The 69,774-nt window shown below is 48.3% G+C and overlaps 3 protein-coding genes across 5 annotated transcripts; all 3 read right to left on the bottom strand.

Annotated features, from left to right (window-relative positions):
• Positions 1-3,828: 3,828 nt before the first annotated feature.
• Positions 3,829-13,110, bottom strand: SLAMF8 (SLAM family member 8). Of its 2 annotated transcripts, XR_010840845.1 has the most exons (6): positions 12,837-13,109; positions 9,929-10,255; positions 6,477-6,782; positions 6,291-6,395; positions 5,798-6,105; positions 3,833-4,587 (listed from the first exon to the last, which is right to left on the bottom strand). XR_010840845.1 is itself a non-coding variant. In XM_067035078.1 (5 exons), the coding sequence occupies exons 1-5, from the start codon at positions 12,874-12,876 to the stop codon at positions 4,523-4,525; spliced, it is 843 nt and encodes a 280-aa protein (XP_066891179.1). In that variant the 5' UTR covers positions 12,877-13,110; the 3' UTR covers positions 3,829-4,522. The 2 variants fall into 2 exon arrangements, 1 of the variants encoding a protein (XP_066891179.1); XM_067035078.1 differs by lacking the exon at positions 5,798-6,105 and having other exon boundaries at positions 3,829-4,587; positions 12,837-13,110.
• Positions 13,111-20,619: 7,509 nt separating this feature from the next.
• On the bottom strand, positions 20,620-55,579 carry FCRL6 (Fc receptor like 6). Of its 2 annotated transcripts, XM_067039329.1 has the most exons (9): positions 54,910-55,579; positions 45,320-45,959; positions 42,645-42,810; positions 41,764-41,894; positions 29,351-29,617; positions 28,172-28,379; positions 24,039-24,104; positions 23,367-23,439; positions 20,620-21,166 (listed from the first exon to the last, which is right to left on the bottom strand). In XM_067039329.1, the coding sequence occupies exons 5-9, from the start codon at positions 29,393-29,395 to the stop codon at positions 21,139-21,141; spliced, it is 420 nt and encodes a 139-aa protein (XP_066895430.1). In that variant the 5' UTR covers positions 29,396-29,617; positions 41,764-41,894; positions 42,645-42,810; positions 45,320-45,959; positions 54,910-55,579; the 3' UTR covers positions 20,620-21,138. The 2 variants fall into 2 exon arrangements, with proteins under 2 accessions (XP_066895430.1, XP_066895439.1); XM_067039338.1 differs by lacking the exons at positions 41,764-41,894; positions 42,645-42,810; positions 45,320-45,959; positions 54,910-55,579 and adding exons at positions 31,395-31,415; positions 34,811-34,831.
• Positions 55,580-55,683: 104 nt separating this feature from the next.
• Positions 55,684-58,752, bottom strand: DUSP23 (dual specificity phosphatase 23). The gene is made up of 4 exons (XM_059077099.2): positions 58,636-58,752; positions 57,136-57,380; positions 56,773-57,041; positions 55,684-56,125 (listed from the first exon to the last, which is right to left on the bottom strand). Exons 3-4 carry the CDS (start codon positions 57,037-57,039, stop codon positions 55,940-55,942), a joined length of 453 nt encoding a protein of 150 aa, XP_058933082.1. The 5' UTR covers positions 57,040-57,041; positions 57,136-57,380; positions 58,636-58,752; the 3' UTR covers positions 55,684-55,939.
• Positions 58,753-69,774: the final 11,022 nt, after the last annotated feature.

Genomic DNA, 69,774 nt, shown 5'->3' with positions numbered 1-69,774 from the left:
ACATGAGAGCCCTTCAAATATTGGAGGACCAATGGCCTTCTGAGCTTTTTGTTATCAGCTAAACATGCTGATGTTTCTTTAATCATTTCTCATATGATGAGGTTTCCAGACTTTTCACCATCTGGTCATTCTTTTCCTGACACTTGAGTTTTCCAGTGTCTCCCTGGAGGTGTGGCTCCCAGAACTGGACCTGGGCTAGTTGTGCAGTGGGGGTATTCCCACTCTTTTTTTAAAATATATATATTTTTGATGTGGACCACTTTTAAAATCTTTATTGAATTTGGTACAATATTGCTTCTGTTTTATGTTTTGGTTTTTTGTTGCAAAGCATGTGGGATCTTAGCTCCCCGACCAGGGATCAAACCCACACCCCCTGCACTGGAAGGCAAAATCTTAACCACTGGACCACCAGGGAAGTCCCCTATCCCTACTCTTTATCCACGTGATCAGCCTGCCCCTCCTGGCCGATGGGACCCATGCTGACCAGTGCACAGCCCACTAAAACTTTCCTCAGTCTAGGCATATATTGTATATTTTAGAGGCCCTCCTTCAACTTGCATGCAGAACGGATGCAGGGAGTCATGGAGTCAAATCTGGAAGGAGATGGTGCTTCCTCTGAAGATCAGTAAGTAACCAAGTGCTGATGAACTGAATAGGTGCTACTTCTTGATAAACATGGAAGGAAGATTTGCCAGAGATATCATTCATGTTTGCAGCAGTTTTTTTATTTATCAATTTTTAAAATTGAAGTATAGTTGATTTACAATGTTATATTAGTTTCAAATGTACAAAATAGTAATTCAATATTTCATAGATTATACTCCATTTAAAGTTATTCTAAAATAATGGCTATAATTCCCTGTGCCATACAGTATATCCTTATAGCTTATTTATTTTATGCACTGTAGTTTGTACTTCTTAATCCCCTACCCCTATCTTGCCCCACCCTCCTTTCCTCTCCCCAATGTTTTTTGAAATCAGGCATTGGGTGCTCATAGCTCCACTGTTGAGAAAATGTGTCTCTAACCCTTCTCTCTTGTGATACCCTCCCCGCTCCATTCCCTCTGACATCGTGGCACATGACCCCTTTGCTTGAGCAGCTCTTGTATTTACACAGGACAGGTACAAAGGTTCTTGCTCAAAGGAGATATAATGAAAACAAGGAAAAGCAAACACAGATTTGGAGTGGACTCTGGTCTGACCATGAGCCCACTGGAGTTAATGGTGCCAAGGTCATTATGGGAGGAATCTGACACTCAAACAGAAGGGGTCTCTCCTGTCTTCCCTAACCCCAGGGACGGGGTGTTCTGAAGATCACAAGGTCCCAAGTGCTGAGGCCCCAGACCATCACTATGGTCCTCCCCTTTCCTTCCCCACCCCCTTTGTTTTGGCCCAGTTGCCCTGGTCTCCGTTATCCTCTTCATAAACCCCAACTATGCTCCCCCTCAGGGCCTTTGCATCCTCTGCTCTCTGGATCGCTCTTTGCCCAGCCACTGCATGGTTCACTGCACTGCACTAGGCTTCTGTTCACGAGTCACCTCATCAGGAGGAGGTGTTCTCTGATCCCCTTATCTAAGACGGACCCCTTCTCCCCAACACACCATTCTCTTGCCATTTACTCTGCCTTAGCTTTCTTTTTCTTTTTTTTTTTTTTTTTTTGTGATACGCGGGCCTCTCACCACCGTGGCCTCTCCCGCCGCGGAGCACAGGCTCCGGACGCGCAGGCCCAGCGGCCACGGCTCACGGGCCCAGCCGCTCCGCGGCACGTGGGATCCTCCCGGATCGGGGCACGAACCCGCGTCCCCTGCATCGGCAGGCGGACTCCCAACCACCGCGCCACCAGGGAAGTCCTGCCTTAGCTTTCTTAATAGAACTTACCCACATGTGACATGTGCCTACTTGCTTATTTATATTATCTAAAATATAAACTCCATGAATGAAGGACATTGCTTTATTCACTACTGAGTCGCCAGTGCCCTGAAGTGTACCCAGTGCATGCTGCACACTCAATCAATATTTGCTCCCGTGTGACTTTTAAAGCATCAATCCCAATGCTTTTCAACACAAACACTGTGGTGGGTTAATTAGTCCACTAGTGGACACATGAGTCATTGGGGATGGGAACCTCAGTTGATGTGAGCAACGTGAATATGTTCAAAAGGCCCTGGCGTGCCACACAACAAAACCACCGTCTACATGAAGTCACCAAGGGTTACCGCGTGAAGGAGAACTGTGGGTCCCACCCCATCCAGAACTGCTCTGATCTGAGGCGGGGCCCTGGAGATGAAGGGAAGAGAGAAGGGGATTGGTGTGTGTGTGTGTGTGTGTGTGTGTGTGTGTGTGTGTGTGTGTGAGTGTGTGTGTGTGTGTGTGTGTGTGTGTGTGTGTGTGTGTGTGTGTGTTTCCCTCATTCAACCACCATGGCTCATTTGCTAGACCTTGGGCTTTCTCTTTCACATCAGTTTTAAAGACTAAGGCCAGTTTTGCCTGGTTCATTGACCAGGCCCGGGGAATGCCTCTGATGACAGGTGGCGGCAGCACTGGCTTCTGTGGCCACGTGCACCGTTCAGGTGGACTTGGAAGAAGGTGATGGGAGAGAAGTGGATGCAGGAGAGGCATAAGGACTAGGCGAAGTCAGGTGGCCAGCAGGGGACCTCTGAGCAGAGCCTGCAGGCAAGGAAATTCCAGGACTAGTTGTGTGGAGGAGTGGCCGTATGAATCTGGAGGCCAGCTGAGCTGACCATTTGTCCAAGGTGAAGGGACTGCCCAGGAACTGGGGAGAAAAGGGAAGCCCCTTGCACAGGGCTGACATCCTGCGTGGAGGGGTTGAAGCCACCCTGGGAAAATACTTCAAAACCTACCCCTGTTTCTTCAATGCCTCCTTCCTCTATCATCAAGACTTAAGTGAGGTCCCAGAAAAAAAATCCAGTTACACTTGGGAGGGAGTAATACTGGACCATATCATCTACTAATTCTTAAGTGTAAGTTTAGCTCATCAATTTTTTCCAGTGGCAATATTCCAGAGCTTTTTAAGATAGAATCACTCAGTGGCAGATTGTGTTTTGCAGAGATGGCCACAATAATAATATCTTCCATCCCACATGCTCTCTTTTCAAAGTGACCTTGAACATCTTGCCATTGAGTGGTGGGTCCCTTGAACTTGGGTAGATCTTCTGCACTTGCACCTGAAAATGAGTGCGGCAGATATTAGGATGCCTCAGCTCCTTTCCCTCCATAATTTCCCTTCTGTTTAGCTTTTCCTGGCTCCTCCCTCTCTCAGTATCAGGCAGAGACCGTCATCCTGAACTGAGCTGATTTTCTTGAAGTTGTGCAAGAACTTCCTGTTGGCTGAGGAACTTAATCTCTCTTTATCTGGTCACTGTGCTAGACAGTGAGGAGAGAATCTCAAACCCAGCTCCAGCTCCTGTGGGAGGTATGATGGTCAGTGCTGAGGGTGAAGATGTCAATTAAAAAGATGTTACCAGCAAAATGGCACCCATCCCAACCGTGAGATATCAGCCATCCCTTGATTGTCTAGAACTGTAAATTACCTTTGAGGACCATGAACTTTCAAGTCCTTCAAGCTGGAAGGAGAAACCCTCGACCCCCATGTCTCTTCTTCATCAGGTTCTAGACCTTTTCTTATAATTCCTTGGTTGTGGGAAACATCAGGGTCTCAAATGACAGGGTCTGGGGTTGGGACTGAAAGTGGGTGATTGTCTAATGTCTTTTAGAGACCAGGACCCAGGCTGGAAGTAATCCTTTGATGCTGGTTGGTTAATTGTTGTGTTAGTCTGCTAGGGCTGTCATAACAAGATACCACAGAATGGGTGGCTTAAACGACAGAAAATTATTTTCTCTGTCTTGGAGACTGGAAATCCAAGACCAGGATGTTATCAGGTTTGGTTTCTCCCAAGGCCTCTCTCCTTGGCTTGCAGAGGGCTTCCTTCTCTCTGTGTCCTTCCATGGCTTTTTCTCTCTGTGTGTGCATTCCTGGTGTCTCTCCCTCTTCTTATAAGGACACCAGACATATCGGATTAGGGCCATCTCAGTGACCTCATTTAACCTTAATTATCTCTTTAAAGACCCTATCTCCAAACACAGTCATATCCTGAGATATTGGGGGTTAGGATTTCAACATGTGACTTTAAAGGGGACAAATTCAATCCATAACAATACTTCACAAACAGTGGTGGAGGAGTGAGTGCCCTGGACAATCAATCTATGGATCCTGGAGAACCTCCAGTGTCCTTGAGGGGATGTCCTGCTGGGCCCATGTTTCCCAGAGCAGAGCCAGGACATGCAACCAGGGGAGAGGGAAGGGCGAAGGTGTGGAAGCTTGTTGCCAGCGTTTCCTGTCCTCCCGGTGTGACGGCTGCCCAGGCTGCTCCTGAGAGGTGGTACAGGAGTCTCACAGGAGGTACGAGGTCCACGGTGGTTCCCAGGTACCAGCTACATCCCAGAGCATCATGTGGCTAGGCAGTGGGTTTCCTCATGACCCAGGCATCGCTCATGGCACACCCTACACAAGGGGGTTCTCTGTCTCTGGAGCCACTTCACCAGCACAGACATCCTCCTTCTTTTTCCCTGGCAAGGAGAGCAGAACGAAGGTTACCCCTCCAATGTTTGTACCTAAGGCCTCTGAATCCTGACTGCCCTAGTCCAAGATCATCTCAGGCAAGGAATAGCTCTCCTGGTTTTCTAAGACCCTGGAAAAGGAGATGGATGCTTCAAGGACAGGAAGTTCTTCCTAATGTCTAGACTTTCTCTGCAATTATGGCATGCATTTAGCTGTAGAAGGTATAGAAACTTAGAGCTGGGATGGACCCAGTTAAATAACTAGGCAGAAGCCATGTGGCAGAGCCAAGGGCCAGCCTCCAGATGCCCTGGCTAGAGCCTTTCCACTATCCCAGGTAGTTGGATTCTCTCTACCCTCTCAGTGTCCAAAGCTGCTCTTTTCTGAGCCTTGAAAACTTTAGGCGAAGTGAAAGAAGTCAGTCCCAGAGGATCACACAGTACATGACTCCATTTACAGGATAGACTGTCCAGAAGAGACAGTCTAGAGACAGAAAGGAGGTTAGTGGTTGCCTGGGGCTGGAAGGGAAAGGGGGACTGGGCTTGGGAATTTCTTTTTGGGGTAATGAGAATGTTCTCAATTTGAATGTGGTGATGGATGAACAGCTCTGTGACTGTAATAAAAGCCATTGAGTTTTACACTTGAAATGCATGAATTACATGGTATGTGAATTATAGTCCAATAAAGCTGTTAAAACAAAAAGCTGCTCGCTTCCTGGCTTCCACCTTCTTACCACAAATCCTGGGGGCTGTCTGAGGCAGAGGGCCAGGTCAGACCCTCTCAGGAGCAGACAGGCCCCTAGGTGGAGTGTGACCTCTGCTGCTCTCTCTTCCCTCCCTTGCCTGTGGAAAGAATATACAGGAGCCAGCCAGCCAGCCCAGCTGCATGCTCAGTGGCTGGGCCAAGACTCTTGCCTTTTAGGACACACATCCACTGAAGTCTTATGCCTCCTTCTCCTTGCTGACCCATTTTCTCCATCCTGGGACCAGCCAGACAGTCTTGGATGGACATGTCCACAAAGCCCAGGTCAGCTGGGGTAGTTCTTTCAGGAGCTGGATGGAGAGCTCAGAACCCAGCTTGACCTCTGAGTGTCCCCTTCCCTCTTCTCCTGGGGGAAGGAGGCCCTATCAGTCCCTGGCCAGAGAGGTGCTTCTCTCAGGGAGCCTTTCCTAGGATGGTTGGAAAGGAGTTGGGATTCATCTAGATTTTCACTCAACATACCTTTATTGATACCAGCTATGTTCCAGGAGCCCTTGCTAGGTGTCAGGGCGTGGTGACTCAGTCTTTGTCTTTCAAGACCTGAGAACTCCGTGGGAGAGTGAGGGCAGTAAGTGCGGTGACTGAGATGAGCACTGGAGAGTCAAGGCAGGACACAAACCCAGCCTGGGTGTGGGAGAGAAGGTCGGGAAGGCTTCCTGGAGGGGGCACACCTTGAAGATGGTGGAGGTGACAGCCAAATGAAGAAGGCGAGTTGGGTGGGAAGTTATGGAAAATGTGTTCCAGACAGAAAGAGTAGAATGTGCAAATGTCTGCAGAGGCACACAAGAGAGTAGCTCATTTGAAAACTGCTAAAGGAACTTCAAGTAGTTCAGATGGAGAGGGCCAAGAGATGACATGGGAGAGGTAAGCCTAAATAGGAGGAGGTCCAAACTTGGCCCTCCTTCCCAGAAGACCTACCTCCTCCACCCACCCCCAGCCCTTGCAAGACTCCTACCTGAGCAGGGGCCCCAGTGCCAGGCAGAGAGACCAGCCAAGATCAGGAGCAGCAAGACAGGCACCACCACCAGTAGCACGTCTTTGTAGGAGGCCATCCCTGGAGCTGGACATGGAGGGGGCAGGGTCACAGGCGGACTGGATGCTTCACGATCCCTCAACCGCTGATCCCCAGCCCTTGGCATACCTGCCTGGTGATGGCAGCTCTCCCAGGGGGTGACTGTGGCCAAGTCCCAGCTGACAGGGTTTGAGACAATGCAGGAATAGGCCACACCTTTGTCACCTGGTCCCAGTGACACACTCAGCACCTGTCCGTCCATGAAGAGGCCACCTGGCTTGATATCAAGGTCAACGGTTCTCTCCCGTCGCCAGCTATAGGTTATGTCGCTGATGTTGGGAGCCCAACAGGACAGGAACACTTGGCAGGTCTTGGGGGGCTGAGCATCCTCTGATACAGCAATGAACACTTGTACCACGGGCCTGGGCACTGCATCTGAGCAAGAACAGCAGAGCCAGTGTGGGTTATAGGGATGCTGAGCGGGGCCCGTAACTCCAGCTCTGGGATCCATGCAGGGCTCTGACTAGGCCACTCTGGCTCTAAATCCTCAACAGTCTCCCATTGCCCACAGGACAGAAGCTGAATTTCTAAGTCTCGTATTCAAAATCCTTCATTAAATGGTTGATGTCAACCTCTCCAGCTGTATCTCCTGCGGATCCTCCCCACCCATCTTAATTAATTTCTTGTTCTCCCAAACGTGTCATGGTCTTCTTTATATCTTTCATATGGCTCAGCTGTACACATATGCTTTTCTCGTCTCACCCTCCTAGAAAACTCCTACTCATCCTCCAAGGCCCAGTTTGGACACACTGCTTACTGCTCTGATTATGAAGCCTTCTCTGATATTCCAGGTATGGCTCTGAGCCCTCTGAGAACTCTCTGTATCCCTTGTCGTCAAATTTCCCTGATAACATGATACATCAGTCAGAGAGACAATAAACGTTTGTTAAGGTAGGCACAAAAACAAACACATTCCTGGACTTTGGGAGCTTTTGGAGTTTGGTGAGGAAGACATACTAACAAGTGATTATGAATCACTAAGAAAATTATTACAAGGATGCAAAATTCTGTGAAGGAGCAGAGCAGGGGGTAGGGGCTCTGCCTTTTAATCTCCATAACCCTTGCTCTCAAGGTGCTCAGCTACCTGGGCCATTGGACAAATAGGTGTCCTGGCATCCCAGGCCATGGCTGCCCTCTCCTACATCGGTTGATGAGTAGATCATGAGTCTCGTGGCAAAGGGGGCCAGCCGGAGAGCATTCTGGCAACAACGGAAGGGCTCAGTCTCTGAGAGCTTTCCAAAGTTAAGCTGAGTAAAACCTCATTAATGCCAGCTCAATCTGGTGGGATTTGTGATATGAAAAAAGAAAAGATTTGCTGGGTGCACTAATAGTATAAACAAAGATTACAGGGGAGGGAGATATTTACACGACTTAAGAGGACAAGCTGCTTCCAAACATGATCAGGCACAGTAGAAACACCCATTGACATTTCTAGTAACTGATCTGCTAATTCAAATCATTCTTATCTATTGTCAAAGCAGAGCTCCTAAGAACGGCTGCTTGGCAGCTTTGTGCAATTAGTTCTAATCACGCTATGTATTTGGAAGCAATAAAACAGCAATTTCCTTAAAATCTGTAATTCAGATGCTGAGAACAAGGCATTTTAGAGCTTAGTGGTGTGGGTACTGCATGTATTATCACATTCAACGTCCTCATTTCACATATGTGACAGCTGAGACTCAGAACGGGGGAGAGCCTCCCTAGCTGCCTGTATGGTTGTGAAGGCTGTTCACTGTGCAAGGGCGCTGAGCTCAGGGGGTAACAGGTGAGAGCGGGGTGCTGAATTCCAGCCAGCACTCTGCTTGCCAAGCCGTGCAACATGGATCAGGGTCGTGTGCATCCAAAAGGATACACACTTAATTGTACACTGGCAGCCCGTGTGGTTCACCTAAGTGATGAGACAGTTATCTCCCTCTAGGTGTGGGAGAGTCTCTCTCTTTCCAGTTTGCTACTGCCTTTCTCTCCCTCAGTGTTTCGCTCTGCCCAGCTATCACCACTACTCTCCATTCTTTTTTTTTTTTTTTTTTTTTTTTGCGGTACGCGGGCCTCTCACTGTTTTGGCCTCTCCCGTTGCGGAGCACAGGCTCCGGACGCGCAGGCTCAGCGGCCATGGCTCACGGGCCTAGCCGCTCTGAGGCATGTGGGATCTTCCCGGACCGGGGCACGAACCCGTGTCCCCTGCATCGGCAGGCAGATTCTCAACCACTGTGCCACCAGGGAAGCCCTCTCCATTCTTAAATTTGGACCTTTTCCTCCCCCTTATTCTATCTCAATTTCTGAGGTTTTACTGAAATAGGGGTCACTGACATATCTTTTCCAAGCCACTAGATAGATGAATGGGAGTTCAAAGGCCATTTTATCTTTACCAGCAGATATACAGTGGCAGTGGTAGAAGTGTAGGTGGTGATGGTGGTGCAGGTGATAGTGGAGGTGGTGGAGGTGCGGGTGGTGATGGTGGTGCAGGTGGTGGTGGTGGTGGTGGAGGTGGAGGTGGTGATGGTGGTGCAGGTGATGGTGGGGGTGGCGGAGGTGGAGGTCGTGATGGTGGTAGAGGTGGTGGTGGGGGTGGTGGAGGTGAAGGTGGTGATGGTGGTGCAGGTGGTGGTGGGGGTGGTGGAGGTGGTGATGGTGGTGCAGGTGATAGTGGAGGTGGTGGAGGTGCGGGTTGTGACAGAGGTGGAGGTGAAGTTGCTGGAAAGAAAGACCCATCCAGCCTCCAGTGAATTCAGTCACCCCAGCTGAGGTACTGAGAGCAGCTTTATGAATGACTCTAATAAACCTATGTAGAACAGAGGATCTTCTCAGCTGAGCCCTGCCAAGTCAGACTTGTGAGAAACAAAAATATTTGTTGTTTTTAACCAGTAAGTTTGGGGATGGTTTATTTTGCAATAACAAATAACAGAGAACACCCATGAATGATGGAAATTTAAAATCTCTCAATACATCTAAAAGAGCTCTTTTAAAAAATATGACATAAAAATTCTATACTTTAGTTACAATGAATTTTTAAATTAAAAACATTGTGTCATAGTTTAATTGCAATATTTATTTTTCTTTTTGGTGGTGCATAAAATAATGGCAGATCTTATAACCTGTTATCTTAGAATTGATGATGTCTGGGGCAGCCTCTATCCCAGATGCTTTCTCAAATGCCACTGATTTTACCTTTACTGGGATTTTCATGGTAATATTACTATACTGGTTTTACAAGTGAGAAAGGTCAATGTCAGGGAGTAAGTACTGTATCCAAGGCCACTGAGATGAGAAAAGACCAAGCTAGAATTCAGACCAGGACTGTAGGGCGGAAAAGCCTTGCTGCCCCAGCCAGAAGCTCACCTGCGAGAACCCGAGGAGTTTTCTTACCTGTGGCTGTGGGGAAGCAGCTGTTCCCTGAATCAGCCATGAGGTCAGAAGCCAGAGGTTTCTAGACCCCAGCTCTCCCCAGTTTCCAGGACCCAGGATGCCTTTCCGGAGCTTTGTGGGAGGAGGTGGGGCAGAGAGCCTGAGTCAGGCGCACTCACCATACACCTTGAGCTGCAGGGTCTGGGTCCAGGCTCGACCTTCCTTGTCCACCAGTAGCACGGAGAAGTTGCCGCTGTCTCCAGACTCCAGTGGCCGCAGCTCCAAGCTGAGGTTGCTGTGCAGCTGGGCTCGGCCCAGGAAGCGGGAGTGGTACAGAGTCTCCAGAGACCCCCGGAAAAACGTGGCCAGGAGCTCCTCTGAAGGCCAGACGGATCTCCAGATGGCCTCTCGGATTTGGAAGCTGGGAGGACGCTTAGCCACCAGCAGCACCGAGCCCCCCACCTGGCCCTGAACTTGGGCACCGGTGACAATGAAGGGAAGTAGTGCTGAAAGGACAGAACCCCATCACTCTGCCTGCCCCAAACCTCCTCGTCTCTCTCCTGCATGCAGCTGAGCTGCTGCGGAGCATGTGACGGCCCTTCTCTCCACACTCCCTCCACCCAAGCTGAGAGTGCACTGCGCCAGGGACTGGGGATAAAACAGTGAGGAAGGGGATCCAGTCTCTGTGCTCGTGGAGCTCAGACTCTTAAGACAGCAATTTACCATGATGGCAAAAATGGGTGCCCTGGGAGAACACAGGCTGATAGGGTGACCTTGCCAGGCCTTGAGGTACTCAGAGAAGAAAAGGTTAAACTGAGACCGGAAAGAGGAATGGGAATCAGCCAGGCCAAGCAGAGGGCGGCCTGGAGTGGAGATGGGGAAGTGTTAGAGACTGAGTGGGAGGCACACACAAAGGCCCGGACGGGTGAGAGAGCTCGGTGCGGTGCACCGTGGGGAACTGAAAGTAGTTCTCTGCAGAGGGAGTAAGAAATAGCACTGCAGAGTCTGTGGGAGCCAGATCCTGCAGGGCCCTAAAAACAACTTTGGAGTTTGGGCTTTATCCTTAGAGTGATGGGGGGCCTTGGATAGTCTTTAAGTAAGAGAGTGATGTGATTAGATCCATGGTTAGAAAGAGAACTCCAGCAGAGGTGTGCAGGCTGCACAGGAGGTGGGGCAAGACTGAGGCTGCGTCTATTAATCCCGAGGAGAGTGGGATTGTACTTGTACTGGAAGTACAATGGAAACTTGTACTGAGGAAGGGAGCAGCTGAGACAGGCAGAGTTGGGGGAATGGAGAGATTACTGTGTGTAATCTGTGGGATCTGGTAACAGATTAGATCTGGGGAGTGAGGGAGCCAGGAGTCAAGGATGGCTCCCAGGTCCTTGGGACCCACTGGATGCCATTCTCTGTGATCCAGAACAGGAGGAGAAACAGAATGGGGGTGAGATGTCAAGAGGCTGTTTTGCTGGGAACATATTCAGTGTGACTTGTGTGGGTGACACTTCTGCTTGAAGTGCCCCTCTGACTCCTTTGCTGACTAATTTCTGCTTCTCCTTGAAGCATCACTGCCTTCCCTGGCCTCTGCCATCTGTCACTGCAGGTTACAAACTCTCTCTGTGTTCCCACAGTGGGCTGGCATCACCACTACAAATGCTCCTATCCCTCTATTGTGACCACTTGTTTATGAGTCCCATGAGACCATGAGTTCCTCTTTTCGTGTTTGTACTTCCTGTGCCCAACACAGTTTAGGAGCAGGTTGTAGGAGAAGCTCGGCAGGTATACTTAATGCATGACGAAATTGGCTGAGGACTTCCCTTGTATCCAGCACAGTGGTGGGCACGAGGGTTCAGAGCAGAATAAAAGCAGATGGAGAACACACCCAAGTGCTGGGAGTTTGGTTAGGGAGCCGTGTTCTGGATGATCACTCAGCCAGCCGCTGGTAACTCTAGTCTTCTGTCCTTCTCACTGCCCTGCCAAGCCCCAGTCATCTCAGTCCTAACTGGGGATGGCTTCAGGGTTAAGGCACAGTGGAGACGTCATATAAAGATAGCATAGTACTGGATGTCAATCAAGACTCCTGTTTTATCCTGCCCTGGCTCTGCCATGAACAAGCTGTGCAATTGTCAGCATACCTCTTCCCTCTAAAGGCTTCCATTATCCCACTCGTAAAGCAAGGGGGTACATTCAACCAGTGGTACTCATCTCTTTTACCATTCAGAAAAATTATTTTTGCTTCCCACGTCCACAGATTTGAAAGATTTGTGAACCAAACAGATTCCCTCTTTTTGGCAGGATTTCCTTCACACATTTAGAAATGTTGAAATCTGCAGACTTTTGGAGCCAGGAACTCAGGTGGGGACACTGGACAAAATCATCTTGAAGTCCCTATGAGTTCCTGACACAAACAAATATGTCTGAGTACTTGCCACACCCCATGGCTCCCATCCCCTGGCCTAGCAGTGCTGGCCCTTGTCATACTGACCACTTGTTAACCAAGGGAGGGAAGTCAGGCATCGGACAGGATGCGGGGGGTGTCGCCCAGTGTTGAAGAGACCTGATTTGTCTTTTCTGACATCACACCGCTATCGACCACTCCAAGTCCACAGGCAATATATTAACTTGCTTTTGTCTCTCATCCCTCCTCAATGTCCACTTCCACAGACCTGCAGGGAGGAGTCTCAGCTCTCCCACAGGCTGTTGGAAAGACATCTTCAGATTGTAAGAGCCCTGCCCTCCCCTGCTCTCCCCAGACCACATTTAGAATTTGCATGTGTTAACACTGCCAGAGCCTCACATTCTCACGACCATCTCTTTCAAAACCAATGGTACCACCAGCCTCCGTTTTAACCTCCCTGAGCTTGTGTCTCAGGGACATGGAGGCTCCTTTGTGCTGCCATCCTTCTATCCAGGGTCCTGCATCTCTTTGCCCCTGCCTAGCTTTTAAGGTTGCCCAAGAACTTGCTTCAGTCTTCCCTACTCCTCCACAGCTCCTGGGTTCTCACTTGGGTCGGAGAGAGGATCTTGCCCGCATGTCTGAGGAAGGGACTTCAGCTCTCTGAGGCCAGGCCACCCTCCTGCCCCACTTACCTTCCCAGAGAAGCAGACTCCACAGGGACCACACGGCCATACTTCGGAGAGGCAGGCAAAGTCGCTCGACAGCCAAATCCAGAACATCCCAGGTCAAGTGGATGCATGGAAGGAGCTGTGATCCTTCTGGAAAGTCCCATGTTTAGAAGGAGGAATGTTGACTCAGAACAGGACTCCCTGAAAGTGAAAATATCCAGAGGAAAGTGGAAGTTGGCCTCGGGTCTAGCTGGGCTCTTTCAGGAGCTGATTCTTGTAAGTCAGCCTCTTTCAAATGCATATGGTTGGCCAATGCAGATAGCAAGCGCCCCCCCGCCCCATCCCCGCAAGCCCACATCCTCCTTTCTGACTCCCGCCAGGCGTGCCCACATCCCACTCTGCTCAGCTGCCCCCCGCCTTTCCTGTTGTCACCACAGAGAACCCTCTAAACTGCGATTCCCATCATCACTTCTCTGCTTAAAATTCTTCCGCAGCCTCACACTGTCTTCAGGATAAAGACTAACCCTTGGCTTAGCATACAAGGTTCTCCTAAGTCCAACTCCAGCCTGCTTCTCCAGCCCGCTGTCCTACGTCCATTCCCCTCTCCAGCCATGCCAAGCCAGGACTGCCTCTTCTCAGAACTGCCAATTCCACACTTCCGTTTGCTGTACTTGTTCCATTCATCCATCTGGATGTGGCATGGCTATGCAGGCTATGCAGCTGGCCGGACTCCCGTTCCAGGCTTCCTGGCCACAGGCAGCATGAGGAACCTTCCTTTCTGTGTGCCCTTTCCTCTGTCATAACTCTTAGCACACTGTTTTGCAACAATTTTCTCATCTCCACAGACTGTTTGTTGCCAAGGTCCCATATTCATTTCTGTGTACCCCTCGGTGCTGGGAATGTCATGGATGCTTAATGGACATTTGTTAAACCAGGGTGTGAATTCTAGAGATTGCTGCATATTTTGCTTCCTGGAAGCCCTACAACTCTCCTCTGAGAGGATCTGATGATCACCCTGTTAGAGATGGGGGAGCTTGAAAACCAGAGTGAGGTTAGCACCTTTCGGGGGTCACAGAGAAGCAGAGCTATGAGCTGAGCTCCAGCCTTCCGAGTGCAGTCCATTTTGCCAGTCTCTCCATCCTAACTCCGTTTCTCTTCTCACTTGCGGTAACTTGGTTTCTTAAGTCAGGGAAGGCTTTGCGAGAAGATAAAGAAAATCTCCGAGCTTCCTGAGTGTGGCTTGTGGTGTCTAGTCCTGCAGAGCTTCTGACCTGTCAGTCAAACTGAACGTTCTGCTCTGGACCCAGCTGGGAACAAGGCAGATGTGGCGGCAGGTGAGCAGGAGGTGTCCAGAACAGGGTTCCTGCCCTCCAGTTACTCAGCACCAAATTGTAGGAACAAGATGTGCCTGGGAAGGGAAGGCCCACGACAGACAGACACGGCTCTGTGCAAAAGAGCAGCACAGACAGTCCACGCTGCAGGAGGGCATGGGAAGAGGTCTCTGTGGATGTGGGCAGGGGACACTTCCTTAAAAGGTGGAATTCGAGCTGCATCTTGAAGATGGACATGATTTGGATAAGCTGAGAAAACAGGGAGGGCCAGAGGCTGGGGGTGGGCTCTGAGCATGAGGGGAAAGCAGTGTAAAGCTTGGCAGCGGGGAGGTCCCATGTGGGCTCCAGAGGCAATGAAGGAACAGAGGGAGGAATCCTTTAGGGCTGCCTTGGGTAAAATGGAAAGGGAGGCTGGGGGTCAGATTATGGGGTCCTTGAGTGCTGGGTTAACTTTAGGCTTTTACTCTGGAGGCCAGCAACTCTCACCCGTGCTGAAAACTTGGATTCTCAGGGGTTCTGGTTCAGTGGGGCTGGGCTGGGGCTCAGGAACCTGTAGTTTTAACAAGCACTGCACTCCAGGTGATTCTGAGCTAGTGAATGGAGGGAGGGCTCTGAGAAGCACTGCTTGGAGGGAGGGGGCTGCTGTCCATTTTGGGCTAACTTGCTAGTGGGAGGACAGCGTGCAGGGCTGATTGGGAGAGAAAAAAGAGGCAGGGAGGTCTGGGTAGCAGCTATTGTGATTGTCCTGACTGGAGTAGACAGGAATTCTCTAGAGAGAAAGGGGCAGAGCTGGAGTTGTGACAGAACTTGGACACCACCCGCCTATGGGACACAGAGGCCAAGGGAGAGGACTGATATATGACTCCACTGTCAATTCCATCATCCATGTGTCAGATATTTATTGAGCATCTACTTTCATGTCAGGTGCTGGGGACACAAAGATGAAAGGCACAGCCTTTGCCCTCAAGGAGTCTGCAGTTTAGATGAGAAGACAGATATGTAACCTAGTAATTACAATTAGTGTGGTCAGAGCAATGCCAGCTGCCTGCATGGGATGCTATGGGAGCCCGAGGGTGGATGGGTGGGAGCCAGCTGGGGGACTAGGAGGCCAGGTGGGCCTCATGGAGGGGGTAGGGTTTGAGGTGAGCCTTAGGATACAAACAGATGAGGGTGAGGGTAGGACTTAAGAACTCAAGCTCTGGGGTCAAGCTTCTTGGGTTCAGGTCTTGGCTGTGAAACCTTGAGCAAAGTGGCTGCTCTGTGTTCGGTGTCCTCATTCACGAAACGGGGATTAATAACAGTATCTACCTCTTCATGGTGCCGTAAGGGTGAAACCACTTAAGATAGCGTCTGGTGCACAGTCAGATAAAATAAAGAATGTGGCCCACCATCCAGTTCTACAAGTTATTGGCTACTGCAGTTGCTGACCTACAATACACCCTGAAAGGAATTCAGGGTGACGATCAGGATGAGGCATTCTGTGCTCTGGGAAAACAGGTAGAACAGACCCTCAGATATTTTATGAACCCAATTTCTTGCATCTTCCCATACTTATAAAAGCACTAAAATCATTAACTAAGATAGCTGTGCCTCGTGACAAGCAGTAACCTTCTACCAAAATGTGTGCTTAATTGCACTTACTCTTTCTCCAAAATCACGTATATGCTGACCTCCCCCTAACCTCTTCAGAGCAGTTCCTCAGAGCTGCCTGAGAGGCTGTCTCCCCGGCTCTAGTCCTCCGTAAGTCTCCAAATAAAAAGGAAACTCACGTTGTGCATTTTAATTTCAGTTGACAATCGGCACTAAAAAAAATTAACCATTGTTACTAAGTGGCCAGAGAGAGGGAAGAAGGGAGAGCTGTGCAAATGCAGGTAAAGGAGTGTTAAGGTGCCAGCAGCCCTGCTTCAACTCTCTTCTCCCAGTTCCTGAGGGCGGGGATCAGACCCCCTTCATTTCTCCACCCTGTATATCGCCAAGGACAGGATTTCCATGAGGTGGTACCCTTCAAGCATGTGTTAAAGTGGATTGAATGATTCTGAAATGTCAAGGCCAGGTCTGGGGTGGCCATGGAATGCAGGAGTCTGGCTGGTGTGTGAATGCTGGGAATACGGATGCTGAATTCCTTTGGAGGAGACAGTGGGCAGTCACACTCCCTCTCAGCAGAAAGGGTGGTCCATAGTGGTCCATCCAAGCAGGAAATGAGGTGCAATCTTCTATGCACCACCCCAACCCTTTTCCTTTAGGGGAATTTCAGGGGGCTGAGAAAGTGGGGAGCGGGAGGTTGGGTGAGGACCTGAAAATATCCCACCCACCTCCGGGCAAAGAAGAACTTCCAGCAGCCCTGTGACAGCTGGAGAAGAATGGACTGATGAAGGCACAGGAAGTGTTAAGTCTGCGGTGGTAGGTTTCCCCCCCTCCCCCCAGTGCTAATTACTGGTTCAGACCACATTAATTACCCAGCCACAGGGGGAGTGCATGGAGTAAATTAGCTAGTAAGTTCAAAGGGGCCACTCCCCACATTCCTTAATTAAGAGAGAAGCTGGCAGCGGGGGCTGAGCTCAGCCTCTCTGGGGCTTTTCTGGGAAGCCCGGAGCCTCTGTCGCAGCCCAGGCAGGTGCAGTAGTAGCCCCATCTGCCAGGCAGAGTGGCCTGCACCTGCCATTTGCCCACCTGCACTGCGGGCTGGGGTGGGGGTAGTGGGGAGCAGGTGTAAAATGTGGCCAAACCAGCGTCTGAGCTCAACCCTTAGCCCTGAGAGCAGCGTGGTGCAGAGATTCAGGGCTGGGTGGAATTTGATGGGGTGGGAAGGGTTGTCCAAGTGATGCCCTGTCCCTGTCCACTCACACTTGTCCTTGTTCCTTGGACTGGCCTGAGGGTAGAATGGGGCCTTGCTTCTCCTGGGGTGGGGGGAAGTGGAGAAGGGAAAAGAAAAGGTGAGATGTTTGGGGAGAGAAGGGAGCTGGCAGAGAAGGAGGCAGAGGAAGAGCACCAGGCAGGAAGGAGGGGCCTTCAGCGGGCTTTTGGAAGGCAGGGGTGAGGGAAGAGGGTGGAATGTTGCTGGAGGGTGGGTGGGCCTCTGGGTGCCACTTCCAGGGGGCTGTGCAGGATGGGCTTGAGGGAGCGGGTAGAACCCCACCTGAGCCCTGTCTTTGTGTCTACCTTCACCGGCCCGGTTCCCAGAGAGTGGACCAGCTGCCTGCACCATCTGCCAGCCGACACCATGCCAGCCCCAAAGGCTGCCCTGTGCGGGGGAGCCCATGTGCATCCTTCCCTTGGCAGCCAGCTTGGGCAGTGGTGCTGCCATGTGGATGAAGACTGGGTTTGAGGCAGTGCATGCATGTGTGAAATGGATGTACTTTATCTGCCCCAGAGGACACTCTCATGCAGGCACAGCCCTTACGAAGATAACTCCCTCTTCAATATTTGTGCCCCGGGGCACTTCTCTTGCCTCACCCTCATCTTGGCCCTGCTGGGAGTAGGTAGAGGGAATGGAACCTTCGATGGACCAGAGGCATGGTGCTCACAGTTTGAAGGGGGGAAACTGAGGAGAGGGGAAAAAGAAGGAGCCTATGAGATAGCTTGTGGGAGACTGGGTGGGAGGCATCTGAGGCTTTGGTAGGGTCTGTTTTTGAGGCAAAGACATACCTTCCCAGAGAGTCAAAGGAAGGCTGCACAAAAAAAGAAACAAAGCCACAAGTGTGTTGTGTTGAGGTAGAGAGCCGGAGGCTGGAAACTCATTTCTTCATTCACTCACTTACCCAGCATTTGTTGGATTCCCAATCTTCTGCACACGAAGGTACTGAGCAAACGTTTATTGAACATCTAGCATGTGCAAGCCCCATGAGATCAGGAACACATGCTGATGATGACAGTGATCACGCTCCTGACCATGAAAGGAACAGTCACTATTCATCTGTACGTCACATGGGGGAGGATTCCGGAAACAAGTACAACATAGGCTCTTCACTCACAGAGAGTGGTGCGTGCTGAGTGCGCAGCCTTAGGGATGTTCCAGGTCTGCTGGGTGCAGCTTCTTCCGGCCGTGTAGACGGAGGTATGATATGGGAAAGCCTGGGTCTTTCCTGGGCTGTGCACCTTGTCTGTACTTACCGTCATCACAGTTGATACAAAGATGAAGGACACAGAGCTGTTTGGTGGATGCTTATTTAAATAAAAAGGTAGGAGATCTATTTCCTAGCCAAATTTAAAATAACAAACCTGGAATTGAAAGAAATTCCAGTATGTGCAACCTGCCTGGTTCAGGAAAAGGCCGTGCTCCATTTTTATTGTTTGTATCTAAATGGTGTAGCCACATACAAGACAAAGATGGGGTGTCTAATGATATCTTACAAAGGACCCGTCCAATGAACGGATCAGACCACGGTGTAGGCTGATGCTCAAGTCCCTGACTACCCAAGAGGGCCACCAGAGGGCAGCCTTGAGGCTGCTGGCTGTCCTCTTACTCTCTACCGTAGGGGGGCAGCTCCAGGCTGCCTCTCCATCCTCATCCCAGCTAAGAAGTTCTTTCTTTTCTTCTTACTCTGTAAGTGATATGACCCCACAGAGCACAGGTCCCTAGATGAGGCACAGCCAACTCACCTCTGCTGGCTATGTGTCTGCATTTAGCTCTGACTTGGAGAGAATAATAAGGTTTCGTAGCTCAGAGCCTTGATAAAGTGTGGAGGCAGCTTGTGTGCATTCCTGTGGGGAATGGCACAGCGGCAGCCTGGGCACTGTGGCACCCTTTTTCTGTGTCTGCAGGGTCTGGCCCTGGAGGACTGTGAGGGTCCCATCCTCCCTTGGCAGTGGCCCTTCCTCCCCTGCCCACCAGCATCCTCTAGGAACAGAAGTAGCTGCTTGCTCTGAGGACTGGAGATGTGGGATTTGGGGCTGCGTGTGCTGATATCAGGCAAACCAGAGAGAGTCTGGGCTGAAGAGTATGGGTTTTCTCTGAAAACTCTGTTTTCTCTGTGTTCTTTTGGGGATTCTCTTTTCCTTTAATTTTCTTAGTAATTGTTCATTTTGGAAAATTCCAGCTCATTCTTTTATAAATTAAGGGTCTGAGGAGAGAGCCAAGTGTCTGAGAGACCAGGCCAGGGGTGTGTGAGTGAGAGTGTGTGTATGTGTGTGTGTGTGTGTGTGTGTGTTTGTGTAAGACAGGACTTCTCACCTACCTGTGCTGAAGGACCTGTTTTTCTTTTTTATTTCAAATCCATTGTGGAACTATACTTTGTAAAATATAATAAAAACACATTACCAGAAAAAAAATTAAAAATTAAAAGAGAGGTACCAAATACGAGCCCTAATTTTTATGATTATATTAAACAAACATAAAATTACTCTGTCAGATTGCTATAAAAGTTCCTAAATTTTTGCTTGCAATTGTTCTATTATCTTGCCTGGACTGGTAAATCCAATTCACAGAGAGCCCCCAGTCCATGGACCAGGCGTTGAGTGTCTCGGGTGTAGGGCAGGGAGGAGGGAGGTATGAAAGCTCAGGAAGCAGGTGGTCTGTGGGGACGACTGGAGGGCTGGCTCTTTCCCAGTCCCCAGCTTCACGAGCTGTCTTGTCTATGTTTTCACTTTTTAGAAGGGGACGACTCATTTACAGAGGGCGTGGTGGGGCCTTAGGGTCGGGGGTGCTTCCTGACTGACCAGTGAAGACCCTGTGCTTCTAGACGGTGTGTGCCTCTCAGTCATCCTGGCAGAACCAAGGAGGCAAAGGGGAGGGGACCCTGGTGTGTTCTGACTGTGGATTTTGACTGGTGATGACAGAGACAGGAGGATGAGGAGGAGGAAGGGTTGGGATAGGAGGAGGGAAGGGAGAAAAGGGAGTAGAAGACAAGTGAGAAGAAAGGCTAGCATGGGTTGCCTTCTCCACTGTCTTTACCCAGAGCAGAACCACAGGCGATTAAGCTCCCGAAGGCAAGTGGATTGATTTACTTCCATGACGTATGTATTTTGGAGGTAGACCAGGCTTTTAAAACTTTCACGTACATGCAAATCGCCTGGAGATCTTATTGAAATGCAGATTCTGATTCAGCAGATCTGGGTGTCTGCATTTCTAATAAGCTCAAGGGGAAATGCTAGATGTTTGCAGCTCTGAGGGGCCAAGAGTGCTCTGAAAGAGCAGACTTCTTGCCAGGGGAGGAGGGTACCAGAGTTGCTAACTCAGACCTCACTCTCCATGATTCCAGTGCAGGGGCCTGCAAGCTGGGGCCAGGGCCTCACAGGAGCAAACATATAATCCTTCACTGAGCACTCTGGCTGTGGACTGGACTGGGATTCCCCTCCATTCCCACCTCCTGCCCTGGCAACTCTCCCGCTTCCTCACCCTCTCATCTCTCTCATCACCAGTCAGGTCCACAGGGAGTCCATTCTCCTTGAATAAACCAGACCAAATTATCAGGTAGCCCAAATGATTGCTACTGATGAACAATGTGAAACAAATTGATACACCTTTATTAACCAATAGATTCTACAACCATGCATCTTTTTATTTATTTATTCATTCATTTATTTTTTGGCAGTACACGGGCCTCTCACTGCTGTGGCCTCTCCCGTTGCGGAGCACAGGCTCTGGACACGCAGGCTCAGCGGCCATGGCTCACAGGCCCAGCCGCTCCGCGGCACGTGGGACCCTCCTGGACTGGGGCATGAACCCGCGTCCCCTGCATCGGCAGGCAGACTCTCAATCACTGTGCCGCCAGGGAAGCCTGATGTATCTTTTTAAACATGTAAGGGGTAACAGAGTTTTCTGATGTGCTCCACAAACGGGGGTTCTGGCTGCTGGGCTGGGGAACTGGAGGACCACAGAAGAGGCTGGGGTCCCCTGGTCTCCTGGGGAGTGCTGGGGGCTGTGGATGGCTGTGTGTCCTGGGGGGAGGAGATGCCATCACCATCAGGGGACCTCCTTGCAGCCACCAGTGGGATCTTGCTGGGCCCTGCTTCTTCTATTCGCCCCTTGGCTGGAACCTCACTGAGCTGAAGGAGTCTCACCTCAGCATAGATGACAGAAATGTCCTGTGGGAGAGTCAGGTCAGGGTGAGGAAGCAGACGTGACACAGAGAATGAGAAAAGAGCAGGGGTCCCATCTCACCTTTTCCCGCCAGGCTGACTGGGCAGCCCTAGCTGTGGGGAAGAGCAGCGTTAAGGTTAGGGCGCTGGGTCTGTGGGGTGTCCCCTTCCCACCTCCTCGTGGCACCTTCCTCCAGAGAGCACGGGCCGGCCAGGGTAGGTGGCTGCTCCCCCTTTTATTTCTCAGGGCTTCTCACCCTCAATCTGAAAGCAGGTGGGCCTGGGAATCAGGAGACCCCAGCTGTGTGACCGGAGGCCAGTCACTTGGCCTCTGAGTCTCAGCTGCTTCAACCAGGAAAGGGTGGTGGCGTTGACAGTGACTGCCTTGCAGGATTACAGTGTGAAGCAAGAGACAAGAAGGTGCCCAAGATACTTCTAGAATAACTCCTCCATTAGACACCCACTCTGCACCAGGCAACCATTTAGGTGTGAAAATTTTATAGCTGATCTATCTAGTATACAGCTAACGGAAGTATAATTCTGTGTATCTAATCTCACACCAGTCTTGCCAAGTAGGGGGTATTGATGCCTTCCCACAGTGGGATGAGAAAACTGAGGCTCAGCGAGGTGAATAACTCTCCACAGTCACTTCCATAAGAAGCGGAACCGTAGGCAAATATTGAATCTTTGTGAATGGGAAGCATTCTCCCACTGATAAAAGATCCAGTATCCCCTCTTCTATGCATCTTGGAACAGAATGGCTCTCCTTACTTTGGGTTTCAGATACCTGCACCCACCCAACAGGGAAAGCCTGCTCAGAGCTTGAGCTGGAAGCAGACTGTCCCAGACCCCACCCCTGCCCCGAATCATGCCTTCACCCTTGTTGCCTGCTAGGATTAAAAGGATCATATTTTCCTATTTTCCTTATTTTGCTAATGAAATCCATAGAGTCTGAGGTTGGCTTCTTTTCTCCTTTCTTATGTTTAAGTCCTCATTGTGACTCTTCTCAGGAAGGAACTGGGCCCACGTGTGCTTTCCCACCTGCTTGGCAATGCTCTGGCCAGCAGCTGGTCAGGTCCTGGGAGAAATGCCCTGAGTCCAAGAGACTTCTTGGCTGTCCACTTTCCCTAGTGCCCTTTAGAGGTGGGAGCAGAGTCCCTAGACTGACTCAAATCCATTTTACAGACTAGGAATTGAAATCTCAGCACAGGTGAGACATAAAACAAGCTCCCTATTTTTGAACACCTATTGCATACCAGACAATCCTTATGGATTCTAGAACCCAGGTTCTATTCCTAGCCGATTATAATAATCTTACAAAGTAGGCATTATCTACACTTTATAGATTAGGCTCGGAGAGCTTAAATAACTTGCCCACAGGCACACAGTGAGTACCTAGAATCAAGTTTTGAACTCAATCCTGACTGACTCCACATTCCACAGAACTCAGTTCTCACTGACTCCCACACTCCTCCCATGATTCCACATGGCCTGTTTGTCTGTTAGAGAGAGGACTAGCCTTCCCCGTGCCTGACATCTTGACTCTGGTATCTGTGGCCGGGGTTCATGGTCTTTGTGGCTCCCTCTTAGAGCTGAGACTGCCCTGTTTAGACTTACACTCAGGGTCAAAGACAAACTGTATCATTCTTTTTCTTTCTTTTTTTTTTTTTTTTTTGCAGTACGCGGGCCTCTCACTGTTGTGGTCTCTCCCGCCACGGAGCACAGGCTCCGGACGCGCAGGCCCAGCAGCCACGGCCCACGGGCCCAGCCGCTCCGCAGCACGCGGGATCCTCCCGGACCGGGGTACGAACCCGCGCTCCCCGCACTGGCAGGCGGACTCCCAACCACTGCGCCACCAGGGAAGCCCCATTCTTTTTCTTTTTTTCCTTTGTTTCTCCACAATGCTCAGAAAAGGGCAAAAAAAAAAAAAAAATTCCTCCCTAGTTGGGATGGTAACAGTGGAGGTGTGGTGGAGATGATGTATATGATGGTGATTATGGTGGACATAGTGCTGTTTGTGGTGATGGTGGTAGTGAAGGAGGAGATGATGGTGGTGGTGGTGAAGGTGGCCATGGTCAGGGTGATGATGGTGGTCAGGGTGATGACAGTTGTCATGGTGATGATGGTGGTAGTGATACCTCACTCTAGGCCCCAAACTTCCCCTTTACATTAGCAAAGATGTCAAGTTTGACCCGACATCACTCACCTTTCACTCTCCTTTGGGATCGTACGTACCACAGAGTAGATAACCCCTTCATCGTTCTCATTCTGGCAATGAACTGAAAGAAGGAACGCAGCTGCAGCTTGAATAGGACCCACCTGCTCTCCCACCTCAAGACCCAGAAACACTTATGGAGGGAAGCTAAGCAGGGGCTGTTATGATGATACCTGGCAGTGGGAAGCAGTTATTAATGTGGGATATCCATCTTGGCAGGAGGTGCCTGACCCCTGCAGCAGATTCTAGCAGCGTCCCCAGCCCTGACATTGTTTAAACTAGAGGTTGGCAATCTTTTTCTGTAAAAAAGGTAGTGAATATTTTAGGTTTTGCAAATACCTGGCTCTGTAGTGTGATAGCAGCCACACATGACACATACACAATGCTCTTTACAAAAATACTTTGTGGCCCAGATTTGACCCATGGTCAAATTTGCTAACCCTTGGTCTAAACCTCCCTCTTGGGGGCTGGCATCCTTTCCTGCCTCCCTCTCCCACCACCAGCTCCATGCACTTAAGCTCTCCCCAGAAGCCATCTGTTTCCTTCCCCAGATGACTCTGATTCCTGAGACTCGGGCTCATGAGGCCTTCTTTCTCATGACTCCCCTTAAGAGGCCTTTCTCTGCCTTTATGGACAGACACTGGTGCTACTGCAAGACCTTACCATTGACATACAGTGGGTGTTCCTCTCCACCTGGGGCTGGGGGCAGATTCCAGGGTGGAAGGGGCCCTAGGAGATGCAAAGGAACAATTCACTGAGCGCCCTCAGAGAGCAGACTGGACAGTGGGGGCAGAGAGGCTGAGAGAAAGAATGTCAGTTACCTTTAAATATTGTATAAAAAATTAAACGAAAAAAAAAAAGAATGCCAGCAGAGGTTGCTGGAGGTCTGAGGCTGGTTTGTTAATGAGGGTTAATTCACAGGTCTGGACACGGTTAAGTTTTATGGGTTGTTTCCTTTGAAAAATACCCCAGAGGGGAGGATGGCTCCATGGGAATAACTGGGAGGAAGCAGGGTCAGAAAGGATGGGTCACGTCCTTGCATCGAAAGGGCCCAGACCCACCAGTCAGGCTGCTTTTCAGAAGGAGGAAAAGCTAATAACTTTGACAACATACCATGTGCCAGAAACAGGGCCAGGGAATTCAAATACAGCGTCTACTTAATAGCAAACCTCCTAACCCAGGGACAAGCACAGAGCTGGATGTCACAAAAGCCCCCCTACCTAAATCTTCGGTGTCTGATGTTCTTCACAACCACCTTGAAAAGGTTGATACTGTGATTTCCGCTTTTTAGATGAGGTGACTGAGGTTAGGAGAGGTGACTTCTTCGAGGTCACACAGAAAGTGGTGGAGACCGGATCTTAATCCAGTGTGTACACTTTTTCTCAACTACCATGCTGCCTCTGTGAAAGCAGGCATTTCCAGAACTTTAAAAATTAGCTCTTGGGGGCTTCCCTGGTGGCGCAGTGGTTGAGAGTCCGCCTGCCGATGCAGGGGACACGGGTTCGTGCCCCGGTCCGGGAAGATCCCACGTGCTGCCGAGCGGCTGGGCCCGTGAGCCATGGCTGCTGAGCCTGCGCGTCCGGAGCCTGTGCTCCGCAACGGGAGAGGCCACACGGTGAGAGGCCCGCGAACCGCAAAAAAAAAAAAAAATAAATAAATAAAAATTAGCTCTTGGGATAGGAATTGGGTCACAAGTGGATGTTAGAACACCTGGTTCATGCCTGGTGTCCAAGAAATATTCATTAGCTCTAACAGCAAGAAAGCATCAGGTAGCACCTTTGGACATGGTTCCTCCTGTAAAACCAAGAGGGCATTTGTGGAGACTCAGAGAGGCCTCTAATGCTCATTTGTCTGAGTCTCCATTCACGAAGAGCTCTGTGAATTTGATGGAACGGTGTTTTATGGGAGGTGTGACAGTGGGAAATGAAATGAACACTTTTAAGCAAACAACCAGAACTTGCACACTTAGGTAACTGCTACTTTGAAGTAGACCTCCTCCTGTATGACCACCTCCTTGTCCTAGTGATTCCATAATTGGTCACAATGCTTTGAACATTGCCTTCAGAGATACAGTCTGTGGAATATCTTCAGTGGTGGCACATTTGTGTTTGTTGAGGAATGGATATGCTGTCTGGAAATGGTTAAGGGTCTTCTAAAGCTGGGCATGAAGAGAAAAGCTGTTGGACTGTGTTTCTTGTGTGGCTATGGAATTGGGCCTGAAGGTGGTTTTCTGAGTGACGTTCTAAGGAAGGTTTTGTGCCCCTGAGCTTCTGAGATGATAGGACCACCACCAGGAGTCTTATTTTCATGAGAGATAGGTTCCTTAACAAAATGGAGCCCAGGTGCTCCCCAGGCCGGCAGTGGAGGTGGGGTAGGGGAGTGGAAATGGGTGGAGTAGCAAAATCGCCACATGAAGAGGGATGCTCCTTTGTTCCCTGTGAAACGCATCTTCCTCTTGAAGATCTTCCACCAGTGACTGTTCCTCCACCATCTTGTTTGGGCCCGGGAGGGAGATGGCTGTACTATGTTGCTTTGCGTTTAACTCTCTGACCCAGAGGTGAGTGGGCAGAAACACCCATGCTGTTGAGACCAGGCTGGCTTTATGACAGGTGCAGAGATGGTAGAATTCACAGATCTTCAGTTTATGGTCCCCTACTCCAGCTGCTTCCTCATCTAACTCTGGGCCTGGCTCCATCTTTCTCCCACTGCACAGGTATACCTTAAAGCAACCCTGGCCTGCCTTCATGAAATCTAGACTCAAGACTAAAGGAAAGGAGAGATGAGAAGTTAGATGGACAAAGTCTGCTAAATTAAAAAGGGGAGAGGAAGTCAGAGCCTGGCTCAAGCCCTAACTGGGGTGCCTGGTGAGGTAGTGGGTCTGGGGCTGGGGAGAGATACTTTCAGGTATCCTGGCTGATGGTCAGGGAAGACTACGTGGATTGCAGGACTGGGGGGCTTTCCTCAAAGAACAGTCTGGCTTAGCTCTCAGAACTCATCACAAATTCCTTAACTGAGGGAGCTGCAAACTTGAAAAAGCAAATCTAGCTGGAGGTCTATGAGAACAATTACTTTTGTCCTTGGCAAGTAGAAAATAAAAATGTTGCCCCCAGGGAGGAAGAAGTAGGTTGATTTGAACTTCTGTAGGTGGATTTGAAGCCCTAGGAATAAACCGGGACCAAATAGCTTTGGCACTGGGAACCATTCCCTTCAACATAGCCCCAGGCAAACAAGGGATAGAGTTGGAATAAACTTGTAGCCACCAAAGGTGATTGTTTTGAAAGCCAACCTTCATGCTTAATTATCATGACCATGACAGGAAGAAGAGGAGAGTCTGGAATTTCAAAACCAATAGATGACCTAGAAATGCCATGTATCTGATTATTTTCACTTATTTCTCCCTATAGAATTCTCTCCCTATAGAATTTCTCTCATCTGAATTTTAGCTAAACTTTTTATGACTCTGATCAGAGGAATTACAGAAGGGATAACAGGAGCAAAGGCAGTTTGGGAACCTGCCAGGATGATGTGCTCAGACCAGAACGAGAATGTACTGAGCACCCACTCAGTGCCGAGCTAATACATCAGGTATGAGACAGATGTCACCTCATTAACTCAGACCATACAACATCCCAAGAGGGAGACATTTAGTGAAACTTAAAAGGAACTGGCCCAAGGTTACTGAATTAGTAAATAGCAGTGCTGGGACCAGGCTATTCCCTGGTGCTCTCCACCACTCATCTTTCCTGATGAGTTAACAGCCATGGACTCTCACCCCGGGCACAGCACGGCACAGGTGTGTATGCATGAGCATACATGTGCACTGGAGTTCTCATGTCTTCTTTCTCCTCCACTAAGCAGACCAGAGCTCTGCTGACTTTAACAAGAGAATTGGAGGCCTCGGGTTTGTTCAGTCATATTCACATCCACAGACTGTCTTTCAAATGTGAAGGACACTGATCTACACCTCGTTTGGCTTGTAAGAACTCCTGTTTGTGCCTTTATTGATGCCCCAGTGTGCAGTAGTGTGTTTGTGCGCTCTCTGGGTGATTGGGTGTGTGAGACACTGTGTCTGTGTGTGTGAGTTCTGGAAGCTGTAAGTGTCCCTCCTGGGGCCCCTTTGTATGACGTGTGAAGAAAAGTCCCTCCTCCTCCCAATACCCAGAAGTAAGCGGTTGGTCCTGTCAGGCTCTGGCTTTCCGATGGCTGGGCTGTGCCTGGCATAGGGATTCGGCAATCAAGAAAGCCAAAAAGAGTTACTGACTGGTTTTTCTCCAGGGTCTGAAATACCCTAGAAGTGCAGCAGCAATGACCATCAGGCCAAGCAGGCTTGCAGGCAGCCAAGGAACCAGTCAGTTGATGCTAGTGGGGGCAGATAAGACCCGAGGACCTGGGGGGTGAGTAGGGGTGACCATGAGCATTGAGGATGAGATTAACAAATGCACCCCAGATGGCACAGGAGAGGCAGAGTGTTTGGCATTAGTGGGAACCACCTGGCCTGAAGGAGCCTTGCCAGTGGGAATGAGGGACGGATCAAAGGATGTCAACATGGATGGGCAATTCCATGGATGACCATGTGGCCCTCCCTCCACGGTGCCCCTCACTCTCTGTGGACTTCACTGTTTCCCTGCCAGGTTCAGTGGACAGATGCTCCAAGCGGGGTCCGTGCTCGGTCAGTCATGCGGTGCCTGCTCTGGGCCCAGCATTGTGGGAGGCATGGCGGGAGGAACACAGAGGAGTGAGATCTGACCCTGACCAGCTTGCTGGGGCTCACAGCCCAGTTGGGGGACAAGACCTACCATCCACGGAGAGTGTCTCAGGCTTGCTTGTCTCTTTGGAGACACTGTTCTCAGCCTCGCAGGCGTAGTTCCCAGCATCCTGCTCTGACATCACCGGGAAGAGGATGGAGACGGATCCACCATGGGGAGCCACGTGGTTCCACAGGGTGTCCCCATTGAGGTAGAATGAGGATCGGAGGGGAGGAGCTCCACAACTCGGCTGGTGGGTCTCAAGGTGAGCAGAGGACAGGACGCAGGAACCGGGGCAGCACACAGTTGGAAGGGTCAGCGGGATCCCCACACTCCTCCCTTAGGGAGCCCTCCCCACATTCCCAGGGGGCCCCACAGCCCACTGTCCAGGCCCCTGGGGAGTGTCTCCCCGTCCTCCCCTTACCCCACACCCTGACCTCCAGCTGGGGACTCTGTTTCTGGACCCAGCCACTCTCAAGGGCCGCCTCGCACCAGTCAAGCCCGGAGTCTCCCTCCTCAGCTGCTGGGATGCAGAGTTCTGGATGGAGGCCCCTGTCTTGCAGGGTGTGGCCCTCCTTGTGGAAGGAGAAGAGGAGCTGCCAGGCTGACCTCTGGCTCCCCTCACGGAGGAGTGGGCTCCGGGATCCCCCCACGGAGCTCACGAGAGGGGTGGGCTCTCAGCACAGGAGGCAGGAACAGCTCTGGAAAGAGGCAGCCTGGGGCTCAGGAGGGGAGTCCTGGACAGAGAGGCCCCTGGAATCTGAGGTGAGATCTGAGCTTTGGCACATCCCAGGCCCTGCCCTGCGCCCTGTGGGAAGTGCTGTCACTGTCTCCCCGCACCTGGCCTCTCATCCCACACATCAGCTCTGAATTGACTCCCACAGACTTGAGCTCCTCTGGGGTCCCAGAAGGACAGAGACAGAAGGCCCTTAAAGGTCACCTAGTGCCCCGAGGAGAAGGGTCTGGCTCAGGGTCTCAAGGGGGGAGTAGCAGGGCTGGTTCTTCCCTTCCCCCACAGGGCATCTTCCCCCCCTTCCCTGGCTCCAGACATGCCCCATGGGGGGGCAGGGCATGTGGACAGCATCCTGGACATCTCAGGGCCCTGCAGATTGGCCCAGCATCAGGGGAAGCCAGAGAGAGGGGCGCTGCCCAGAGCACTGCTGACCTGTAAGACCAGACCCCTGAGCAGCACCCTTCCCACCTCCCCCAGTCCCCCAACTTGTGACTCACCTTGGACTTGAACCATGACAGTCCTTGAGGTTCGTCTGCCCACATACTGCATGTATGTCACCTGTCCAGTGCAGCTGTACCGGCCACTGCTGTTCACTGCTGCTGTTCCCGTGGACAGAGGCTGGTTGTCCTTAGAGAGATGGAGGAATTTTCCATCCCTGTAGAATTTCACCTGGGACAGTGCTGCGTTCCTCCTTCCCCAGCATCACAGAGTCAGGATATCCCCTTCAAACAGGGGGTCTGGCTGGACGGGAAGTCTCAGCCAGGCTGTGAAACACAGGAACAGGATCACCCTGGAGCTTCAGGTCCCTCAGTCCATTTTCTCCCTCTGTCCACCAGCCTAATGCCTCCCCCGCAGCTCTCGCCACCCCCACCCCCCCCCACTCCCCAGATGGAGGCTCTTGGTCAGCTCCTTCACAGCTGTCACTGTCTCCCAGACCTTCACGCCAGACCAGGGCAGGGCCTCTGCTTTCCTGTACCCCTCCTTCCTCTTCTTCCTCTGCCCTTCTCCTCTATTCCCCCGCTCCCCCCTCCTCTCCCTGTGCCTTCTCTCTGGCCTCTTTCCCTCCTACCCTCCTTGTCTCCTTTTTTTTTTTTTTTTTTGGCTGTGATCAGGGATCTAACCCGTGCCTCCTGCAGTGGAAGCGCGGAGACTTCACCGCTGAACCTCCAGGGAAGTCCCCCTCCTTGTCTCCTTTTATACTGCATTTTCCTCTGCCACCTTGACAAGCCTGAGTCAAGTTGGATTCCTTCCATCTATTGTTCTGCTTCATTCCTCCTTATTAGCTTCTCAGTCCCCTAGATTGGTTTCTTTTCCTCTGGTGACTCCAGTGCAGCTCTTTCTTCAGCGTCCACCTCTGACGGTAGCTGTACCCCAGTCCACCAGAGAGGAGCTGGAGGGGTGGGTGTTGGATGTGCCATGGCCTGGGCTCGCTCCCTCCTGCTTCCCTCACCAGGCTTCCCCAGGCCCAGCCTCCATCGGCACTCCCAGCAGGGAGGTTCATTTCCACCACAGTCATGGTGCAGGATCTGTCATTTCTGTCCTCATTTCTAAAATGCATTTTATGTCCTGACATGGACAAGAAAGGAGCTCCTGGGGACCCAGCATCACCTGCAGGGCAATCCCAGGCTGGCCTGGCCCCAGGGCATACTTCTTTTTTTTTAACATCTTTATTGGAGTATAACTGTTTTACAATAGTGTGTTAGTTTCTCCTTTACAACAAAGTGAATCAGTTATACATATACATATGTTCCCATATCTCTTCCCTCTTGCGTCACCCTGGACATACTTCTTTGATCCCAGACAGCCTCAGGAGCATGGGAGTAATGATGAGTAATCAGATAGGGAGACCTGAGGAGAGCCCCAGAACATCCTGCCTTTGCCTGGATCCACCTGGATCCCTAGAACCCATTCCCCTCCCCCTAGACTAGGTAACGATGCTCACATCATAGCTGAATAATGGGGCTTGCTTTCTTGGCTGCTCTTTCTAGCATCACTAACTATTGGTTTAGATTTCCCTCCCTGGCATACACAGAACATGTCCTTGGAGGTCAAGATGTTCCTAGGCCAGAGTTTTCACCTACTTGACAGAAGCTCCATGGAGTTCAGTGGGACAGGATGGGAGGGAGGGCAAAGGTAGCCAAGGGAGAAAGAAGGCAGACCCAAAGAGAAAGATTCCTACTTCTTTGAACATTAGAGGGATGGAAGGGAGTCTAGAGCCTTGATGAATGGAGATTACAGGAGCTCCAGAGCCACACTGAGAGGAGGAGACTGAAGCCATTGCTACTTGTAAGGGAGCCGGATAGTGGCCTAGAGCCATTCTTCTGGGACTTGAGTCACCCTATAACTATCCTCAGCCTGAGAGAGTAGAGTGCTGGGTTTCTCCTCTTCCTGGGCATTAGTGAAGACTCCTGAGGAAGAAGCCGAGGCAGGTGTTACTCTGAAGATGTTTCTGGGGGACCCAATGGCCCTGACTTTTCCCTGTCCATTAAGTTTTGGCCCAGAGACACACTTGGAGATGAAAGAGACATAGACAAGGCTCACCAGTTTTCCCAACACGGGGAACTGCAAGAGAACAAAGTGATAGAATTCGATAAAGTAGCAGAAAAAACCTTCTGACAAGGAGGAGGACTGTCACCTTATAAGTGGGTGCTAACATCCATTCAACCAGTCAACCACCCAGCCCCCTAAGCACATAACTATCTAAGCCACCCAACTGCTCAGTCACCCAGCCACTCAACACCCAGCCACCCAACTATCTAACCACCTAACCACCCAGTCACCCAGACATCCAGCCAGCCAGCCACTCAGCCACTCAACTTTTATGGTGGACCTGCTGCCTAGAATCCTTTACCCTATCTCAGTTCAAATGCCACCTCCTTAAACAGGTCTTGCTGGGGGCCCCCAGTCAAAAGAATTCTCCTCCATCACTATCACAATACCCTATTGTATTATCATCAGAGCACTTATCACCGTTTGAAATTATCTTTTCTTTAAATTGCCTACTTGTTATCACCTGTCTCCCTCTGTCTAGAATGTAAGCCCCATGAGAGCAGGTACTCTGCCTGTCTTGTTCACTGCTGTGTTACCTATGCCTGGTGCCTGTACCTGGATCATGGTCTGTGCGTAATAAGCATATACTGAATAGATGCATGAATGCTTTCCTTTGTGCCCACTCATGCGGGGCAGGGAACAAACACAGAAAACATAGGACTAGATTCCTACACTAATGTGCTGAGGGTCCAATATACACCTACAGAAGAGCTCAGACAGCAAAGGCAGGACCTGATTCCTGTGGTCCATCTGTCCACAGAGCTCTGGGGAATAGAGTACGGGAGTGATGAGAGGAAGGGGGCGAGATTTCCCTGGAGGAGTAATCATTAACAGGTCGTGGGACATGGACGGGCAGCTCAGACAGATGAGAGAACTATCAGCAGGCCAGCGCATCACACACCGTGTTGCACTTTGTATGCATTGCACGAATGCTTCTAGAGGAACCAATGTTTGAGGAGAAGAGGTGGCCAGGAGAGAGAGGCCAAACCACAGAATGATGACAGATGAAGTGAGGCAGGTGTGATCAGTCCCAAGGGATGGAGGACCCTAAACTGAGGGGCACAGCTGGATATAAAGCAGTGGAGCGTATTCTGGGCTTTGGAGCAAGGGGTGAAATGAATGGTGTAGGGCTGAGTGCAGTCAGTCCAGCCTGTCCCCAGGCATTTTACCTGTGCCCTTCATTGTTGGGTGCTGTGCAGAACACTGAGAAATGCAAGAATGGACTTGGAGGAGGTAGGTGAAGACCCCCTCAGCAGATGTTTGGCATATGTTCATTCACAGGCTGTCATCCTTGCTGTCCACATGAGCTGGGATACATTCTCTACCTACTCAGGTCACCTGCAGGTTCTCAGTGTGTGCAGAATCTCTTTCTTATCATCCCTCCATCCCTCCATCTTCCTCAGGCCTCCATGTCTAAACACATCTTCTTCTATGAGCTTGGTGTAGTGGAGAGCATGCAGGCTTTGGAACCAGATGGCCTGGACTAGACTCATAAATCCATCTCTTTCTATGCGACCTTGGACAAGTTGTTTAAAGTTCAAGAGCCTCCAGTTCCTGGTTCTGTCTGTATAACAGAAACGATAATAGTCATTTTTCCCTTACAGAGTAGTTACATAGATTGTATCAACCCTCTGCCTGGGAAGGTGGTTACTACATTAACTCAAAGCAGAAAGAAGGCCTGACCTCAGAGTGACTAAGTAAGACCTTACTGGGTAGTGATGCCTCCCCTTCCTTTCTCTTCTCCCCTGGGAAACGATTTTGCAGCTACAAAGTGATGAACAGACAGGGTTGAGGGGACTGACGCCTATAACAAGAGAGAAGGTATCCAGGGAGCATAGGCACTTCAAATGAGCTCATGTCCCCAGATCCTGATGACTTGCTGTCCAGGGCACTGCAAGACCTTGGGGTTGTGACTGCAGGACCACCGTGTATAATCAAGACAGCCACCAACTGGGGACAGAGTGGGTGACACCTCCCTACTGCAGTTCCTATAAAGAAGACCCGAGGGCCTCAGTGAGCTGCAGGCTGAAGATGAGGTGACAGTGTGATGAGATAGCTGAGATCTATTGTCATCTTAAGTCGCACAACAGAGTCCCGACTGATGCAGGGAGCAGCCCCACTGAACTCGGCACTCAGGCCACTATGGGGGAGACGAGAAAGCCCAGCTCCTGGCCCACTGACAAAGCCCATCAAGATCAAGCAGACTAGGACAACGAAAAGAGTCTAGAAACCATTTCCTATTAGAGGGATTGGGAGACATTTCTCCGAGAAAGACCAGAGAGAGTACACAGGGATACCCAGTGGCCTTCAAATACTTGATGGCCTAAGCTTAAAAGGAGGGAGAGACTTGTTACTTCATAGGGCAGAAGTGGAACTAATTCATGGAAGTTAGATCAGAGAGTCAGGTTTCAGTTCAACATGAGGAACTATGTTGCGGTCGAGTTCTACCAAAGTGGAACATACTGCTTTGCCAAGCTGTGGCTGCCATGCAGCTGGGAGGGTCGTGTGTCACGGATGCTGTGTTTGCACATGGGGGGTGTGTTCCAGTATTGAGAGTGAAACTGGCTAATGCCCAGCTCAGAGGAAGATCAAGGTTCATCTCCTAAACTTTAAATACATCTTTAGTGTACAGCCATGTACCAGCATGTTCAATGTCAGGGCTTCTAGCCTCTTGAATCCCTGATAGCCAATACTAACAATAGGCACCATTTATTGTGTGACCATGTCCTGCCAGTCACTTTAAATGAATTTTATTTTCTAGTTTTACTTCATTAGAATCCAACTATACCCAGACTAGAGGTAGTGAGGTAGAATGGAGAAAGCACGGGGTTTGACATCATATGAACTTGGGTTTGCTTTGTTAGCATGGTAATTTTGCTCTTATTAGCAGTGTAATTCTAGGCAAGTTTCTTAAACATTTTTGAACCTCAGTTTCCTCAACTGTTTAATAGGGGTAAAAACCCCCTGCCCTATAACATCCTGAAGGTTAGATGAAATAATGTATGTACTACAAAGTACGTATTCAGTGTTTTGTTTTCTCTGTCTCTCTGGCCACATCTGAGAGGAAATAGCAGCTCTACCTTCATGGTAACTCCATTCCTACACGTTTAGCCGTGGGGTCTGAATCTTAGGCTGGCTTTCTGGGGTCCTGAGCATCCGGTGTGACTCAGTCGTGCCTGGGTTCCCCATACTCTGCCCACTAGTCACCAGTCACTGACTCTCCCTCCCTCTTCCTTTGCTCTCTCCCATCCAGACCCTGGGGTACACGCTGGGAAGCTCTTAGACTTTATCTAGTCAAGTACAAGGGCTGTTCCTTTCACAAGAAGTGAGTTGCCCTTGGCAACCTCTCCTCTGGAGTGTATCCAGGCACGAGGCCATCCTGTCCCTGCACTAACGTGAGCACTGACCTTCTCACTTGTCCAAACGGCCATTCATAGAACATACAGGGCAACACGGTGATGTCAGAGAAGGAAGAGCCTTGAGTGGAACAGGTATTTTCTTCCCAGGGGATAAACGCCCACAAACTCTGTCTAGGAAGCAAGTGTATTTAGGAATGGTTTTGCTTTTCTGGTTCAATGAAAACAAAAAACTTCTGGGACCAGGTTTAAAACGAAAAGTAAGTCAACTCAGAAACCATAAAGCACTATGTGCCCAGACTTGCTCCTTTTAAGTGTAGCAGGGGACAGTAGCTGAGCCTGAGCCGAGCCTGAGCTGAGCCTGGGCCGAGGTTACTGGCCCCGGGGTGCTCAGAGCAAGGAGAGAGGTATAGATTCAGAGGAATGGATTTGAACCTTCATATCGGTCCCCATGGACAAGTCAGACCCAAATAAGAATACCCCCGCCACCCTCCACACTAGAGAGAGGATGCAGGCAGAAGAGGAATGGCCAGTTTGAAGGGTGCTTTGGACACTTAGAGCATAAACCTCTTGACCAGGTGTGAAGCCCAGTCATTGTTGACTGGTTCTAAGAAAAAGCTGAGGCTTCATAAAAACATATCTCCTTGTAAAATCCCATGTTGTGCTCCTGTTGCTGACAGAAATGCACGGAACTGCTTTTTCCCCATTTCCTCCATCTCTTCTCTTACATTCTGGCAGCCTCCTTCCCTTCTATAATATCGTTTTCCTTTCAAGATAGCCCTGATGGATATTTTAACCTGATTTCACAGGGTAAAAGTGTCATTGGGTCTCAGCGTGTGATTTTTCTGCCTCCCTAAATTAGCTCTGATACATCGAAGGCTTGCCCTTCCAGGAGCCAAGAAAGTGGGATAGGAAACACCAGGACGCCCCTACGTCTCCACGCCCATCACTCTCAAGCATGCCCATATGCACGCGCTTGTCTCAAGCTCCAGCCATAAACCCACTTGAACTAGGAAAGGTGAAGTAAGGAACGTTGCATCTTAGGAACGACTTACAGTCTTCGGTGCCCAGAAGAGGACGCTGGCGCTTGCTGACTTACCGAAGAGCAGTGCAACTGTCCAGAGCAGCATGGGGCCTGGGCTGGCGTGGAGGAGGGAACCCGGGGCAGACTGAAGGCAGGGGTGAGACTGGGAGGGAAAGTATCTAGGCCACAGGCACAGGGGTGGGTGGGTGACCCCCTCTGACATAGGTGGTGTTAGTGCTTGATAATCTAAATATGGGAAGTGGGGAAGAAACTTTAAAAGTTCAAATTGGTATTTCTTCTTTGGTAGAAGGAGTGTTACACGAATGAATTTTCTTGACCGTAAAGCATAAAGGAGTCAGGTAAGCAACTAGCAAGCACTTTTGGATGCTCTCTCTGTGGTTTGAAAAAGCTCACGCTAGGAACTAGGGTGGGACAGGGCTATGGAAAGACCCAGAGACTGCCAGAATTTGCTTGGTCTCAGCATCACTTAGTCTGGAAGGTAGCACAGCTCTAGAAACACTAAGATCATCCACTCTCCACCCTGAGTTCTCCAAGATACCTTCTTCTTCAAGGAGAAGTGTGTCTGGACACTGCAATGAGGCAGAGAAATGGAATCCTGAAAAGAGTCCACAGGACTGTCAGCTCAGGAGAGAATCAGGGATTGATGAGGTTGGGGTAGAATGGGGCTGGAGGTTCTGAATATGAGGCTTTAAGACTGTCAGGTTATTATTTTGAGAAGAACCATTCATTAAAAGACACCATTAGGAGAGTGAACAGGCAAGCCACAGCTGGCAAGGTATTTTCAATACATATGGCTGACAAAGGACTCGTATCCAGAATATAAGAATTTCTACAAGTCAATTAGAAAAAGACAGACCACCCACTAGAAAAATGGGCAATGTTTTGGATAGGTACTTTACAAAAGCAGATATCCAAGCGCCCAATAAACACAGGATAAGGAACTTGACTTCATAAATCACCGTGGAAATGCAAACTTAAACTGCGATGAGATACCACCACAGCCCCCATAAGAATGGCCAAAACTATAGACAACCAAGTGCTGGTGAGGATGTGAAGCAACTAGAACTCGCGCATCCTTCCACAGGGAATATAATTTGGTACAACCACTTTGGAGAACTGTGTGGCAGAATCTACTAAAACTGAACATATAGATGCCTGATGACCGAGCATTTTCACTCCTATGTATATGCACATGTGTGGGCACAAAAGACAGGTGCAAGAATGTTCATAGCAGCATCACTTGTAACAGATTAAAAACTGGAAACTACTGGTCTCTCAACAGAGAAGGAGGCCATCTCCCCAACCCACACATCCTCTGAGGACTGAACATGTGAGTTTAAGGTGAAGCATGGAGAGGTGGGTAACATACCAGGAAGCACTTTCTGACAGTGAGGTTGTTCCTGAAAGTCTTTGGGTGAGAAGTTTCATATACGGTAGTCTGGAATTTGCTGTGCTTACTGCTGAAAGCAGGAAAGGACAGGGTGAATTTTCTAAGTTCTCTTGCCCTAGATTCTCTGATTCAGTGGAAATGGGAAACCAATCTGGCACTTCCAGGCAATTCTTTTGAGACTCAGTTGATTGGGAGAGAGGTAAAAGGAGTGAGGAAGTAAAGTAGGAATTGAATATCTTGTTGGCTCAGCTCAAGATGGTAACATTTATACATTTTCCTCTATTGTTCTCTTTCCAATAGATCTCCTGACTCTAGTTGTCTTTAACTTTGTTCAGCTGCAGGTCTAGAGGGTAACGTGGGCTACAGCTAAGGTAGGAGACGGGGCAACCACAAACGGTCTAGCTTGCAAGCACTCGAGGTGCTTTGCAGGCAGAACCCTTGAAGCCTCGGCCCCTGGATGCTTCCACTTTCACTGGGTTCCGGCAGCTTGAGTGCGTGAAGCCTCCCCCACTTCTCGCTCTACCCCTGCAGAGTAAGATTTGGTTGCACCTTCAGAGGTGTTAGTGAAGTTGGCTCTCTGAGCTGAACTGGGTGCACATCGTTTCTTGGGGATGAAGGTCACCCGAGGGAAGTAGGGCTGCTCTCAGGTTAGGATTCTTCCCAGACCCAGGCTCACCTTGAATCAAGACGCGGATGGGCTGGCGGGATTAAAACCCATAATACTAATACTTTAAGGGAAATAAGGGGCTAAAAGGAAGTGGGGAGGGTAACAGAGTGGGGGTTCTCAGCCAGAAGGGGCTTGAAGCCCAGGGGCCCCCATTCCTCAGGGTGAGCTGGCAGGAGAGCAGTGGTAAGGGACAATGGCTTCTGGGGAATGGGAAGATTCAGCCCCACTCCTAGGAGGTAAGAGGGAAGGGCGGGGTAGATAGCAGGGGTTAGGGGCAGCTCTGGGCGTGGAGACAGCATGGTGGGCCCCAGAGCCACCCACCTGAGCTTAAATCCTTGCTCTGGGTATTAATCTGCTAAGAGCTTGGTGAAGTTTTTAACCTCTCTGTACCGCAGACTCCTTAGTTCTAAAGTGGACAAACGATTACTCCTGCATTATAGGGGTGTTAGGAAGTTTAAAGGAGATAAAACCTTGCGAAACACTTAGACAATGCTGTCTAGAACTTTCTGCTATGGTGGTGATGTTCTCTGGGCTGTCCAGTTCAGTGGTTACTAGCCACATGTAGCTACTTGTGGTTGGCTAGTGAGACTGAGGAACTGAAATTTTTTTTTTTTTTTTTTTTTTTTTTTTTTTTTTTTTTGCGGTACGCGGGCCTCTCACTGTTGTGGCCTCTCCCTTTGCAGAGCACAGGCTCCGGACATGCAGGCTCAGCGGCCATGGCTCACGGGCCCAGCCGCTCCGCGGCATGTGGGATCTTCCCGGACCGGGGCAAGAACCTGTGTCCCCTGCATCGGCAGGCGGATTCTCAACCACTGCGCCACCAGGGAAGCCCTGAAATTTTGTTTTTAATTTTACTTAATTTAAATTTAAATAGTTAGTAAGTCAACTATATTCCAATATAAAATAAAAATTAAATTAAAAAATAAAAATAAATTTAAATAGCTACATGTGGCTAGTGGATGCCTTGTTGAATATTGCAAGCTTAGCATAATGACTGGCAAGTGGGAAGTGCTTGATGATTAGCTACCGTTGTAAGGAAAAGAGTGTGGAAGGCTTGAGCTATCAGAACCTTCCTCTCAACCTTAGTTTGTACTGGAAAGGCCCAAAGAGGTGAAGTAAATTGTGTAACGGTACTCAGCCATGAAGCCTGCTGGGATTGGAGCCACATCCCTAGCTGGGACTGGAGGCCCAGGGAAAGATTTGACATCATTTCTCTGAGTTAGGTTCGAAAGAGAACTGAGGAAATTTACCAAAAGCCTAGAATTTAGGACAGGAGCTGTAAAGACCAGGATTCCAGTGAAGATGGAGCCAGACTGGGAATGAAGCTCTGGGCCTGGCCGCACTATGAGGCATCTGATCAACCTCTTTCCCTCTCCCTCCTAGAGACCTGGAGAGAATTTGGAAGGGCCAATGGGAAAGTTTGTGTCAGGTCTGCAGTGATCCCCTGTGGCTACATGGACAATTGCCCTAACGAGAGCATCTTTATTAATACCGAAAGGTCATTCTCTGTCCACCTACCCACTTATCCATCAAGCTTTATTTTTTATTTTTTAGCTCTTGCTCAATGCCCAGTCCATCTGTGCCCCCGGGAGCTTAGGAGGAGACAGGCATACACTCAATATGGTCTTTGTACTTTTTAAACCATTTATTTTCATGCCTCCATTATCCTATTTCATCACACTTGTATTTGTTTTATTGTCTTTCTCTAATTCCAGTTTGTGATCTCCCCAAAGCCAAGAGCCAAGTCTAATTTATCTTTGTGTCTCCAGGCCTAGCACAGTAAGAGCTTCAAGGTATGGCAAAGTATAATTGTTAGGAGTTCTGGAGTCAAAGAGTTGGGTTCTAATTCTGGCTCTGCTGCCTACTAAGTGGAGGATGGGGGGTGGGAGGGGTCGCTTAATCTCAGATTTTAAATCTCTAACAAGGTAATAATGACCTTGATTTCTAGTACTGTGGAGAGGATTACACTTTTGTGCACACAGTATCTTGTACACTAATCCTTCCACCTGAAATTGGGGTCTACACTTATATTTTCTTAGGAGCCTTGTACCACCAATGCTATGTGAACTTTTCTCTCCCATGAGTACGGTCACACCATCTCAACTGGATCTTTCTGAAAGATGCTCTGAAAGATGCTCAAGTCTCTTTTGTCTTCAAACCAAACCAAACCAAACCATTCCTGCAACCCTTCTCTTGACTCCACACTCACCATAAGCCCCATTTACAGTCACTCTACTTCAAAGAGCCGAATATGGCGGCGCTTCCCAGTTGGTATTCTAAGACTCACTGGTGTATCTCAAATGGTTACAAGTGTTACAAGATATTGATTTTCTCAGCCCTCAGGGCAGCTGGGTGGTGCCACACTTCCAGCCGGGAGCAGCCTTGCTCAATTACCCAAAGTTCCATTTAAATATAATTTTCTAGGGCTTTCCTGGTGGTGCAGTGGTTAAGAATCGGCGTGCCAATGCAGAGGACACAGGTTCAAGCCCTGGTCTGGGAAGGTCCCACAGGCTGTGGAGCAACTAAGCCCGTGCGCCCCAACTACTGAGCCTATGCTCTAGAGCCTGTGAGCCACAACTACTGAGCCCACGTGTCACAACTACTGAAGCCCGTGTGCCACAACCCCATGCCTAGAGCCCGTGCTCTGCAACAAGAGAAGCCACTGCAATGAGAAGCCCATGCACCACAATGAAAAGTAGGTCCCACTTGCTGCAACTAGAAGAAGCCCACGTGCAGCAACAAAGACCCAACGCAGCCAAAAATAAATAAATAAAATAAATTTTAAAAAATTAAAAAATTAAAAAATATATATATATAATTTTCTATATGTGCCACAAAGTGAAAGAGTTTGGGAAGTGCTGACATGCATTCTGCCATCCCCTGGTCTCCATTTGCTCCCTTCTCAATCACCCCTCAACCCGCTCCAATTTGGCTTCTGCCTCCTTCATGTCTCCAGCATATCCAGTGGGTGGGGTTTTGTTCACACTCTGTTTGATTTCATGCTCACATTGTTACTGCTGATTACTCCCTCCTTCCCGAAACACTGGGACACCAGGAAACCTTGTTTCCTCTCCACTCTCAGCAGGCTCTGCTCCCTCCTCCAGGGTCTTTGAAGAAGTTCTTCTGACTCCAGTCCCGGGCCCTGTTCTCTGTTCACTTTACAGTCTCACACTCAATAGTCTTATCTGTGCCCATGGTTTAAATGATCACTTCTAACGCAGATTCCCGTATTTGTCATTCTAATGCAGGTCATAACCTTGCATTTAAGATATGAAACTGCTGGGGGGGGGATACATTGGGAGATTGGGATGGACATATACACACTACTATATATTAAATAGATAACCAATAAGGACCTACTGTATAGCACAGGGAACTCTACTCAAAACTCTGTAATGGCCTAGGTGGGAAAAGAAGCTAAAAATAGGGGATATATGTATAAGTATAATTGATTTCACTTTGCTGTACGCCTGAAACTAACACAACATTGTAAATCAACTATACTCCAATAAAATTTTTTTGTTTTGCGGTACGCGGGCCTCTCACTGTTGTGGCCTCTCCCGTTGCGGAGCACAGGCTCCGGACGCGCAGGCTCAGCGGCCATGGCTCACGGGCCCAGCCGCTCCGCGGCATGTGGGATCTTCCCGGACCGGGGCACGAACCTGTGTCCCTTGCATCGGCAGGCGGACTCTCAACCACTGTGCCACCAGGGAAGCCCCCAGTAAAATTTTTTTTTAAAAGATATGTAGGGACTTCCCTGGAGGTCCAGTGGTTAGGACTCTGCGCTTCCACTGCAGGGGGGCATGGGTTCAATCCCTGGTTGGGGAACTAAGATCCCACCTGCCGCGTGGTGCGGCCAAAAATAAATAAATAAATTAATTAAAAGATATGTAACTGCTTACCAGAGAGCTCTACATGGAGGTCTCAGAGGCTTCATAAGCTCAACTGTCGAGACTGAACCCAGCCCCTGCCTTTGAAGCTGGTCCTCTTCTGGTATTTCCTGTGTTAGCTGGCAGCACCACTCACCACCCTGCTGTGCAAGTCAAAAACCTGGGTGTCACGACTCTGATTTGCCCCAAACTTTCCCATACTATGACCCTTTTGGATAACTGGTATCGTGCATGTGTGCATGCTTTGTATTTCTGTTGTTGATCATTTCCCCACTGCCGTTCTGCCTGAATCCCAGTCGTGTCTTAGATTTCAGTTTACATAACCATTCCTATGGAAGCTCTTTCCTGACCACCCCCCATCCCCCAGCCCAGGCTGGCTGAGGGGCACATACATCTGTCTCAGCATTTAGCACACCCATCCGGCATTGTAATCGCCTCTTATGTGCATTCCCTCCACAGGACTGCAAGCTCTCAGAGGGCAAGTTTGTCTTGTTCTTTGCTGTGCATTCAGTGCCTGGTTCAACAGACATGTGTGGGATGGAGACCGAGATACAGCAGAGGCTCCCCTCTTACTGGTCCTGCTTATGCCCAGTAACAGCCAGCTGGAGGGGGCTGCTGAATTGTCACCTGATCTGCCCTTCTTCAGGTCCTCTCACCCCTGCTTCCATTCTCTTATTCATAAATAAGTGGGTCTTAGGGTGGGATTGCCCTACCTAAGGTGCTTGGCTGTCTCTGAGTTAGCCTAATATCCAAATAATTCAGTACCTCTATTCCTTCCTTCCTGGCAATGGGAGATCATCAATTTCTTTGGCGGGGGCTTCCATTTAATCTATGTTTCTTTGAATCACAGCTGCACCCCATCTGTATTTCCTTACTTTGGATTGTATACATACCCATTACATTCCTCCTTGCATATATTTTCCTAAGTAGCATGTTAAAGATTTTTTCAGTTGTGTTTCAGACAGGGCAGCCTAGAAGCCTGTGATCACCAAAAGCAGTCTTAGAATTAGGGAATGGCTCCATAGAAGCAGCTGAAAATGGAAGGAGGCACATTCTTCCCTGGAGATTGAGGAAGAAAAGCATATATAATTAAAGCAATAAATTGGGTTTTTGAGGTTGTCTGTTTACTATTGTCAAATATAATCTATTTCATGCATTTATCCAGAATGCATAAAATAGGTCAGATTTCATTTTCTTCGGTTTGCTTATTTTCTCCTCCAGTTCCCTGCATAGACACAGAACCCAGATGGAAATGGGAAGACTGTTGACTTGTGTACTTAGAGAAGGTGGTGGTAGAGGATTCAGTGCACTGGACCCTGGGAATTGGATGCCCGTGAGCAAATAAAAACTAAAAAGAGGCAATGAGGTATCTGGGAAAGAGCATGGTGTTTGGAGTCAGACAGATCTGAGTTAGAATCCTGGCTCAGCTGCATTCACTGTGCAGTTTGGATTTCACTCTCGTTCCTGTCTTCCCTGCATTCACTCCGTGCGGTCCTCCCACCACCAATTTCTCTCTCCACTGGGTTCTTTTCATCTGCATATGCACATGCGAAAATATCAACTCAAAACAAACAAACCTTGCCCTCTGCCTTCTTCATCTCCTTCAGCTTCCACCCAGGCGTCTCCTCCCTTTACTGCCAAGCGTCTCAAGAGTCGCCCACACTCCCCGTCTCCTCTTCTGCAATCCCCACCCACTCCTCAGTCTCCGATGATCTGGCTTCGGCCCCCACTGCACCACTGACCTGCTTCTGTCACAATCACAATGACTCCTGTGTGGCCAGCCCCAAAGACCGTTCCTTGCCCTCTGGTCATCTGGCTACTCAGCAGCATTTCCAACCGTCGAGCTGCTTCCCTCTTTTTTTTTTTTTTTTTTTTTTTTGTGTGTGTGTGTGTGTGTGTGTGGTATGCGGGCCTCTCACTGCTGTGGCCTCTCCCTCCGTGGAGCACAGGCTCCGGACGCGCAGGCCCAGCGGCCATGGCTCACGGGCCCAGCCGCTCCGCCGCATGTGGGATCTTCCCGGACCAGGGCACGAACCCGTGTCCCCTGCATCCGCAGGCAGACTCTCAACCACTGCGCCACCAGGGAAGCCCGAGCTGCTTCCCTCTTGAAGCAACTTTTCTTTCTTGGCATCCATCTCATTCCCCTTTCCTGGATCATCCTCCTAACTTTCTGGCCTCTCCTTCTTAGTCTGTTTGCTGGATCCTCCTCTTCAACCTGACACTGAACGTAGGGGTCCTCAGAGCTCAGCCCTGGGGTCCCCTCCCTTCCCCTTCCCATCACTTCTCTTCACTGGTTACACTGTCTCCCTAGTCCCACGGCTTTAAATAGTGGACAGAAACACCAAATCCTGACCTGACCCGACCTCTCTGGTAGACTTCGACCCAGAATGTACAACCGTTGGCTGTCCTCCTCCACTGGGGTAATTCACAAATATCTCAGACTTAACTTATCCGAAATAAAATCCTTCATCCTTCTCCTTGCGGGAACAAACTACCCTTCCATTGTCCCTGCCCTCCTCCCCATGTTTTCTCATCTCAGTAAGCACCACCACTAGCTACTCAGATAGAAACTTCAGAGTCATTCCTCACAGCTAACCTATTACCCAGTTCTATTGGTTCCTCTCCAAAATATATCTCGAATCCACCTGATTCTCCCCATCTTTACTGCCACCATTATAGTGGATCTTCTGATATCTTTTGCCTCCATTACTGTGAAAGCCTCTTAATTCTTTTCCGCACCTCTGCTCTTGCCCTCCCATGCATTTCACACAGAGATATGACCTACACATAAGATAAACAGACCCAGCGTAAACACTCCTTGGCTTAAAACTTCCAATGTCTCTCTCCATTGCAGAGAATAAAACATAGCCCTTTTTATAATGCCCAGCAGGGGGAGCCCTACCTCTCTTTCCGGCTTCCTTTGAAACCATCCACTTCTCTCACCTTGCTGTGGATGATCCTTCAGTTCTGCTAACGACCACAGCTCCTCCCTCCATGCAGCCTTCCTCTGCTGTTCCCTTTGCCTCAGAGCCTCTGACCCCACCCCACTTCTGCCTTCACTCTCTGTGGTGTGTGTGTGTGTGTGTGTGTGTGTATAATATTAAACATTCAGAAAAGTAAAATTTTATTGTATGTAAATTATACCTCAGTATACCTGATTATCAAAAGAGAAAGAAAGAAAGAAGAAAGAAAGAAAGAGAGAGAGAAAGAAAGAAAGAGAGAGAGAAAGAAAGAAAGAAAGAAAGGAATGCATAACAGATAACAAGAAACATCTGGGTACCCACCACTCAGCTCTAGTTAATACTAAAATGTCATAGTTGCTTCAGATATTGTCTTTCTTAAAGGAATAAAGTAGTACACAATGAAGACACCCCACCTCTGTATTCCTTCCCAATTCTATTTTCCTCCCTTCTTTCCCAGAAGTAACTCCTGAATTTGGTATTTGTCATTCCCATGCTGTTTTTATACTTTCCTTACATGTGTGTGTATCCATCAACAATATATAGCATTGTTTGCATAGTTACATTTTATGCGAGTAGTTTTACTGTGGGAGGATTCTGTAACTCACCCAGTTCCTCAGCATGCTTTGTGAGGTGGATCCACACTCACACAGGTGGCTCTGGCTGTCATTTCCACGGTGGCATAGTATTTCATTGGATACATACATCTAACTTGATTTATTCTCCTCAAGATCGATAACGGTGCCATTTTCAGTTTTTAACCATCATAAACACTGCTGCAAAGAACATCCGTACACGTCTCCTTGGGCACATATTTGAGAGTTTCTCTAAGGTAAAACCTTAAAATCGGAATTTCTGAATAATAGCATACTTGCCTCTCCAACTTTACTAAATAGTGCCAGATTGCTCTTCAAAGCGGTTGAAGAGTTTCCACTCCCACCGCAGCGGGGGCATTTCCGGAGCTCCTTATTCTCACCTACAGAGGTGCCGAGCTCGGTCAGGCCTCCAGGGGGCGCCGCGCAGCTCGCTGTGATTCTGGGCGGCCGCGCCAAGAGCTGCTGGACGCAGTTCTTTTCGCTAGTTCGCGGTCCTTTGGCCCCGCAGGTAGTCATTGTTGAGGATGAGATCCCAGAGGTGCATTTAGGGCAGGCTCCAGCCCCTGGGCGGCTGGGAGATGTGGCCTTAATCCTCCTCTCCTCCAAATCTTTTCCAAAATTTGAAAGCAGTACAAAACAAAAACTTCTCCATCTTGAATTAAAACCAAAAAAGGACCTAGGTTACTAAAAGAAACATCTGTATGCTTAACATGCAAAATATAGAATGCTAACATTTTAACCTATATGTTTGCTTCAGATGTTTTCTTTTTAAGAAACAAAACATTCCAGTTACACTTGAAATTCTCCTATTCTTTTTTTTTTTTTTTTTTTTTTTTGCGGTACGCGGGCCTCTCACTGCTGTGGCCTCTCCCGTTGCGGAGCACAGGCTCCGGACGCGCAGGCCCAGCGGCCATGGCTCACGGGCCCAGTCGCTCCGCGGCATGTGGGATCCTCCCGGACCAGGGAACGAACCCGCGTCTCCTGCATCGGCAGGCGGACTCTCAACCACTGCGCCACCAGGGAAGCCCAAATTCTCCTATTCTTTCACCTCCCTGCCTTCCAGGTGGCAGTTAAGATCCTGAGTTTGGTTGATATCCAAATCATTTATTTGTACAACGTATGTATCCATAAACAATGTATAGTATTGTTTGTTTTTATTTACACAAATGCTATTCTGTACCTAATACTCCTGCAGGTTTCTTTCCTATGCACACAACATTGTTTCCAAGATAAATCTACCTTGATGCCTGTATATCTGGTTCAGTGTTTATCTGTTCTCCTAACAATATACTTTTAGGTTGTTTTCAGCTTTTGGCTATTTAAGCAATGCTGCATACACACTTCACAAGAGATTTTTGTTTTGCTGATGCTTACTTTTGAGTCCCTAGAAGTGTGCCTGGCACAAAGAAGTTACTCAGTAAACTTGTGTTGAGTTAATGAATAAACGAACAGCCTCATACATGTTTCTAGGTTGCTCACATGCAGACTTTGCCCAGAATATACATATAAAAGTGAAGTGACTGAATTTTCAGGTGAGCCCGGCATATTACTCTCCAAGGCTATTGTTCCATTTTATACATCCCCCAGCAAATTTGAGAGTTTTCATTTCCCCGTAGCTTCGCCAACCTTGGTATCTTGAGATTTGGTGTATATGTACGTCCAACCTGATGTATATCAAATCATATCTTCTTGTGCTAATTTGCATTTCTCTAATTCCTTTCTGACCATCTCCCCACCTCCAGCCACCAACTGACTTCCTTTGTGGCTTCCAGGCTATCAGATTAGCAGAAGTAGGTTGGGGTGGGTTGAGAGTCACTCTTAAGCTCTCAAGGGGGCAGCCTGACTCCTGAATGGGTCTGGACCTCTCCATGTATTTCCAGCCTCCTGCCTGTCCTGGAAGGTTTTGAATACATGTGCCAGATCCAGGACCTCGGGACTGAAGAGCAAAGTTGGAGACCCAGGGCAACCTCCCCACCCAGTGCCACCTTGAGCTCTGAAGCCTGCTGTGAGGGGTGGGAGAGGGCTCTCTGGGTGCCCATGCGGGTCTGTTATTCTCCAGGTCTCCAGCTGGAGAGTGCCAGCCAGGAGAGCCTGGGACCCAGGGTGCTCTGGCATTTGTAGCAGCCTTGACGCCTCTGAGGACCCTGCATGTTCCCGTGGTGGGAGCTGTCTTTGGCGTCCCTGGCACTACCCCTCCTGTGCACACACCATGCCCTCCCCTTACAGGAGAATATGCCGTTTGGTCTGTTTGGGTCCTCTGTATTTGACAAATTGACCACTATTTGGAGAAAAGAAGACAAGTTCAAAGGTAAGGGGATAGATGTAATGGGAGAGAGGGCTGGGGAGCAGGGGTGCAACTGAGGAGGAAAGTTTGAACTCACAGGGTACCCCCTTGGCCTTGGGACAATAGGAAAAAATACTGGGCCGCTGGGCTGAATGTAGCACCGGGGGGTCACCACCCCTGTAGGCCTTTGAATCGGATCAACAGCCCAAGATGTAAAATGGGACACCAGTGGACCAGCCAGAACAGTGGGTGTGCAGGAGCCACTGCCAGCTGCCATTGGAAAGGCCCATATTTCTAGCATGTAGGGATGACACGCACTTGAGATCCTTTCCCATCTGAAAAGCATTAAAAAGTCATAAAGTGCAAGCCCAGAGAATGAGCACTCTGACTTAACAACCCTTTTACTTTCTTTGCAAAGCATTAAAGTCATTAACTTCCAGCAAGCAGGGACAGGTTCTAACTGAACTCTTCTCTTCTGAAAAGTCTTAAAAATCAGCCGCGGTGAGACCTTGTCTCTCACTGGCAATGTTAAACCATAAAGCACTGTACTGCTGCTAAGTAATGGGACCATTGTGTCACTGTGTGACTTAAGAAAAATGGAATCTAGTGACATGTCTTCTGCTCAGAAGCCAGTGGTGACTCCACACTTTGGACCAGATACGATCCCATTGGTGTGTGGTTCTGCTGCCCTTTCACTGCCTTAATCTAACCATGTGTTTTCTGCTACCCACTGGATGAGGTTTTGCCCTCATCCATGCCAGCTGACTCCCCACATCTTGCCCTCTCCCTCACTGCCACCCACTCATCTTGCCCATCTCTCTCTCTAAGCCTCCCTGTGTGGACCTGACATATAACATTTGTATTTTTAATAACATCCAAATTTGTATATCCCTTTAGGCTATCTGACCACACCCTCCACATCTCATTGAAGGTTCAACTTTGTGAATTCTACCAGATGCACTCCTCTTATCTCTTTAATCACTCCATCCTGAAGTATTTATACATTGCATCTTTTCTAATTGTATGTGTCCATCTTTGCATGCACACTTAGGGGTGTACACGTGTAATGTATTCTCCACTAGATTATACAACTCCAAAGTGTATTCTTTTCTTCCCATTTCTGCATCTATGTGCAGATACCCAGGCAGGTGATGGCATGTCAATTAGTCAGTTGCCACATGCTTATTGAGCACCCAGGTGCCAAGTATTGTGCTGGATGCTATGGATATGGGCACAGCCCTTAGACTCTAGAAGGAAAGAGAAAAATTAAACAACAGCGTGAATCATTATAAGTGAGCAGAGGGTTGCAAAGTAGAAAGACAGATGCTTTGGTAATATGTACGAGTATATGTGGAGGTGGTTGGATGCCATTCCCCAGGAAATGATGTTAAACTGAGACCAATAGTAGGGGTAGAAGTTGGGAGCTGGGCAGAGCTGGGGAATACATCATTTAAGGCAAAGGGAAGAGTATGGGTACAGACTGTCATGCAGAGAGAGCATAAAGCATCTGGTAACATGCAGGGAAGGGTTAATTCAGCTGGCGTGGGTTGCCCCAAACTTATACATTCCAAAGGTCTTCAGGACTGCCCCTGGACCAACTCCTGCAAGATGACCTCTGAGCTCTTGGAATATCCTGCCTGATAAGAATGCCTTTGTATATCTGAGACCTTGGGCCAAGTTAGATAGTCTATGCTAACAAAGGGACATGGTGAATCCTTGTTTTTATATGCTGAGGCTGTTTGGGGCCTTCCATATCAATTTGACCTCTGTTGGGGCTGGAGACTGAGGAGATAAGGTCAGTTATACAGGTGTTGACTACATGATACATGATGACCCTCAACAAAAACCCTGGACACCACAGCCCGGGTGACCTACCCTGGTTGGCAATATTTCTTATGTGTTGTCACACATTGCTGCTGGGAGAATTAAGCACTGTCCATGCAACTCCGCTCAGAGAGCATAACTGGAAGCTCCCACCTGGTTTCTCCTCGACTCGGCCCCACGTACCTTTCTCTTTTGCTGACTGTAATTTGTATCCTTTCACTGCATTAAACCATAATGGAGAGGGTACCAGCTTTTCTGTGAGTCCCTCTAGCAAATCATCACAACCAAGGGTGGCCCTGGGGACTCCCAACACAGGTAGAGCAGAGAGAACAAGGGCTGTGGGGGGAGGGGAACGACTGAGGTGAGGAAAGAGATGGAGAAAGAGACTGGATTCCTCAGAGCCTCATAGGTCATGATCGAGAACGACACGGGCCTGCCTGTGGGCTTGATTCCAATGTGGTGACTTTACTTCATTCTACTCCATGGCTCTAGGCTGCATCCAGTCCTGACTAGATCTCACAAAAGGTACCTACAGAAAACATGCCAATCAGTGAATTTGCTTGGTGTGGGGTTGGGTTGAGCCCAAGAGCACATAAAACCTACTGGAGGAGATGAGCAGTGTCACCTGTCCGGATTGCTGCACCCATTATTTCCTGTATGGCCCACCTTGGGTTTGGAGCAGTTACTACTCAATATATATTGGTAAAGAAGAAACAGTGTTGTGTTTATTGTAACAGCTTGGGGAGAAAAAAAACCCCAGAACTGTTTTCCATACTGAATCCCACATAATGAAAACTCAGAGGTGACATCACCAATCTGTTTCATGATCACATATCCATGGTGACAGAATAAGTCAAAGGAAAAATAGGATGAGAGAGTGGTTGAAGCGATTTAAGCAATTTGTTGGCACAAAAGACTCAGTTATCAAGGTTGCAAATAAGTCATCAACTTCAGGCATGGATGGACACCAAAGTGTTTCTCAAATTTCTGCTTGCTTGGACAAGCATGCTGCCTTCTCAAGAGCATGCCTTGAATCCTTAATAGCCGGAGAAAAATTTTAAAGTAATGGAAGAAGTACTTAGGTAACTCATTTCTAAATCAACAGGGTCTATATTTTTGATGGTGCAGGAGGCTTGAGGCAGAAGTCTGTTAGGCGTGATGGCTGTGCCCAAGTCAGAGCGGTGCTCCCGAGGCCTGGGGCAACAGCAGGGGGTGGGGTAGCCGTGTGATCTCAGAGCCACACTGATGGCCCCGTAAGCCAAGTGCCTCGATTCTGGAGAACACGAGATGCTGTTATGCAATTTCTAATTACAACGAACTCTCTTCTTTCTGTTCCCAAGAGGGAAGGCAGTTTATACTTAAACACAAACCTAAGTTTGAACCCTGTTCTAGCTAGGTAACTTTGGGTGTTATTTAAACTCTCTGGGCCTCAGTTTACTCATCTGTGCACTGGTCATTATAAGAAGATCTGGTTCATAGGGTTGAAGACTCGATGAGGAAATGCCTATAAAGCACTTGGCACAGTGCCTGGCATGCATTAAGGGCTCAAACAACAACAACACAACCAGAAAGGACGTTAAGGTGTTTAGTAAGTCATCAGACATAAAAAGACATTTTCGAGGGCTCGATGCCAGTCACTTGTGCCTTAAGATTGTCATGCTGGGTGAGGACATCCACATGCTCTGAATTAGATACTAGTGGATGTGACAGACGTGCCCTAAGGAATCAGCTTTACTATTTTGGCCTTCAGTGTTTGGGAGGCATTTTAAACAGCAGCCCGTAACTCAGGTGCTGCTGGCTTCAGGGTCAGATGCAGGGTTGTTCTTTGGCTTCCTAAGACGAAGAAGAGAATGGATGTCGAAGGCTGTGCTGATAAAATGGCCCTCGAGGGGCTTCCCTGGTGGCACAGTGGTTGAGAGTCCGCCTGCTGATGCAAGGGACACGGGTTCATGCCCCGGTCCGGGAAGATCCCACATGCCGTGGAGCGGCTGGGCCCGTGAGCCATGGCCGCTGAGCCTGTGCGTCCGGAGCCTGTGCTCCGCAACGGGAGAGGCCACAGCAGTGAGAGGCCCGCGTACTGCAAAAAAAAAAAAAAAAAAAAAGGCCCTCGAGGTAAAGTTCTGATCATGAAGACAGACCCCCGTGGAACTGGAAGTAGGGGGAGGTCTTGGCAGGTGCGGTGTCTGGTGGAAGGAGCAGGGGTCTGGAGTTACCACTTGGGTTCGACCCCAGCTCCTTTACTACAAGTGTATGAAGCTCCTACACTGCAAGTATGAGGTGTTGGGCGTTACTGGTCTCTAAACCTCAGTCCCTTCATCTGCACAAAGGGGAAAATACTTGACTTGCAGAGTGACTACAAGGATAAACTGATACAGTGCAATATATGTAAAACACCTGCTATACAGTAGGCACTTCATAAATGATGATATAAGTAAGCAAAGTACAGTCACAGCAAAGCATGAAATGCATTCGTGGTAACTGATATTTTGTGACAAAGCAATCCTGTGAGACCATATTTGTTTCTTAGAAAGAACAGCAAGATACAGACAGCAGATTTCATGTGAAGCTTGGCAGACAAGGGCAGTTCATTCTGGGAAATGGCTTATGGTTTGGATCAAATCCCTGCCCGGGGTGACATGTTCATCACTACCCTGGGAAGACCTGATCTGGGGGATCATGGGGGACAGGTGGAGAGGGTCTGCATGAGGACCAGACCTCTTGGCCAGTGACGAGCCGCCCTGTAAAGGTGATGACAAAGCACAGCTCCAAGAGAGGTGCGGGGAGCCGCAGTGAGCGCGCAGGATGTAGCCCTATGTCTGCAGCGGGAAGCTGTGTGCTGGGACACGTGGCCTGGGAGGCAGTCACGGAGCTTGCAGCCCAGAGAGCACGCGGACCCCAGTCCAGGCATGCTGCCGGTGAAGTGGAGGTGGGGAACCAGGCCAGGGAGGGATGGTCTCAAAGAAGGGCTCCCCCAGTCCTGGCTCCAGTTGCTTCTGCATCAGAACAGTTTTCTGGGAGAGGGACCCAAGAGGTGATGAGGGCAGAACCCAATTGATGAGGGGGATGTTTTCCACACAGAAAAGCCTCCATTCAGCAGGGAACTCAGATCACATGTCAGAGAATAAACATGAATGAAACTTTAAAAACATGGGGGTGGAAGCTGACATTACAGCTATGCCCACCAGCAACTCACTGAGAATAAAGCCCTCCTGCGTGTAGAAAGTTAACGGTGTCTATCACCCTCTTGGAAACCAGCCTGGGGAGAGGAGAGGGACTGGGGACAGGTACCAGACACTGCTTGAAAAGGTAATGGTGTGTGATGGGGTTCGATTGGCTCTTTCTCCCCTATGAGGATGTGTGCGTCCACAGGAGAAATCCCCACGTATGCTCCTACATCTACTCCCATAAGAAATGAAAGCCTATGGTCGCATGTGGCGCTTGTTGGTCTGATGAAGTGGTTTTCAACTGGGGCCGATTTTGTCCTCCCAGGGGACGTTTGGCAATGTCCGGGGACACTTTTGGTTGTCACATTTTTTGGGGAGTGCATGCCACTGGCATCTAATGGATAAAGGTCAGGGTTCCTGCAACTACCTTACAGAGCACAGAATGGCCCACACAGCAAAGAGGTACCCAGACCCTAGTGTCAGTAGTGCTGGTGTTGAGCAAGCCTGGTCTGATGCGACACTGAGGTTCTTTGTCAATGGAAGCGGCTTGTTCCTCTCACCTGTCATCTCAGTGCAGGGTAGAATGGGGAAGGGTCACAGCTAGTCTGCAATCCCTCTTTGGTGGCCATATACAGAAGAGGGTGTGGTGCGAAGGCAAAAAATTGGGGGTGGGGTGGGAACGAGCCCAAAGAGAGACTCAGGCTAACCTCTCAAGGTAGATGGAAGGCCAAGCGCAGAGTTTTTCATTTCAAGTCAACTCTTATTTATTTAAAAACCAATTTCCTTAAGCACATAATTGTATGCTTATTTCCCTGAGGAACTCCTGAGGCAGAGGAGACCTGCTGAACTTATAGGGATGGAGGCTGCACACAGGGTTTTAATGGGGTTAGAAAAATTTTTCCTCTCCTTTGAAAGAGGCTTGGGAGAAAGAGAAGGGCATGTTCTTCTCCTGCAGGGCAGAGGATGTGGGGGGATGGAGTTAAGATAGGAACGGAGGGGCAGACAACGTGAGGAACGGTTGTGTGACCCCAGCGGGCTGGGATCAGAGACAGAACTCCGGGGTGCAGCTTCAAGCCTGCTTCTTCTCTCCCCCCATCCTGGTAATTGGAGGGAAGGGATCCAGGAAGTGGGCTGTTCATACCCTTCCTGCCCCACCACCTCCGCGTGTACACACAAACACACACACACAATCAAAATACTCCTTTGGAAGATGCTCTGGTTTGCATCAGGAAACAGAATGGGTCACGCTGTTGTGGGAGGAGGGGGTGGGTGGGCAGGGCAGAGGGCACTTTGACGAGCAGAGGGTAAGGGCTTCAGTGTGTCCCCTCTTCAGCTACTTCTCACCCCTCGGTTTTATTTATCTATTTATTTTTTTGCGGTATGCGGGCCTCTCACTGCTGTGGCCTCTCCAGTTGCGGAGCACAGGCTCCGGACATGCAGGCTCAGTGGCCATGGCTCACGGGCCCAGCCGCTCCGCGGCATGTGGGATCTTCCCGGACTGGGGCACGAATCCGTGTCCCCTGCATCGGCAGGCGGACTCTCAACCACTGCGCCACTAGGGAAGCCCGGGCCTTTTATTTTTATTTTTATTTTTATTTTTTTTGCGGTACGCGGGCCTCTCATTGCTGTGGCCTCTCCTGTTGCAGAGCACAGGCTCCGGACGTGCAGGCTCAGCGGCCATGGCTCACGGGCCTAGCCGCTCCGCGGCATGTGGGATCTTCCCGGACCGGGGCACGAACCCGTGTCCCCTTTATCAGCAGGCAGACTCTCAACCACTGGGTCACCAGGGAAGCCCTCACTCCTCTGTTTTAGCCTGAACGCTTGGAACTGTAGGTTCTTCTCTTTGAGAGATGTCCTCACCTGGGTAAGCTGGGTGGGGACCAAGGGAACAGAATGAAGGAACTGATTATCCAGATTCCACACACAGAGGAAAGGAGGGGGGGGCGGTGAGGGCACTTTACAGTCTTTCTCTCACTGCTAGATGGGCAAGACGCTGGCTCATACTCTTTTTGTCTTAAGAGGGTTGGAGGGGGGTTGAGTTGGGTGGGCGGCAGAGGAAGGAAGATGCAGTGAGGAGTGGGTGGCCTGGAGCTGGTGGTGGCCTGGGCTACAAAGCCTGGGGTCTGCAGGGGACCCTTGTCTCCTCCCTCCATGTCTCCATTGGATGTGGAATGCATGTCTGCCATGGTACCTATTCTATGTGGTTGGACTCTGTTGGGCTCCCCTCCTCCAGCAGGCTGTGAATCATGTCCCCTTCAGCTGAAGGGCCTCTGCATCTAACAAAGCCTGGTATATAAGCACTCAGTACATATTTCATGATGAATTCTTACCTTATCCATCCTGGCCTGCCATTACAGAAGAGAGGACAGGAATTCAGGCAAGAGTTATAGCAAAGAGTCCACCTGGCTAGTCTATCCCATTCATCCTGTCTCTCAAAGCTGCAGGTGTGGTGGTGGTGCTGGTAGGATGGCATCCAATGGGGAAGTGAAGGTAACATCTGAGAAACATGGCCAAGGTTTGCAGCCCTGAATGTCTTCATTTAATCATCAAATATCCTCTGCATACCTGCCCAGAGAGGCTAGGTTCTGGCATTTCTCAGCCTCAGGCTGTGGGGCAGCATAATGGGCTGGAGGTCACAGGTGAGCGGAGCAGCCTGAAGCTGGGGAGAGGAACCCAGCCCCTGGGAGATGGAGACAGTGATTATCTGTGAGCACAGCATCCAGGCCTTCTCTGTCTTAAGAGGGCTAAAGGGATGACACACATGGGGCATAAGGGCCTGGATTGAGGGGCTGTGTCCACAGAGGCCCTCCTGGCCTGAGAGCATCAGAGACCTTGGGCTGCCAGGGATTTGTTTCCTTTTCATTGACCAGCTCCCCAGAAGACACATCAAGTATTATTAGAGAGCAGATACATAAGAGTTTCAGCATCTTTAAAAGACTGAAAATGTGTGCTGTAGTCCTAGCCCAGACTTCCATGTTCGAGAAGTGTAACTTTGCACCTTTCTGAAACTTGGCCGCCTCATCCAAAGAAGGGATGGCCCTTCTGCCTTCCCTTTATTATGGGGCTATTGTGAGGCGCAAAAAAAGTCAAAAGTGTGGGAGCACTTTGTAAACTTAAAGTGCTATGCAATGTGAGCTGGTTCTTTATTTATTCAAGGCAGTGGCAGAGGGACACTCCACACTGGTGCTGCTCCAGCCATCCTCCTACCAGGACCTGCCTGCAGGGAAGGGCTACTGTCTTTTGAGCCAGCTGAGCGAGCGCTGGAGGGCTTAGCACTTTTAGTTCACTTCTGTGTCTCTGGCCCCATCTAACACACAGGTCAGGACCGCGGGGGGCCTGGCAGAAGAGTGCTGAGGTCCCTTATTTCCTTCGCTGGTAGAACTGGAAGACCGCCTTCTCTTGCTCATAGGTCTCGATGGAGCCGGGTCGAAGGCGCCGGATCTCAGCTATGGCGTCCCCTGCAGCGAGGCCCCGCTCCTTCACCAGGTAACAAGCCAGCATGGTACCCGTGCGGCCAAAGCCCAGGGCACAGTGCACTCCCACCGCCTGCGAAGGGGGAGCTGGGTGGGGAGGAGCTCAAAGCCCTCCCAACACTCTCCTGACCCTCACTTGTAAAATACAGCCAGGTTTTAGAGATGTAGGACACTGAAGAATATAAATATCTGGTTAAGAATTTATTTTATACTGCTTATATGTTGAAATGATATTTTGGAGTTACTGGGTTAAATTATATTATCAAGATGAATTTCTCCTGCTTCGTTTACCTTTTTAAAATGTGGCTCCATTACATTTGGACAGAACCTTGCTCTGGAGACTGCTCAATAACCCCTGACTTCAACCCCCATCTCTCCCAAGTCTGTTCACCCTTTCTCCTTCTCAACTCACAACATCAGCTGGTTCTTCGTTGCCTTTCCTCGAGCTCAATTCACACTACTGGGCCCTTTCATACTCCTCTCCCTTGCCGCCCCGCCCCCCCCCCGCCGCCCCGCCCCCCCCCGCCGCCCCTCCTCCCGCCTCCGCCCCGCTTAGGCTTTCTGTTCTGGTTGCGATGGTCTCCAGGCCCCACTGCCTTCCTCCAGTCTCTCTCCCGGAACCCAGCTAAGTTTATTCCTGGCCCCGACGTCCCCAGCTCCGCGCTTCCCCGCTGACCCCTCCCAAGTCCCTCCCTCCAGGCGCTAACCCCGCCCACTGACCTCTCCCCGGGCGTTGGCCTCGTCGACAATCTTCACGAAAAGGTCGATCTGCTCTGGGCCCGGCGAGCAGAAGTCTGGGATGCGCAGTCGGTGCAGGGTGAGGCTGGGGCAACTGTCGCTGTGGGGGGGCCGGCGCTCCGTCAGTGACACCAGGTGCCGCACACCCTGGTCCAGCAGGAACTGGTAGTGGGCGGGGAGCCGGGGCAGGGCCAGCCCCGCCAGCCGGCCGGGGAGCACCCACGAGAAGTTAGGGGGCTGCACGCCCATGACTGACGGAGGGCACAGAACAGCGGGTCACCGGGGGCGAGGCCGGCCCGTCCCGCTCCGCCCACCCGCCCCCGGGCCGGGTAACCGTCCACCTACCTAGCACTGGCGCCTCCTGGGACTACGTGGTCTTCGGGACACATCCTGGGTGTCGTCCAGCTCCGCCTCAGGGGATTGGCCGAGCCGCCTGGAGGCGGGGCTAGAACACCCAACTCCGCCGGAGCATTCTGGCCCGGCCCCAAGCAGAACACTCGTTGATTGGTTAGATAGTCAATAATGGGCGGGATTACTGCAGCCGTGTGCACGGGGATTGGTGGACCACGCAAACAGCCAAGACAGAACACCTAGAAGGAATTAATTCTTTTCTGTGGATGAAGCAACTCCGGGTCGAGCTCTGCTGCCCCCTGGCGGTCGGTGGAAGTTATTGCATCACTGGCCAACTGCCCCTGCTGCCCAAGGGCCGGGCCTTGTCTTAACTTGCTTCACAATGGATGCCCAAGGGTTTAAGAGATGGCAAATCTACATACGCCTTGGGGGAGGAATCTTCTCTACAATATCTCTAAGTCATTATCAGTGACTTTTTGAACTCGTCCAGTAAGTGGGAATCGCCACTGTACAGGGGACTATTCTTGTTTTTCCACTGCTGGAATTATTTTTAAAAAAACAGTGTTTCTGCCATCTGGTGCCCTGAAATCGTACCCAGGATAGTAATTATGTAATAATAATAACAACAAAAACAGCAACAACAACAACAATATAAGAATTAACAAATTGAGCATTTACTATGTGCCAGGTATTTTTCAAACTGATTTAATTGCCACAGTAATCTTAGGAGGTGGGTAATCTATTTAACTATCTTACAGATGAGAAAACTGAAGTTTTGGAGAGGTTCAGGAACTTGACCAAGAGATGACTGATGGCGGGGGATTTGAAACCAAGCAGCCTGGCTCCAGAATCTTTAACAAAACAGTGTTGTATTCTAAAGTTAAATAGGTTACTGCCTCTTTACCTAACCATCCTCATGCCCCTCAGCTGGGTTAGACAGTTGCAGGATTTGTTAATTTTTCTTCCTATTTCCTGATTCTCAGGTTCTGTGAGTCACCCTTCCCTGGGGAGGCTAGAGTTTCTCTATGTCATTCGTAACAGGTAGGGAGCTAGATCTGAATACGGTGTCTTAACTGTGATCTGACTGGTTCATATCCTCATTTGAACAATGTGCTTCTAGTGATCAGACTAATTATAATTATGAAAATAGTTAACCCTTATTGAATTTGCTTATGTACCAGGCCCTGTGCCAGGTGCTTTCTGGAAGAGCCACATTGGGAAAGTATTTTTATATCTCTTTTACACATGAGTAATCTGAGGCTTAAAGAAGTTGGTTAACTTAGCCAAGCACACATAGCTAGTAAGTAGCTGGGCTGGTTGAGCCAAGGTCTCTCTCATTCCAAGCCCAGGGTACCTAGTCATGAAGATATACTTCCCTCCTTCTGTCCCCATCTACCCCTGACACACACATTTGGTTCCAGCAAAATGAAAAGGAATTTTTTTTCTTCCTCCAAAGATCAAAGCCTGCTCTGACCCTGTGGAAGACGCACTTACCGTTTACCCCGGCAACTCTGAAGCATCGCCTCTGCCTACTCTCCCCAGGTTCCAGGAGCTGACAAATCTACCCTTTCCCTTTCTTCTGTACAATCACAGCCCTGATTAAGCTCTTCTTGTCTGCACTCCCATTTCCCACACAACTCCCTATGACTCTTTCTAGCCCATCCCAATTTATTCCTATTGTGCCCTTCAGCCGCCAGTCACCCCTTCTCCCCTCCCAGCAACTACTCTCAATCCCTTGCTCAGGATTTCTGGCTGCACTGCCTCTGGAGACAAGACTCCAGCACTTGCTCCTTTCAGGTTGAACTTTTCTCCGTCCCTTTTCCTTGCTGTCCTTTCTTTGCTCCCTCACTCATAAGGGGAAAACTTCCCACATCTCTCTCCACCACCCTATGCCCCTTCCTTGTCTCCTTGAGATCCAGCTCAAAGCCCATCTTCTTCAGAAAGAAGACATTTCTGGTGGGGGTGGGGGGAGACAGAGATTCCCGTGTGGGTCTCTGCGGGGGTTGAAGTGCATCCATCAACCCACCTGGGCTTCCTTTGTAGGAATTCCTCCCTCTTTACCGCTCTGCCTCTGGCTTCCAAGAGGCCCCAGGTGAAGGGGTCCCTGCCTTGGTCTGTGTCCCATTGTCAAGAATATTATTTAATTTTCTGTCTTGGGCCCAGGGGGCCTCACACTGAAAGAAAAACTCCTTTCTGATGGTTTCCTGGCTAGGATCCCTGCAACTAAATAATGTCAGCTCCCTGCACATAGCCTCCAACCAACCTCATGCAATACTGAGCTTCTTTTCCTTTCTCTTCTGTGTCACCTGACCTTCAGTAAGATTTAATCTCCATACTCCCATCTCATTTTATATAAATATGTACTCCTAGTATTGCAGTTAGTTTATTGGATTGGGGTTATCTGTGTCAGAGCCAAGAAGGCATCATTCCATCTTCAAATTTCACACATGTAATACAGAGCCTGATACACAGTGCTCAAAATTGTTAAATGAATGAAAAAATAAGTAGAATGCATAGGCAAGACTGTGAAGGTACATTTCTGGGAGTGTAGGCGAGTTTCCAGGACTATGTGACAATGTGTGTTTATGTTTCTTTTTTTTTTTTTTCCACCAGCAAAGTGAGTTTATTCAGGAATAATAGAGAATTGCAATTCGGGACAAGCAAACTATGGCAAACCCTAAGCAGGTTCTGGGAACAGAGGAGAGGGTCTTGCTTTTATAGAGGAAAGGAAGAATTGAGGAGGGCTGTGATGGTTCTTCATTGGCTGCAGCCGGTGACAACTTGTTGTTGATGGGCCAGAAGGAAACCTTTCTTCCTGCTGGGGTGTTTGTCTTTTTAATTGCATGAGTTTGAGGACTATTTGAGTGTGGTGTAGCACCTTCTTGAGATGTACTTTTTACATGTGTGTGCTTTTAAGGAGAGAATGACTGTGTCAGTATGATCCTGGCTAAGTCTAATTACTGTTTTGTAAAAAGGGAAAAATAAGCCTTGCTCTTTGCAGAGCCCTGCTCCTGTTGTGTACATGTGTTTGATCTTGTGTGTATATAAGTGTGTTGAGGGAGATATTTTCCTGGAGAACAATCTGTTGACACTGACGGTGGGCTGAGTGATAAGCTTAATTTCCCTGACTTCAAGGAATTTACAACATGCTGGGAGGGATTTAGACTCAAAAGTAATTGTTCTCATAACATATAATAAAGTACTAAATTACTCATCAAAGACAATCAGATCATATATATTGAAAAGTTAATTGTGCAGTAAAAATAATAAGCACAAGAAAAGTCAGTGGGGGAAAGATAAGCTTGGGTTGGAACCACCAGAAAAGTCTTATGAGGACAGCAGTCTTCGTTCCCTTTTGTTCTCTGCCCATTGTGAAATACTGGAAATAACATTATTTGAAAGCTCAACAGAACAATTTTAGAGCATCCTATCTCCCCCTTCCCCGCTGATAAGACTGTTTTGACCTAGTTCTCTTTGATGTTGAGGCCCCAGTTCCTTGAGGGCTTGATGCCAGTGGCAATCGGAGGTGAAACCAGAGACAGAGATTCCTTCCTCCAAGTAGGTCCCTGTGTCCCACCAAGGCAGAGGATTGCTTGGGTTTGGGTTCCTTTGGCCCTTGGACTGTAGTCAGAGCTCTCAGTGTCTTAAATGTTATGATCTTTTGTCTAAACACATTTCACACCTGGGACCCAATGATCTGGAAATTGAGTTACAGAAGGGATGGTGTGGTAGCCAACCTCAAAGACCATCTCATGTCTTTTCCACATTGATAGGGCTGGTTTGTGTAACAAGTAGAATATTGTGGACATGATGGTGTGTGACTTCTTAGGTTAACTCATAGACAACAGTATGGTTTTGACTTGCTCTTTTGTGGGAGAAGCCAGCTGCCATATTAGGAGGACACTCAAGGAGTCTAATGAGAGATCCGTGTGGGGAGGCTTCATACCAACATCACAAACGAGAACTTGCTATTTTGGAAGTGGATCCTCTGGCCCCATCAAGACTTTAGATGACCTACCCAACATCTTGACAATAACCTCACAGATTCCCTGAGCCAGAATCACCCAGCCAATCCTCCCTTGAATTTCTTTGCCACGGAAACTATGAGATAATAAATATTGATTATTTTAAGCCATCAGATTTTGGGGTAATTTCTTATGCAGCAAATAGGAAACCAAAACAGATGGGAATATTCAGATAAAGGGAAAGAAGAGAAATAATTTCTAATAAACTTAAGAAGCAAAATAAAATCAAGTTTATTTTTCAAAGAAAAAGTTATACTATAAGCAGTTGTAGTCTAAGTGTGCCTGTGTGTTTTTGGGGGATAGGGTGTTGAGATAGGTCAGTGCAAGTTTTCCACATCTGGAGAACCATGCTGTGTAGAGGAACCAAGCAGAATAGTTTGGGTGTGGGTTTTTGGTGATAATGGTGTGGGAGGTATTGTGGTATTTGTGTAGTTAGGAATGATATACAAATTATTTAATAACTGGCCATGGCACAGGAGGCAAGCAATCAGAATGGACCCTCTACCAATCAGCACTATTGCCTACAAACAAATGGTGTTGCTATCCTGCTGTCTATTGGGTGCACATTGGTGTCAAGTGTAGAGGCTTTGACATGATCTGGGGTGTGGTCAGGTTACCTTGGACATTTTAATATAGGTCTTTCCACAAGATGGCACTGACAGCCTGATAGCTTTTCCTTGTTTCACTCGCTTGCTCTCTCTCTTTTTTTTAATTTTGTATTTGTGATTTGTATACTGTTACAGAACATACCATGACTGATAGCTCACAATTTACTAGTTGATTTCTTGTACTTCTGACAATTCTATCACCTTCATGGCACTTAAAATTATGTTTTTTCTTTAGATCATTCCAGGGGCACATTGAGACTTCCCGTTGGGATGTTAGGGAGTGGTGCCTTATACTGGAAGCTATGATTAGGGGAGCTGGAGCTGGAGATGGACTTGAGGGCTTTGGTTTCAGTTAGGTGAGAGACACCTTTGCGATGAGAACAGTTTTGGTGAACTATCTCACTTCTAACATGCATGCTGCTACAAACTTTGCTTTGCCTTGGATCCGAAAGGAAGAAATTACTGAAAATCTTGGCATTGCAATTTTTACTGCATAATTGTAAAAATTGGAAAGGACCTCAGAGATCTTCGGGTTTAACCTCCCCATTTCTGGGTGAGGAAAGTCACCTCTTTGAGTTACTCAGTTGGTCCAGACTAAGACTCAATCCACACTATCAAATATCACTGGGTCACTAAACTGTGTGACCTGGACCAAGTTACTTTAAATTTCTAAGTCTCCGTTTCAGATGTCTATAATGATATAGATTATTAAGGATTATTGATAGGGTTAAATAAGCTAGGAATATGTAAAGTGCATAGCAAAGTGCTGGCACATAATTGGTTCTCACAAATGGAAGCTGCTTCTGCTATCACCATCATCATGGGATGATTTAGAGCCAGATGGGAATAAATGAAGAAATTACACTTATGTTGATATATCTCTAATGTGAAGTGTTATCATAGGATGCTGTGGTTAGTGGAATTTTTATTTTTTTTAGGAGTTCTCCCTTTGAATTTTTTTTTCACATCTTTATTGGAGTATAATTGCTTCACAATGTTGTGTTAGTTTCTGCTGTACAACAAAGTGAATCAGCTATACATATACATATATCCCCATATCCCCTCCCTCTTGCGTCTCCCTCCCACCCCTCTAGGTGGTCACAGAGCACCGAGCTGATCTCCCTGTGCTATGCAGCCATTTCCCATTAGCCATCCATTTTACATTTGGTAGTGTATATATGTCAGTGCTACTCTCTCACTTCATCCCAGCTTCCCCTTCCCCTCCTGTGTCCTCAAGTCCATTCTCTACATCTGCATCTTTATTCCTGTCCTGCCCCTAGGTTGATCAGTACCATTTTTTTAGATTCCACACATGTGCATTAGTATACGGTATTTGTTTTTCTCTTTCTGACTTCACTCTTAGTGGAATTCTAAGATGGGCCCAAATGACCTATACCCTTCGATGAGGGGATATCACTCCCATGATTATGTCATGTTACACGGCAAAAGGGGGCCCCTCAGTAAGGTGGCCCTGGGAGTGGAGAGTGATTCCCAGTTGACAGCTACTGAGAAAGCAGAGGCTTCAGTCCTACAACTGCAAGGAAGTGAATTCTGCCAAATGAATGAGCCTGGAGGAGGACCCAGGGCCTCCGATGAGAGTTGCAGCCTAGCTGGCATCTTCATTTCAGCCTGATGAGACCCTGAGCAGAGGATCCGGCTAACCTGCAACTGGACTTCTGACCTACAGAACTGTGAGATAATAAATGGGTATTTTTTAGCCACTAAGTTTGTGGCAATTGGTTACACAGTAATACACAGTAAAAAAAAAAAAATAATACAGATGCCTTATATACTTGCTTTATTTTCTTATTTTTAATATGCTGTTACAATACTAGACCTTTGAGCTTTCTAAAAGGCGGTCTTATTTCTTGTCTCTTTCCCCCTTTAAGTCTTCCAGTCTTCAAAATTCTAGACCACACAGGTCCATTTTCCAGGGCAGATGCAACAAATACACTGAATCGATGGAGCGCAGGAATTGTCACTACCTCATTCCCTCTAGGCACCTCCCCAACCTCCTGGCTTATCCTCCAACCACCTTTAGACCAGTAGTTCTCAAAGTGTGATCCACAGTTGAGTGGCATCGCATCACCTGGGAGCTTGTGAGAAATGCAGAATCTCAGTCCCCATCCCAGACCTGTGGGATCCCAGGTGGCTCACACGCACACCTATGCCTGAGAAGTCCTGCTGTAAAAACTTTGTCCTGCAGCTCTGTTTTCCCTTTGCTGGACAGTCATTGGTAGCACCTAAAACACAGCCTGGTCACAAGAGGTGGTGCCTAATATCTCTAGGGGTCTTTGGCTGAGCAGGGCCGTAGGGAGAGAAGCCAGTTAGCAGAGTGAGAAGCCTCAAAGAGACCGAACTGGCCTGGGTAAAAGCCTGAGGGCAATTACAAACACCCGACTGTCACTGGTAGGAACAATCTACTGCTTTACCTACTGGTTAGGAAGCTATCCAAGAAAAATATGCTTACATGGACGTTGTGAATTTCCTGTTTTTGTTCCAAGGAAGGGCTTGGCTCCCAGATTTCCTTTCTGGAGGAACTCTTGAAACATCACTTTCCCCTCTCTCCACCTTTAAAGTACGTTCCAACCATGACTGAAATTACCTGATTTATCATCCTTCAATTTAAGTGTGCCAGCCTCCCTCCAGTTTTGGGAAGAGGAGAAGAAGCCATTGGACCACCTCCTGTTACATCCCCTCAACCGCCCAACAGAAATTCCTCCCACCCAGATCCCATCCTTCTGCAGTCTCCTTAGAACCCATCACCTCCGTGGCTCTGTGGACTGGCCCCCATTATTTCTGCCTTTACACATTTCCCCTCTGTGCAGCTACAGTGCCTTTCATAGAACACAGACCTTACTTTCCCAGCTCTTCCTTATTACCTTCAAGAAAAAAAAAAAATCCCAACATTTGTAGACTGGCATAAAAAGCCCTCCAGGATGAGGCCTCTTGCTTCTCTCTTCAACCTCATCTTACCTCATTCCTCTGCAACAATATGTGTCTCCATCACACAAAGCAAAGAGCAGAGCCCTCTCTCATGCCTTTGCACATGCTATTCCCTTTACCTGTCCTGTTCTTACCTTTACCCTGCAGCAACTCCTCACCTCCCTCAAGATTCAGTTTGGAACACAGCACTCTCTCTAGGAAGTCTTTCCTGTGCTCTTACAATTTATGTTTTGTATTGTGCTTCTGTAGCATCTCTATGAAAACATTTATTACATCATATATTGAACATATTTGAAAGCATTTATTGCTTTATTATACAAATACCATATTTTTATTTTAAAAGCATTAACATATATACACACAAAAAGAAAAAATGATTACCTATTACCTATTTATATTAGTGTTCAAAGAGAAGACACTCTATGTTTTCCAAGTATGAAAGGAAGTGATATAAGAAATTATTTGTGATATAAGAAATATAAGTGATATAAGAAATTAGTGAAAATTAATTATCACTAATATAAGATATATTAGTGATATAAGAGGCTTACACACCTGTTAGATGGACTGTTGTAGCAAAGGTCCCAGGGGATTTTAGCCTATGGCATATAAGTGACAGACTCTCAACGACCTTGCCTGGAAGCCACTCCACTATAAAGCTCAAGAACTTCTGGAAAATTCCCACCAATTATCTCAGTCTGCAGCACTAATGTAGGGAATCCCAAGAGATTCACTAATGTGGGGAGTCCCAGGGCTGTTCTGAACCTCTCATCTGCTTATGCATTTGTTATCTCTGGAAAAGAATGGCTTCTCTGTTTTGGAAATATTGTTCCCAGAGTCTCCTCTGTGGTACAGAGGTCTTAATAGTGAGGGGCATTGATGCTAAGTTTACAGCAGACAATTCACCTAAAGATAACTACATTTTGGTTCACCACCTTTCATACGTATTTGTGTGTGTGTGTGTGTGTGTGTGTGTGTGTGTATAAGTGACTAATATACATATAAAACTCTCTCTTTACTATGCGCTCTCTATCTTTATATCTATATACATTTCTCCCCTCTGGCTCCTTGAAGCTCCTTGTTTCTCTACTTTTTAGAGCAAGGATTCCCAGCACTGGTTTGATGACACCCTGGAGTGTCTTCATTTACCTCAGGGGGTGCCTTGAAATTCACAAAACAAGATTAATTTAAATTCATTTTCATTTAAAAAAGTAAACAGACATTATATAGTAATTACAGGTACAAGTGTGTGTGTTGAAATCAAACTAATAAATGCTTGCCTTAGAGAGACATCAAGAAGATGGGGGTGGGGTTGGAAGTGATGAGAAAGGTGGTTTAGTTAGACTCTTTCTAAAACATCCCCTCTAATTACTTCCAGGTTGGTATTTCTCCCAAATTAATCATGTTTCTCAAATTGGAAGTCAGGGCTAAGGGGGCTGAAAGCTCCCCATATGCAGGTCTATATTCTGTGCCTACCATGGAACCTGGCATATGGTAGATCCTCAGGAAACAGATTTTGATTGACTGTGTGTCCTCAGGACATAGTGTTGGAGGCTGAGGAGGGTGCACGTCTCATGAGAGTTCCAGCTCTGTGGGATTGGAGGCCGTGAGATATCTTCAGAGATAGTGGTCTGGGTACCAATCCCATTCAAGTTCCAGGAGAATGTAGATGCCCAGACAGTCAAGGATAAAAGAACCTAACCTGAGATTCACTGGCCTTATATGACTGGCCAGAGGCTTCTATAATTGCCTTTCTGTTAACAGGCTTGTGCGAATCATCAGAAAGATAGATCAACTAACATCATTCATGTATAAATGTCAGTGACTTGGTGCTAAAGGTACAGTACCAAGGTCATAGATACAGGAAGGAATTTTGAGCTCTGCGTGAGACCAGATTCTTTGAAGCAATAGAGTTGATGGTGGGTTCAAATCCTGACTCAGCCATTTAAAGCTATATAACCCCGAATAAATTGCTTTATGCCTCAGTGCCCTCCTCTATAAAGAGATAGTCATAACACCTACGTCATAGGGTTGTGAGGATTAAATGAGTTAATCCATGTAAAGTGCTTTGAACAACGCTTGGCACAGTGAGAGATCAATAAGTGCTGGCTCTTGTCATCATCATCACAGTAGGCTCTATGTTCTTATCAAGACTAATTGGTAGTAGGTGTTTCACTTGGAGACTAACAAGGATATCCATTCCTCTCTGCCCTCAGCTTGGAATGCTTTAGTGACCCCATCTGGTCCCAAAGAATAAGCTCAATAATTCCTCCCACCATGCCTTAGATTGGGGTAGGAACATCATTTGCAGTGCTAGGACTGGAAACTTAGGCAGAGGGTTAAATAATGTAACAAGCCAGCAAGCAAACAAATGAAACAGAACAGAAAACCACCACGTGCAAATAAAAGTCTCAGTGAAACCTCTTGTCATACTTTGATGGGATTTTCTGCTTCATGGGGGAAAAATAGAGCAAACATATCTGTATTCTTAGAATCACAATTAGTAGCAAAAGAAGAATGTGTCTTTTAGCAGAGAGTTTATGGCCTATCAATCCTTGAAGGCAAGGAATCATTATTCAAGAGACAGTTTCAAAATGTGTTCGTGATTACCCACTACTATTGATGAAAAACCCCAGCCTCTTCTGGAGAAAATGATTGATGGGAAGAGAACTTTTGAGTCCATTAAAACACGTTCCTGATTCTCTTTATTTTAGTAAAAAACTAAATATACCTATATCCCCCCAGATGAGAAAGACAAATCAAGTTTCATGTCTGATCTAAGCAAAATTCAAATACTGGGTTTGAAATGCCAATAATTCTATTCAATTCCTTTTCTCTTGTGCAAATACTGAGGAATATACACTATGTGATTATTCTGATGTTCACACAGTTGTTTAGGATCAGAAAATTTTCAAATACATATATAATTTATTTCTGGGGTTGCTTATGACCATAATAGAAACAAGAGTAATGAGTGAGGGTTATTTATTTGAAATTCATGACACTCGAAAGACCATCTTTGGGCAGAAATATATTTGATTCACAAGAATGTGGAAAGATGGTGGGAAGAAATTTCTTTTAGTGGTTAGCTTTGTTTTATAGTATTTTGATCTCCAAGGATATAGTAGTCTTAGCCTTTCTGGTCCTTTTGTTTCCAAAACTCTGTGCCTCTTCAATTCAGTTAAACAAATATATACCAGATATGCCTAGGTAAACAAAATATATTGGGCTATACACTTGAATGAAGATACAGAGAAAAACCCAAAACTTACATTTTAGTGCTGTAGAAGATTGTTATAACCATGATCCCAATGAATCATACCTACCAATATCCACACCCTTATACATTCTTCTGTCACATTGACATTGGGCTCAGCCACGTGACTTGCTTTGGCCAATGGACATAAACAAATGTGATGGAGGCAGAGATTTCATAAGCACTTGCACACTGAGGCTTGTCCTCCTAGAACCCTGAGACCACCATGCAATGAAGAAGCCCAGAATTAAATACTATGTGGTAGGAGCGGCCAGTTAAGTCCAGGAACCAAGGACAACCCTCCCAGCTGAATGCAGTTGCATCAGTGACCCAAGACATGACCGGCAGAAGAATGATCCAGCTAACTCATGGAATAGTGATAATCATGAGGTCAGTAAGTTTTGGAAGAGTTTGCTACAGAGATGGAAAACTGATATAAAAATTGATATGCAGAAGTGGCACGTTGCTGTATTAAAAACCCAAACTATGTAGCATTGGCTTTGGGACTGAGCGTCTGGCAGAGGTTATAGGGACAGCAAGTAGAGTGCTGGTGGAGACTGGAAGACCTGAGAGGAAACTGTTACTGGAGACTGATAAAGGGCACCCCATAGTATATAATAGTGACATAACTGGCAACACTGTCACCTCCAGTAATTGGAAGATAGAAAATGTACTTAATCAAGTTGTGGATGTGGCTTAAGATTTCCACTTAGAATGCTGAGGGGGTCAATTAACTTTTTAAAAGTTATATATAATAGGATATGAGAAGAGAGAGAGAAACTAAAGAAAGAACTTCTCCATTTGTAAGCAGAATTTAAAGTACATATGGAGGGTCCGGGATATGCTGAGCTGGGAAATAAAACCATTTCACATTTCCAGTCTCTTCAACCTGCAAAAGATTCTCAAGGTAAGAAATGACCTCAAAATACAGATCAAATCAAGAGTGTGGCTATAAGACTTTGTGAAGACCACAGTAAGATTTTAAATGGTATCTACCAGACTCTCTTAGCTAGATAAAAGGGCTTCCAATAATTTTAAGGGCATTTTTCCCATTGCACCTTGACATGCTGACCAAAGTAGAGGCCCATCTTAAAAATAATTGTTAGTATAGCTTTTGTCTAATGAAATGAACTATAACCTGGTGTGTGAAAAGTCCACAAAGTTTATAAGGGAACTGGGCCAGTTTAGACCAAAGCATGCAGGAAGCAAGCTGAAAAAGTTACTCAGCTGCAAACAAAGGCTATTTCTTATTGAAAAAGAAGACCATTTCAGAGGGCAGAGCTAACCACTTCCAGGGAATAGAACTAGGCTCTAGCAAAGAACCATTTCCCATACTCAGAGTAGCAGGCTCTGCAACATTTGCCTAACTGGATTTCAGAATTGCTATGGACCAGTGGCTGCTATGTGGCTCCCTGTTCCTCCCCATTATAAATGGGAGTACTCCATACCTATTGGGTACTCCATTCTTACAGTTGTGTGCTGGGTATGTGTAGAGCAAATAAGTTGTTTTTTCTGTCCATGAGTCCCTGAATGATGAGAAACTACACCTGAGAAGCTGCATGAGGAATTGCCCTTGAGGAGCCTCAACCACATCTGGACCTGAGCCAGATCAGGAGATCCTGGACTTGTAGTTTGATACCATGATTGGATGAGCTCTTGATAGTTTCAAATAAGAGGGATGTGAATCACTAGGGCCAGGGGGAAGACTGTGATACCTCGTTATAGTAATAACCCTCAATATATTATGCCTTATGGTATCCATGTTCCATTATATCATGTGATATAATAAATTGTTGTT

This window comes from Kogia breviceps, chromosome 1, assembly GCF_026419965.1.
Source record: "Kogia breviceps isolate mKogBre1 chromosome 1, mKogBre1 haplotype 1, whole genome shotgun sequence".
Lineage (NCBI taxonomy): Eukaryota > Metazoa > Chordata > Mammalia > Artiodactyla > Physeteridae > Kogia > Kogia breviceps.
The sequence above is the reverse complement of the archived record's forward strand: the minus strand, read 5'-3'. Positions and strand labels throughout refer to the sequence as shown.

What these genes read in the sequence shown, in the direction of transcription:
- FCRL6 (XM_067039329.1), bottom strand. Translation starts at nt 29,395, where the DNA reads ATGTGGGCAGACGAACCTCAAGGACTGTCATGGTTCAAGTCCAAG. An exon ending in TGAGACACTCTCCGTGGATG is followed by an intron (nt 24,105 to 28,171) that starts GTAGGTCTTGTC and finishes TGCATCTCCTAG; the next exon opens with GGCCCCTTCCACCCTGGAAT. An exon ending in ATCCCAAAGGAGAGTGAAAG is followed by an intron (nt 21,167 to 23,366) that starts GTGAGTGATGTC and finishes ACTCTCCCACAG; the next exon opens with GACATTTCTGTCATCTATGC.
- SLAMF8 (XM_067035078.1), bottom strand. Translation starts at nt 12,876, where the DNA reads ATGGCCGTGTGGTCCCTGTGGAGTCTGCTTCTCTGGGAAG. An exon ending in GAGTCTGCTTCTCTGGGAAG is followed by an intron (nt 10,256 to 12,836) that starts GTAAGTGGGGCA and finishes CTGTCCTTTCAG; the next exon opens with CACTACTTCCCTTCATTGTC. An exon ending in GCACTGGGGCCCCTGCTCAG is followed by an intron (nt 4,588 to 6,290) that starts GTAGGAGTCTTG and finishes TCTCCTTGCCAG; the next exon opens with GGAAAAAGAAGGAGGATGTC.
- DUSP23 (XM_059077099.2), bottom strand. Translation starts at nt 57,039, where the DNA reads ATGGGCGTGCAGCCCCCTAACTTCTCGTGGGTGCTCCCCGGCCGGCTG. An exon ending in AGGCCAACGCCCGGGGAGAG is followed by an intron (nt 56,126 to 56,772) that starts GTCAGTGGGCGG and finishes CCCCCTTCGCAG; the next exon opens with GCGGTGGGAGTGCACTGTGC.